Source organism: Puntigrus tetrazona, unplaced genomic scaffold (assembly GCF_018831695.1).
Source record: "Puntigrus tetrazona isolate hp1 unplaced genomic scaffold, ASM1883169v1 S000001179, whole genome shotgun sequence".
In the NCBI taxonomy this organism is placed as follows: domain Eukaryota; kingdom Metazoa; phylum Chordata; class Actinopteri; order Cypriniformes; family Cyprinidae; genus Puntigrus; species Puntigrus tetrazona.
The window spans coordinates 470,922-543,010 of record NW_025048765.1 but is presented as its reverse complement, the minus strand read 5'-3'; the positions used below and the strand labels follow the sequence as shown (position 1 = coordinate 543,010).

Here is a 72,089-nt window from a genome sequence, read left to right as displayed (position 1 = left end):
TCTTAAACTTTTTCCTGGGATAAAAATTTAATATAAATACATACAGATCATTATTCATTACAATATTTTCATCACAGAATAAATATTATGCATAGTTTTTTTTTCTTCAATAAGATATTAATATTTTATTATATCTAGTCAAGTTTTCTTCTTTGAAACAATGTGCAAGTTTAACATTAATATTTATTATTACACTATATTTAAGTATTACATTTATGCATGTATGTACACTATATTGCCAAAAGTACACCCATCCAAATGATCAGAATCAGGTGTTCCTAACACTTCCATGGCCACAGGTGTAGAAAATGAAGCACCTAGACATGCAGACTGTTTTTACAAACATTTGTGAAAGAATGGGTCACTCTCAGGAACTTCAGCACGAAACTGTGATATGATGCCACTTGTGCAACAAATCCAGTAGTGAAATTTACTCACTCCTAAATATTCCATAGTCAACTGTCAGCTGTATTGGTAGTGTTTGGGCGTGGTAGTGTTTGGGAACGACAGCAACCCATGCTGAGGCGCATAGTCCGAAGAGGTCGCCAACAAAAATCAGCACTGCACAACTATTTTTAACATTGACTATTCGTCGCATGTAAATCTAATGTGATTATTTCCAATAATCAGAATAAGGACTTCATCGCAATATGATGCTTACATGTTGAGACTAAAGATATTCATTCCTGTTTAAATGCAGTTTCTATACTCTTAGAATTCTCTAAGAATTGTGGTTAATTTCTTACTGCCATCCTCACATATCACACTGCACAGGACAAATTATGGACTGATAAAAATAGCAGGTGTGTTATGCATTTTCTTTCTTATGCGGCAATTTTCACATAGTTCAGACTTGAATATATAGAGAAAATTACAGATTATGATTAGGCTATCCTAATAGGTTATCTTTTTTTTTGTTGTTAAGTGGAGACCATCTCTGCATTTAATAAGAAATTTGTCACTCTCGTCATTATACATCCCTGTCATTGTACTCTTCTACATTATACTGTACAGTGCTTTGATGCAACCTGTGTTGTTAAAAGCGCTATATAAATAAAAATGATAGATTGATTGATTGATTAATATAGCTTTCTATAGATATATTTATCATGTCTATTATTAATTAGTTTCGGTTAATTTTTGAGAAGTGCTCCTCTAGAAGTAGACCCTTTACAGTTTTCAGTGATATAGTATTATTCTGTCTTTTATCAGCAAAATATGACAGCATAGGCTATGTTGTTTCCACTGAAAAAAATGCAAGTGTGCTGGTGCCTCTACATCCTGCAGAGTACTTCCTTATTTTGCTGAGTTTGGTGTGTCCCTGGTTAATCATATTTTGGTGACCAATGAACATTTTAAATATTTTTTTCTCTTGACCATATCTCTACACCTAAACCTAACCATACCCATGAGTAATGCCTAAAATGACATTGATGATTGACACTGATGTACAAGCACCAAACATTGATTGTAAGCCTAAATTTCAAATTAGAAATTGGTTAACAACAATGTTGTTTCAGAGTCAACAAAGATGTTGATCCAGGAACATGTTGAACTCGTATACCATTGTACATTTATTATTACAATGCAGGTTTAACGTTGAAACATTTTTATATGCTTGAACTGTTTAGTATAGTCTATCCTTAGATTTTATTTTCAAGCAAGTCGCTATGATTTGAGAAGGCATCAGCTCACTGTCTTTGCTTTTTACTTTAAACAAAAACGTATTAAAATGAACAAAAATGCTCCAAACATTTTTCTAGCTTAAAAAAAATTATTGAAATATTATTTTGCCATTACATACATATCTGAACTATTTTAATATCCAAATCAAAATCGGCGTATGATTATGCTTGAGGATATTATGAGCTGAATCACATTATTTAAATTGAAGCATTGTGTTTACATGAGGTAAAGTTTAATTATAATATTGGCAAAATCTCATTATAATCACATTGTAAACAGTCCATGTAAACACACTCATTGATGATAAATGTTTCTGAGCAACAATTTTATTATTGATATGATCAATAGAAAATGTTTTATTCAAATTAAATTATGTTCATGCTACACTCATGCATCTCACCTCAACCAATCACAATTTGTAGATTATTTTATTATTATTTTATTTCTAACTGTTTATTGTTTTATTTTATTTCCCCAATGGGTCACCCTGGTGGAAATAAGAAACTAATAATTCACTTACTTGTCCTCCCCGAGAACAACACCAAAACCTGCATGTTCCACTCGTATGACTTTAGGGTCATACCAGCCTATCAGCTGAGCAGTAGCAAAGACCACTTGGAAGTGCATTGCCTGTTATAAGTCACAGACAATGGCAAGAAAATTCACACAGAGAAAACATTTAGTCACCTGATAATCAACACACAAAAGAATAAACAAAAGGTACTGCACAGTTTGAATCAAGATCTTTATCATAAATCCTTAATTAAATTTTAGACAAGGGAGATTGAATATGTCTTCCTGTGTATGCATTTCAGAACTGTAAACTGTGCTGTTAACATACTACATTCTTGACCTAGACCGCATAAATATTTGAGAGGAGGAATTGATTGCAAATATTTATAAATGTATAGATGTTATGATATCTTGCTGAGGGCACCTGACACCTGTGTTCGCATACATATCAGGTAACTGTGGGAAGGTTTATTTTCGGGGGTCTGTTCAAGATTTCACCAACCCACCTGGCCACTGTCAGTCACATAGATGATGATGTCAGCTTTCTCATCAAATAGCCTGTTTTTGATGGCAGCTAGATCGGAGGTATCATAAGTATAACCTCCATCCGATTTGACAATTGTCAAGGGAATGGACTGGTTGGGAGCAAACACTATCTTTCTGCCCTCGTCCAATTGCACCAGCCCTGTTTAGAAAGAATGGGATTGTCAAGGAATATGAAACAGGATGATTGAGCGAGGACTAAAAGCAATCTTAAAACAACACTGCCCCCCAATGGATATAAGCATTTAGAAATGTGTAATGCTTTTAAATAAACTATCCAGTTGAACTTAAATTAATCTCTATTCTCTGCCAAATGGTGCAGTAAGAGACCATGTAAATTCTGTTTGCAAAAATAACTGACAAGTTCACAAGCTGTTTAGAGAAATAAATCTAATCATGTAAATTCAAAATTATTTCTTCCATATTCATTTCAATAAAAAAATATTTAGTGATTAAAAAATAGAACTAAATGAACATACAAACCAATAAAATAAAAAATGTAAATAAAGCAATTCAAACTTAAAATAAACATTAACTGACAGAAATGTTAAAATATACAATATACAACTTAATGAAACACTTGTCTTTTAGGGTGGCATAAGAGAAATTACTATTTAAAATGAACATTAAAATAAATTATTCATTTCAAGTTAATTTCTCAACAAGTGTGTCAATTCTGCACCTAAAGTAGCACAAAAGAGAATCGGAATGCAAAAGTATGGCCCAGTAACTTTACCAGTAGTTTAATTGAGAAACAGTACAATTGGAGAAAAATAATGATAGACAGACAGACAGAAAGACAGAAAAACTGTTTCAATTGCAAAATGAAAACACAAGAAATAAAGCAACATAGTACTCTTCATTCAAATGATGTTGGAAAAAAATGTTTAAGCATTACATATAAACTATTAGAAAGTAAAACAACAAACATTAGAAGTCAAAGAGCCCTCAATCTGTACCTTTTTCCTCAAACTCTTTTATCACGCCTGTCATCATTTCCTGGTAGTACGACTCTCCTCTCTCTTCTATGCGGATATCCAGGCAGTTGTAGACCTTTTGAAACTCTGTATCAGCAAAGCAGAAGTAACAAAAACTGTTTAATTACAACAGTCACACCACCGGGAAATCAAATGTGGCACTTCCCTGAATTAACTAAGCCTATTTAAATAGCATCATCAAAAAAAAAGAAAAAAAAAAAAACTCTACTTGACCTACATTAGACAAGCCTTAGAAGAGACTATTTTGGCAGTGGGGGGGCTGAAGGGTCTGATTTAGTAGATCGTGTTTAGATCTGGTGTCACAAGGAACAGACACTGGTGCAAGGCATCTTTGTCCTTAGCATCTGAACTGCTAAAACTGGTTTACTTATTTGTCCTCAGCATTGAACATTGATTGAAGTAAAGGTAAAAGGAGACCAGACATGTAAAATTTCCCAGCTTTTAAATATTATAAAAAAAAACTAAATAAAACAACCCACAAACCGTTTAAAATATAATACCATCTAAGGAACACCTCTCTAATTATGTTAAAAGTCTACTTCTGTGAAGTAGTCCTAGTTTTTTAGTTTAATATAACCACAATTCACTTTAATATAACAGTACAATTCACTAGAATCTCTAGGTCATAAATTAAAGTAGTGTTTCTTTGCTTCTAGTTTTATCTATTTTTTTTGCGTGTTATTTCTTTATGTACTTGTGGACTGGTTTATACCATCAACCTGCCAGGGACTGCCGAAGAAAATTAGCCTGAATAGCTAGATCTGGCATATTTATACCTTTGTACCTTTTAAAATAAAAAACAAATCTACCTCAGTAAATTCAGTTATCTACTTTCTTCAGCAATAAACAATTTATTGTTTTCCTTTCTCTCTAAAGGGAACATATTGTCTGTCGAAGTTTGTACAAGCTGTCTGAGATTCTTAGTGATGAATTTCTCACACATACCATTGCGGGAAACATCACAGATAAGGTTCCAGGCTTTAATGAAGTCTGGCTCTTTGCTCTGTAGTTTAACCACACACTGGTAGGCTCTCTTCTTAAACTCCTCCTCCTCATCAAACCTTTTCTTTGACTCCTGATAAAGATAAAAGCAGACAGTAGTTTAAAAAAAAAAAAAAAAAAAAATCAAGAATGCGCAACACAACTCTACGGTCTTTCTGTCAAAGCCTTCCACAAGAAAACTGCATATTACAAGAGACAAAAACTACTTGCATTTAATTAAAACATTTTTATAGACACAATACAATCACTAATCTATGTTACAGCAATGCACGTTACTCCTAAATTCCACCTCATGTGACGTTCTGAGCTACAAAAAGAAAAAAACTCTGAAGACGTATGCCATATTGGATGACGGTTCAGAAAGGATCATGCTCATGTCTACTGATGCAGAATTATTAGGTCTTCAAAGAACAGCAGAGTCATTAGTTATTTAGCAAATTGAAGGTGCTAATGTTTCCTTTTAGTTTCGCCAGCTGTCAACAAACAGTAAATACCAAATATGAGGAGCCTTCACTGCTTAAGTGCTTGATTTACCTGAACAGACTTACCCAGTACAGATCCTCCAGCAATGCTATCAACATCTAAAAGACATCCCTCTGGAGAAGTTTCATAAGATTAAACCTCTGTTATTAGTGGGAGCTGATCATCCTTACCTTCTTTCTTAAAACAGCGAGTATGTTTCAGTCGTCCTGGAAGTCCAGCTGCCTTGCATACTCACCTGGGATGGACACTGTAGGGATTGACGTCTTTGCGTGAGAAGACCAATTCGACCACTCAGTGTTTCCTTCAAGCATTCCTCTCCTGGATCAGTTGCACAATGATGTGGAGAAGCTATGGCAAGTTGACATGCTTTCTTTTCTCAGACTCAGAAGAATGTGGATGTGGAGGATGGCTAGTCTTCCAAGATGGCAGCAGTAGCAAGAAAGCAGCCACTCCGGAACCAAAATGGTGTTTTTGTATGTTTCAAACAAAACTTTGTATGTTTCAGATGAAATTTTCTGGCACAGACAGAAACGACAGTTGTGTCCACACATACGACCACCAGACACTGAAACTGCTCAGAAACCATGCAGTAATTAACCTGAATGACGACGCTGTACGCAGACTCCGTGACCTCGGCTTGCTGTGCGGACAAGGCCCTCAGTCCTCGGTGTCTCCTGATGCCAAAGGCTGGGGAATAGGACGCCGCAAGCGGTGTTTGAAAAAAACGGAAGCGTGGTAAACGAGCGGGTGTCTGTGCTAGGCTAACCACTAACCCTAGCCAGCCTGCAGTCCCCTCCATCTTTCTGTCTAAGTCTGTTCACTTGATAATAAGATGGACTACATTCACTGAACTACATGGCATGAGTATAAGGATTGCTGTGTATTTGTCTTTATGGAAATGTGGCTCAGTGATAAGAGTTTTCGTGCCGACAGAAATGCTGCAATGTGATTTGCGGTGGTGGCATGTGTGTATATCAACAAGGAATGGTGTAAGTGCTTAAATCCAACTATTGCTCATCGCTAGTGGAGTTAGTTATTGTTAAATGCAGACCCTTTTATTTACCTCGGGAATTCACTACCGTCTACACTATCAGCGTTACCCGCTAATGCTAAGAAGGCTCTGAGTGAGCTTTACAGAGCTATTAGCAAGCTGCAGAATGCTCACCCTGATGGACTGTTTATCATGCAAATCTCAAAACAGTGCTCCCAAAATTTTAATCAACATGTGAACTTTGCTACGAGAGGAGCGAACATGCTGTATCTTGTTTACACAAACATTCCCAGCACATATTGTGCCCCCATCTCGGCTACTCAGACCACATCTCTGTTGTGTTGATTCCAGCATACAGACCACTCATCAGACGCTCTAAACCAGTTCTGAAACGGATTAAAACCTGGCAAGCAGAATCTAAAAGCAGGATCTCTGCTCTTCAGGGCTGTTTTGAGTGTACTGGCTGAGAAATGTTTAGGGAGGCTGCAAGCAATGGCGATTCCATTGACTTGGAGGAGTACACATCATCAGTGACTGGCTACATCGAGAAGAGCATTGATGATGTAACCGTCTCCAAGATCATCTCCACACATTCCAACCAGAAGCCATGGATAAATGCTAATGTGCGTGCTCTCCTGAAGGAGCAAGACTTTGCCTTCAGAGCAAAGGACCGGGCGGCTCTAAAAACAGCATGGGCCAAACTGTCCCAGGCTATCAGAGAAGCAAAGCACAACTTACGCTAAAAGAATCCATGGCCACTTCCAGAAAAGTTGTGACTCAAGGCGCATATGGCAGGGCATTCAAGTGATCACCAACTACAAGACAACTTTACCTGATGGTGATGCCTCTCTACCAGATGCGCTGAATGACTTTGTTTTGAGGCACAGAATAACACAATGGTGAGGAAGTCCACCCCTCATACTAATGACCCGGTACTCTGCTTCACCACAGCTGACGTGAGAAAAACACTTTTTAGAGTTAACCCATGGAAGTCTGCTGGACTGGACAACATTCCAGGCAGAGTACTAAAGAAGTGTGCAGAGCAGCTAGCTGATGTCTTCACTGATATCGTCAACATCTCTCTGAGCAGCTCTGTCATTCCAACGTGCCTCAAAACAACGATTGTCCCGGTGCCTAAGAAGTCTGTGGTTGCCTGCCTCAATTACTATTATCCCGTTGCACACCAACTGTGATGAAATGCTTCGAGAGGCTTGTCATGAGGCACATCAAGTCACAGCTACCACCTTCACTTGACCCATTACAGTTTGTGTATCGTCCAAACCGCTCTACGGACAATGCTATCACCACAATTCTTCATCTCACCCTCTCACATCTGGATTCAAAAGGAAACTACGTCCAAATGTTATTTATAGCAATTTATAGAAAAGCTGAGCCTGCTGGGCCTGAACACCTCTCTCTATAACTGGATCCTGAACTTTCTGACAGGCAGACCTCAGTCAGTCTGGATCAGGAACAGTATCTCCAGCACCACCATACTGAACACTGGAGCTCCTCAGGGCTGTGTACTCAGTCCACTGCTGTTCACTTTGCTGACTCACGACTGTGCAGCGATGCACAGCTCCAATCACATAATCAACTTCGCTGATGACATTACCGTGATGGATCTCATCAGCAAGAACGATGAGTCAGCATACAGAGATGAGATGCAGCAGTTTAAAACTTGGTGTAGAGCCAACAATCTATCTCTGAACGTCGATGATTGTTGACTTCAAGTGAGCAAAGAGTGACCGTTCTCCACTATCAATTGACGGATCCAGGGTGGAGACCGTCAAGAACACCAAATTCCTTGATACAGTGGTACAGTATAAAGTATTTAGACCCCCTTAAATGTTTCACTCTTTTTTATATTGCAGCCATTTGCTAAAATCATTTATGTTCATTTTTTTCCTCATTTATGTACACACAGCACCCCATATTGACAGAAAAACACAGAATTGTTGACATTTTTGCAGGCTTATTAAAAAATAAAAACTGAAATATCACATGGTCAAAAGTATTCAGACCCTTTGCTGTGAAACTCATTTAACTCATGTGCTGTTTCTGATCAGGCGATTTCTTCTGATCATCCTTGAGATGGTTCTACACCTTCATTTGAGTCCAGTTGTGTTTGATTATACTGATTGGACTTGATTAGGAAAGCCACACACCTGTCTATATAAGACCTTACAGCTTCATAGAATCTTGAGCACCTTACAAAATCATGAGGTCAAAAGGAACTGCCTGAAGAGCTCAGAGACAGAATTGTGGCAAGGCACAGGTTACAAAAAAGTCGGGAGATAGGAGAAAGTTGTAGAAAGTCAACCATCACTGCAGACCTCCACCATTCTGTGTTTTATGGCAGAGTGGCCCGACGGAAGCCTCTCCTCAGTGCAAGTAACATGCACGGAATTTGCTAAAAACCACCTGAAGGATTCCAAGATGGTAAGAAATAAAATTTTCTGGTCTGATGAGACCAAGATAAAACGTTTCGGCCTTAATTCTAAGCGGCATGTGTGAAAAACCAGGCACCTGTCCAATACAGTCCCAACAGTATGGTGGGAGCATCATGCTGTGGGGTGTTTTTCAGATGTAGGGACAGGACGACTGGTTACAATCAAAAGAAAGACGAATGCGGCCAAGTACAGGAATGTGCTGAATGAAAACCTTCTCCAGAGTGCTCAGGACCTCAGACTGGGACGAAAGTTAACCTTCCAACAAGACCAAAAGGCACACAGCTAAAATAATGAAGAAGTGGCTTCACAACAACTCCAAAACATAACTTTGTGATAAGCCAAAATGATATGAGCTGAAATAAATAATAGAACAATTTTAAAACAAATTTTACCTCATGTTTAACCACATCAAGAGCCAGAAGCAAGTGTGAGAAGGACTAGATGCGGTGAGGCTGCTCACGGTGGATAGATGAGCACTAAGCACCTAGTGATCACGTGGAGCTCATGGCTACGAAATCAGTGAAGCAAATTTTTAAGTAGGCATTATCTTTATTAATAATCTGCAGATTTTAATTTTTAAACCACTACATTCTTGTCTAAAATACTGCATTTCATGGTACAATAACATTTAGAAAATTTTGGCCAGAAGCCTCTACCATGACATGAATTTGCATCTGTTGTGAAGTGAATTTCACGCATAAATGAAGTAAACTCAAATTGTTCAACCGTCCAACTACACACAAATAACAACTTATTAGCGCAAGACGCATCTAGTGTGAACGCCCGATTACAGTTAAACGCATGCCTAAAATAAATTTTCCTGTTTCTAAATGCAAGCCTACTAAAGGGTCATTTTAGTAGTTTTAGTAATTTTAGTAAAGCCAGTAAAAATAGGGCTCATAATTATTATTATTGTTGTCAGCTCTTAAGTCATGTTATATAAACTCATCTTCAATGACAGGTCATCCTGTCCTTCTGTCAACCTGCCCTTCTGTCACAGTGAGAGAAGCAGAGGTTACACTTTTCACTTTGACACAGAAGACTTCATTAACTCACTAAAGAGTCAATGGACAGTAATTGCATTTATCGTAAAAGGGATGTTGCCTTTCTCAACAATGGATTCCCCATGGTTTAGGAAAATTATCACGCTGCATAAATGAGTGACTATGTATGTGATGAGAAAATAGAATGAGCTAAGTTGCTAATGATAATGCTGTGTAGTTATTTATATTGTCTTTTTAATGATAGGAGATGACAAAACTCTGAACCTAAAATACACACCCCCACCTCCCCATCCAGAAATGTGTTTCCAACACGCTCATACCAGTTTGGAATAGCATTGAGAATAAAAAGTGCAGGAAAAGCTAAGAGCAGTTTACCATGTTGCAGTGACTGCTGATGCACAGTCTGGCACAAGAACACTACCTCAGTCACTCTACATTACATAGTGTTAAAGGCTGTTGTTGTATACTTTAGAAAAGCCTAGCCTGTTCTCAAAGAACAGCAGCAACTTCTTAGTTAGTTCTATATATATAAAAAAAATTCCACTATTGCCACCACAATTCTTTTGTATTCATACCATGTTCCACTGGGGTTAAATTAAAAATGTTTTTCTTTTTTATTTACAACCTTTCAGCAGGCCAGTAGGCATGTACATTTTTAATTAATCTACACGAGCAGGGGGACAAGTTAAACATTTTAGTTTGAATTTTATTTTATACTGTGCATTTATATTGTGCATTTGTAATTGATTTATTCTTTGAAATGTTAATATTAATTTATGCAATTGCAAGAATTTTCATTACGGTGCATCCCTAATATAGACCGTAATAAGTAAAGTAAACACTAAATAAAAAGTTGAATTTCTACATTAATTTAGTAACAATAAAACAATAAAGTACATTATATACTAGTACTAAATTTAAGCTTGTATAAATAAAAGTTTAAACTATATTTTTGAAGTATTATTTACTTGGAATTTTAGTTTATAAGGGTTTACAAGTTAGTTTACAAGTAAATATCAGTTACATCAAGTTATGATCCCGTTTTCTCATCATGCACTGGGGCATGAATAATTAAAAAGGTCGAACCTTTCACTGTTTTTGAGTTGTATTTAAATTGTTTTATGGTTACCTTTGTTGTTAGGTTTAGTTTAGTTTAGTGACATCTGGAATTAATTTTCTACTCATTGTTAATTAACATTAACACTCAAACACTATCCACATTGAGTGGTCATGTTATCTGAATAAGCCGTCTATTCACCTACTTATATGTTTGCAAGTAAACCACATGCTTTTTCCAAATGCTAGATTTATAAGTTGTGACCTAAACTGAGATATAAATGTACTTATTTTGTAATTTTGGTGAATCAGAGATAATTTCCAATGCTAAACATTACTTAAATCCTACTCCAATTTTTTTTCAGTGTAGTACCGTTTTGCAAATGATTAGTTAATCATCATCTAATCACTTGTAAATGATTTATAACTCCATATTAGCATCACTTATTAATCTTATCTATGAGCACATAGTTATGTTTTGTAAAGGATTGGTTCGTTAACTAATCACTTATAAATGCCTTACAACTGGACATTATTTTAAAGTGTTACCAATATATTAAACTGAGATTGGAAAACTGGACATTGCATTGGTCTCACACAGATTACAATCAAAGAAAATACGAGACAGATCACACCAGTCCGGGCTGGGACTCCAGGGAGATAACTAATAAAGTAATGTAGAGTAAGCTTAAACTGATCAGCAGTCACTCCCCAATTCTGAGCACATTCATAAGGTTTTACATAAGAGATACTCACTTTGTAGAAAGCCTGAAGGTCACCGATGGGTGGAGAAACAATGAGATAATTTGGGAACTTGTCTTGCAAATGAGCAATGAGCATTCCAAACTGTGTCCCCCAGTCCCCAACATGGTTCAACCTGGCAGAAAAAATGAAAAGACAAAACAACAAAAAAGCAATTAAGCACTATTGAATACAAAGATTTCTGCTAGCCTAGTAGAAGAACATTTTTCTTAACATTGAACATTGCTGTGAATGATAATGATTACACTGATTGGTGGATTTAATTTTGGAGATTGTTAATAATGTAGTACTTCCTTAGGAATTTTGCCCTAAAGCTGGGGTTGGCATTAACACCCGCAACCCCACCAAATGGGTAACATGGTCACTCCCACTAGCCACTCTGGCAGGTTGAATTTACATACAGTAACAGAGCTTGACATTAATGCAAGTAGATTTTACTTCACTGATTCACGTTTTAATTTGTAATCATTTGAGTCAGTGGTCCATTAATAAGGACAGGCACTTGCTTAACTCTTGAATGAATCAGCTGTTTGAATAAATCATTTGAAGGCATCCTTCAAAGACTCTACTGCTACCACCTACTGGGGCTTACTTTCATTGTAGCTTATCTTTTAATTTTTTATCCAACATTTCATATATATATATATATATATATATATAAAATATTTTCAGATTATTATTTATGATTTTGAGTCAATTTTATGATATTATGCAATATTTATGAAATTTTAATTATAATTTTCTCCATATATATATATATATATATATATATATATATATATATATATATATATATATATATATATATATATATATATATATATATATATATATATATATATACACATTTTTTTTCTTTCTTTACATTTTGTAAAATACATGCAGTTTTTCACATTAAAATAGAGTGAGTGTCACGGTGTAGTTGAGGGAAGGAGCGCTCGATGAAGATGTAATTTTCTACACAAGAGCAACTAATAATGCAGGCAGGCAAGCAGGCAGATTTCCACACACATTAAAGACGAGACCAGACTATTTAACAGAAGCAAACTGAAACTTATATACACACATACTTACTAAATTAACTAGACACACCTGAACACAATGAGACAATTAACAGAAAGTAGGGCAACAACAACAAGAGAAAACAACAACAAAGAACCGAAATATGTTACAGTGAGTAAATCCATTTTTTTGAAGTGAGAATTGGGCCATCTGAAGACATTAAAAAGTGTAATGTTGGTTCAGCGCCACTGCATTTTTGTTTCCAGGTGGAACATTAAAGGATTGCAAAACACGCATCTCCCAGAAATCCTGTATAATTTAATCAATCTGATGACAACCTCCAAAGCCCTGAAGTGTGCATATGCGCATCAGACAATTATGATCAGGAATACTTTTCTCAGATGAGACTGGTGAGAATTAACTAGAAAATTGATGCATATTGGACATAACGACGGATAACTCCATGTGAGGAAGAAATAATGTTCAAGTTATATCCCCCTAACAAAATGTAGGCAAACATTATCTCCTTAGGCAAGCAGGGAGTGAAGATGATGTACTAGCAAGAGTAATTAAAGAATAATTACAAATGTAGCTATGGTACCTGCGACCCTAGAGAAATGTGATTTAGTAGGCGAGTCAGTGAGGAAGATGCCTTTACAAATACAGAAATATTTCTAGTTACAGCGTGGATAACCTGTCGATCTAAATATAAATATTAATGTGTGTGTGTGAGATCGATACAAGCGAGTAGGCTATACACATATATGTTTGTGTATTGTGTGTGTATACACTAAAGCTGTCAATGTTAACACATGCAATTAAACAAAACAAAAAAAAAGGTTAAAGGGGTTAATATTTTTTAACGCAAATCAATAATTTGAGCCCAACTTCTTGCCATTAATCGCAGCACTGAAGGTTATCTATCATTATTATTATTGTTTCATAAGGATACAGCGAACCAGTATTGCCAGGGTCATAGTTTTACACACAGTTGAGATATTTTGTAAATGTAGTCATGGGAAAAATTACAGAGCTGTTCATGGGTTTTATTTGGTTACTTTTATAATGTACTGTGGTCATCCAAAGTGTATATAAACAAATAAACATGAAAATAGATCCTTTTACTAATGCGGATTATACGTTGAATGCAAGTTATATCTGGTGATCATAACATGACAAACAATATGATTTTCAGCCATGCGTACATGTTAAGATTTTTTTTTTGAGATTCCATTTTTTAATAGATTGGCAGAATTAGTATTAACATATGTATGCACGTGTGTCTGACTGTTGTTTATTAAATGCAATTTGCAAAGCAGCAATGACTGGGGTTCGAGCAATTTAAGGCCTTTTGGGTTTAGGCCAACCTTGATGTATTGCAGACAGTGAAGCACAAACGAACAATAGGCTCACAGTCACACACACAGAAATTAAATGGCTAATCTATTATATTAATACAAACACACAGACACAAACATAGGCATACATGAACAATACATTGTATGGCAATTTTAGGTATTTGAAGTAAATAATAGGTGATAGTGTTGCAAGTCTTCTCTTTTAAAATGTTTGTGTGTCATTTTACATCACTTTGCATGATTGTAAAGAGATTGTGTCAAATTTTAAACAAGTTTTGTTAATTTGTAAAGTGTTTTTGTTCAGGTTTTATAGGTTTTTGGTATACTTGGCCGCACCCCTTTGTACATGACCCCGTTATAGCTAACCAAAGGACAATATGCTAACAACAATTAAACATGTTTTTGATTTATTGATCTAGAGAGTCCATAGAATTGTTCTGTAGTGACTAGTTCGCAATTTTTTTAACATAGCACAGAATATTTAATGAACAATTAGACTGACAACATTAGACATGATAATCTAATGTTCATGTGAATATTTGAAATTTGTCATTTTCCATAATAATGCTGTGTTTTGGGGACCTTTGTAACGGTTTAAGCACTACCTATGGTTGGATCTCCATGAAACTTTGGATAATTGTTGAGTCACCTGACATGTTTTTACCAAGTTTCATAAAGTTTTGGTTTTATAAATCACTCCCACAGTTTGGACCAAGATGCTGCATACCTATTTTTTAAGTGAGCTTATACACATGTGTAGCGTGTTTGGTGAAGATATCTCAGTTCGTTCCAGAGTTATACTTCAAATAATATTTGGTTAACGTTAGCACAGACGTTTTTTTGGCTTTTGCGTCAAAATCTAAATTTCTAATTTTTTTCATCCATAGAATATTTCTGCAGTGGTTTGGTTTTGATCGGGCGGAAAACCTAGGACTAGTTCACAAAAGTAGGTTTCAGATATAGATCAATTTTGCAAAAAATGGTGTGTTGTAGAGCGAAAAAATTAAAGTCATGTTTTTGAGCCTACGATAAATGGTTTACGAGCCAAAAATGCCAAATTTTATTTTTAGTGACTGGCTCATTACTTAGAAAGGGGGTGACCCTTTAGAACCCTTTTCAAACCCTTAAGAGACTTTTCCAAGTCCCTAACAACAAGCAATGACTTATGACAGAATACATCTGAATTAAAAATCAGATTTCAACAGAGTATATTAGTTAATATTTCAAACTTTCTTACATAACAGAATACTATAGGGATGCACCGAAATGAAAATTTGGTGCCGAAACACAAAAATGCTTTGTAATGATTTACAAAATACAAAAGTCATTTAGTAACTTCTGTAACTGTGACTTTTTAATTAAACAAATTTTTAATGGTACTGAATAAAAAAAAATTATAAATTGCATTCTGCATTCTTGCCTGAGAAACTTTTTAAAACTACATTTCATGACACAATAACAGGAAAGTTTTGGAAATCAATGTTTCATAATTCCACAGAAACAGAAAAGAATGCAAACTGAGAAATGACTATTGTCTGTGTTAAAATATAAAATGATAAAATACACATATTTTTGTGTGTTTGCGCACTCACGTAAATAAGCCAATGCAAATAAACTCATGGACAGCAGAGCAAAACAAGGGATTCTGTTGAATCACGCTAAAGTAACAATTCTAGGCAAATAAATCTTCAATGAGTTTAGCTCCACATTTTTGAAACCCTTTGCTGTACTAGGTACCCTTACAGAAGGGTAACAAAAAAGTGGTATGGTATGACTTGCTATTTTGGTACCATTGACAACTTCTGACAATGGAAAAGTACATAACTGCAGTTAATGCACTCAGAATTAACATGAACTATAGGCTATTGTCTTTATCTTCTTATGTTTTTCCCCTGCAAGTTATCATAATGAAGATCACATAAAATTGGATTGTTAAATAAAAAAAACATTACCTTGTACGTTCACTGGTCTTCAGAGGCAAAAAAAACATTTCTAATTCCTGATAACTTTAAGCATGAGTATGAAAAGAAACATGGCTTAACTTCATGAAGACATGCTGAACGGAGAAGTGGGTGTTTGTGACGAACTAGAAGACTGTTAAGGGAGTCTCTTTGCAATGGATTAGCATTTTGAAGCTGTCTTGAGGTGAACAACAAACAAGTGTGTGTGCAACAGAACTGAGAATGGACTCAACGTTTGTCTGTGTGACCAAAAATGTGTCTCAAGGCTGATTAGGCGCTTGTCTCCAACAGATTATGGCAAGTGTGATTACAGATGAATTTATATACCTGCTGATGCTGCAGGTATGCCATGATATACCTGAACTATATTTGAGCTCCATTCATCGCTCAAACTAGATTTCAGTTAGGACCACTCTGTTTGATTAAGATTAGCCTAGAGGTTCTGAACTTAATATTTGGCAGCAGGCTTTGCTCCTGCTCCTGGAGAGATACCGTCCTGTAGATTTCAGCCCCAGCCCCTATCAAACAATCCTTATTATCAAACTAAACAAGGTGTTAAGAGCAGAGGTCTTCTCGAATCCTAAAATTCATACCCGGTATTAAAACATTTAAGATTGAGACATTAAGATTAGCTTCTTCTTTTTTTTTTTTTTTTTAAAGTTGAACTTCACAGTTAAACTTCACGACTAATACACACCAACCTTAGCACCTCATAACCCAGGAACTCAAAGAGTCGACACATACTGTCTCCAATAATCGTGGACCGAAGGTGACCCACATGCATCTCTTTTGCAATGTTAGGTGATGAGAAGTCTACAACAACCTAAAAAAAGAAAAATACAAATGATGCAATTTTGAAAAAGTACAAATAAAAACCACTGGATAAAACTGCATTGTAGTTTATATCACTATTTTACGATGCATTTCAACACTAAAGTGAAACTCCTACCTTCTTTTTCTTCTTCAACGATGGAGGCTTCACTCCATTCACAAGCAGGTTTGAGAGGAGTTTAGAAACAAACATCCTCTTGAGATGAACGTTGATAAACCCTACAAACCAATATGTACTTTATTATTTTATTTATTTATTTATTTATCAGTAGGGGAGAAAATGGTCTTGGTTTTAATGATATTCTGAACAAACCTGGCCCTGCGATTTCTGTTCTCTCAATTAATTCATTGTTGGGAATGTTTTGGACAATCTTCTCTGCTATCTCCCTGGGGCTGACCTTCTGTCCTTTAGCTTTCATCATCTTAAAACAAGTACATTCAAATATGTTTGAAGAGACAAAACAGAAGAGTTTACTCAAAAATAAAACTGACCTGAGCCATTGCCATGGCACTGTTACACTGGTAATCACCAAACTTGGCCTGCTGGTTAGGGGCAACTGCAAGTGGTGGATTCTCTAGGCCAGGGTAGGTGGTATTGATGGCCTCCCCAAAGATCTGTTGCAAAAGCTGGTTTATGTTTAACATAGCCTTGTCAGTTTGGCTCATCTCCTCCTGTAGACTCTGAGGAAACACAGCGTAAACATGTAGTAATGTTGAATGCAAGAACAGACAGGCAGGAATCAGTATCAACAAGAATGACAGTCATATACAGGCACAGGTTTAAGGCCAGGATAAATGTACAAGTAGATAAAGCAAAGTTAACAAGGCAGGCGATTAAGGTGGCAAAAACATTAGATCAGAATTGTAAAAGCCAAAACAAAACAATACTTCGCACTGGGCTTAGTAAATTCTGTGTTTAAATAGTAACTGAGAACAGGTGTGCCAACAATCAGTCCGTGTATGGGCTCATGGGAAATGCAGTTTAGATAGCATTCCACTAAAACTCTGGTGGAGGAGGAATGGGAGTTAGAATACAGATAAGTTCAGTGAAATTTAGTGATGAGTGTAGGGCAGAGGATCTGACATGCACATTTTCTCTAATTTTTTCTGACCCATTTCAGTCTCTACTAATGAACTGAGGAGTGGAAGAGTAGTGTGTTAGATAAGAGAGACAGTGCTGGGATGCTCCAGGACAGTTTGAAATCCACTTCAGAAGTGCTGTTAAAGTAACTTATATATAACATATTACATGCACGCACAGTTTTAAGACAGTTTTAAAATAACCTTTTGAGTAACTTCATGCCATAACTGACCACGACATTAAATGCATGTACTATCTTTCGTGATTTGATAAGAAATGATACTGGATACAACACGTGCATGCGGTGCGAGCCAGATGAAACTGATCGATGCGCCTGAAACATCTCAAATTTGATGTGATTGTAAAGATGCTTCATGAGTAAAAAAAAAAAAATTACAGAAATACCAGTTATGAGTAAAGTGGCAGCATTAACGGTGTTAAATAATTTTAACGTGTTAAACTGAAAAAATAATCACCTTTAATAACAGGTTAATTATGGCAGAATCTAATGTAATGTAATGTAATGTATTCAGGCTGTTTTGGTCACCATTGACTTCCATAGCAGAAAAAAAAATACTATCGAAGTCAACGGTGACAACTGTTCCTTCAGTTCAGCACAACAAAGAAATTCATACAGGTTTGGAACTACTTGAGGGTGGGTAAATGTCCGTTTTCATTATTGGGTGAACTATTCCTTTAGGATAGTCAATGTAACACAAACTTAAATTAAAGGAACCAGTTCATTAAAACTGATTCCCCTTTTGTAAATGTCCATTTGCAATGCTAACAACCCAAAATTTCCAAATATTCAAAAAAATTCCCCAAATATCACGTACTAAAATCTAGCTTGTTTTAAATTAAAAGATAAACTTTTAACACAAATTTGGGGGGAAATTATATATTTTTTCTTCTTATTGTTGTTCCATAAGCACCCCCTGTTGTCAAAGAGTGAAAATCTGCCTGATTTTGAGTAAATACAGAAATTTTCTTTTTTGGGTGAATTGAACGGAAAGGCTGTAATATTACAAATAACATGAATTTCAACCAAAGCATACATGTTAAGGCCTTTACTCAGCAGAAATATGACGACAACCGATAATAAACACAGATTATGATTTGTGTGCGATTTTCTTGAGATTTCAATATTTTCATAACATGATAATTTTTACAACCATACAAAAAGCTATAAATAGCATATTTTAACAACAGTAAAAGTATGGAAGTTATTACGAACACTCAAATGCTGGTTTAAAGTGAGTTTTGAGTAAAATTGTACTAATAATCTTATAATTGTCTTATGTAGCGTGATGCTAATGATATCTCTAACGCAGATCCAGAACAGGTGCAGTTTATCTTGTGCTTGTTACCATTAATTAATGCACTCTGAATTAACAAACTAATAACTAACATTAACAAAGTTGAATTACTACTTTAATAATTGTGTTAGTAATTGTTTGCTCATGCTAATATATTAATGCAAGCAAATTACACTTTATTGTAAAGTATTAACCATTTCTTAATTTCAACACATTTACTACTTGCATTAAAACCCTAGCATTTTAAAATTTGTGGTTAATTGTGATTAATCACACAGTCCATTGCTGTGATTAATGAGATTACATTTATTAATCAATTGACAAAAAGAAATATTACTGAGATTACAACAAACTAAACCACTAAGATCCTAGAATTATGGTCTTAAAAGTGCAGCCGCTGGTATATCATACAAAAACGTATATAATAAGGCCGTGAAACTGCAGTCTCCAGTAATGCAGGAACATACTATTGGATCCACCCACCACAGTGTCACATATTCACATATGTGAGAAACACTGCATGCATCATTTGCAGATTGTTTTATGATCCTATTACAAGGTAATAAAGCTTTAAAGAACAATCTATATGAATATTTCCACTAACAACATTATTTTTCAGTAAAATATTAGTTTAATGTCTAAAATGTATTATATGACTTAATGCATTAGGTCACAAACTTTGCTACACTACAATGATTTAAGAAAAAGCATATCACACTCACTCTTTTCAGAATGTCCAGGCGATACTTCAGACGAGAATTCTCCTCCCGCAACTCATCCAGCTGTGAAGATGTGAAGTTCAGCTCCCGTGGATCTCTCAGCCTATCTATTTCATCTTGGAGCAACTTGATTTCTCCTTCCTGGATGCCAAATTAAAACCATAAACAAATCTGAAGTAGGCCAAGAAAAAAAACACCTTGAACGTCAAACAGTGCATATCTTAGTTACAAGGAAACGCTTCAAAGCTCAAACTAAGTATGGCGTGAATGTTGTCATAATTAGCACTTCGTTTAACACTTCGTTTTTGTTTCACTTTGTTTGATTTGTTTCACAGTGATTACAAGTCCAAATCCATAGGCTTATATGAAACAGCATGCTTTTTCATTGTTAAAGTATGCTGTATCATATATTTGATGCACAAATTTTGATGCTAACATATTCAAAACTTCCTTCTGCCCCTGGTTTACCTATTTAAGTAAAAGTCTTTTTGTTCATTAAACCAGATCGCTAAAAAGCCGCATTCGTGTAATAACTCACAACAGCAAGTTCACTAGATGTTACGATTTATCGTCCTTTACAAAAACACCGGCATAGGTTTTAGTTTTGAGCCGAGTCAAACAAAATAACCATCGTGACTGTAAGACATACATGCGTGTTTCAGTGTTCGCCGTCAGAGAACGAAAAGCACGTGAATATATGAACACTACGTCTAAAATGTTTAACGTTTTAATAAAAAGCTGACCTGTTGCTGAAGTCGTAAAGTATAGTTGGCAACAGGGTCACCCATTTTCTTCCAGAAAAAAAGTGAGGTACAAACAGCCACAATGTCTAAAACTGTTCACTTCTGCAACGTGAAGAACTGCTTTAACCGGCTATAGCACGTCACTTCCGATTTCCGGGACCATCCGGGACCATCCGATAGATGCGTTTGTAAAGCCAATACATAAAAAGCATCGTAAGTGCTCGTAGCTCCATTGGTTATAATATGTCTATGGTGTATTTAAGCTTACGATGCCTGGAAAAGCAGCCCAGAACGATTCGTTGTGCAACAGTCAGATCCCGGAAGTAAAAGCTCTCCAAATGAAGAGTTCAGTTCTCCATGTATGGGAATTTATTTTTAACGATTTAACTTACAAACGTTTAAAGACAGAACTACTGTGAGCTACAAGGTTGCTAATCTATCGTTAATCTTTCTGTTGAAATCGGATTTTCTGAGTTGAACCCGAAACCTACCAGGCAATTTTTATGCATAAACAAATGTTATTATTTTACTATTCTGAAGCAGATATTTGAAAAAGAAGTATTATCAAAATTAATTAACACTTACAAATACGTCCAAGTTACTGGTGTTAATCTGGCACCTAAAGCAATTTTTTTTATTATATGACAGATTTAACTGGCAGCATTTATCCAGTTGTCACTAAGACTGCAAAATGCGAGGCAGCTTTGAGGTGACTGAAACCCAATGACGGGGTTATCTAGATGAAGGCTGAAGGATGACCCATTTAGATGTTGCAGTTGGTCATTCCAAATCTGTGAGTTCTTGAATATTGTAGATTTACAATTACACTAATTAATTCAAGTACTACAAAAAGGCTATAGTCCATGTAAGAAAAATGCAAGAGATTGGGGAATCAGTTCAAAGCTGCAGTTGAAAATTGCTCGCCAGTTCAGCAGATACAGGATAAGTCTCGGCGTGTTTGAAGCACACTCACCTTTGTTGAGTAGCATGTTGTGTAGAGAGAAGAGAATTGGTTCAAATGTCACTTTAATGATGACAACAAGTTTAATTAATGTGGGTCTGATGGAAAACATTGTTTGTCATAAAACTAGAGAAAGACTGAACCCCAATTCAGTGAAAGGTGGAGGAGAAGGTAAAGGTGAACTGTTTCTTGAAGCTAAGAAATTGAAATAATGAAATGAAGTGTCCAGAGTCTTGATCTAACCCTGACTGAAAATCTGTTATAAGAAACCAATTACAGTTACCAAATTATGGAAGAGACAGGAAGAAGTATGGACTGAGATCACACCAGTGCAATGTGAGAAACGAATGTCCTGCAGCCGCAGATATACAAGAAGTCAAGTAAAGCAAGACCTCCTACACTTTGTACTGATTTTTGACAGCTGCAAAACAATCCACAATTTTAAATGTAATCATCTTTTATGCTAAAGTATTCTCTAATTTTGATCACTGTGTTCCAAAAAACTTGAAAAACTTGAAACTTGAAATTACATGGTTATTTAGTCAAACATGTTAGTAGAACAATAAAACAAAATAAAGAATGAATGTATTGTTCTGTAACTCTAACCTTAGAATTCACAACAGGTCTGTCTTTTTTCCAGATACTTTGCCATGTAGAAAAGTTTTTACTTACAGAACTTAAATTTTGCACTCTTTATAGATAATAAATAAATGGGTGATATGGCAGCTATGGGGCAAATTGAGCCAGATGCGAAGCGGAGGCCCAGATAACAATTTTTGGTTTCCAGATTGTTCTGGGAATGTAAATTTGCTCCCAGAAAGTTCTCAGGAACTTTCCTTTTGGTTAGCCAGGAAAATTTTCTTAAAATAAATAAAACGTTCTGAGAACAGGTTAGCCAGGAAAGTTTTCTAGAACGTTTCCTGTAGGTTTGGGGAATGTTGCATTTATGTTAAGAAAACTTTACTGGCTAACCAAAAGGGAATATTCTATATAAGTTCCTAGAAGGTTCCCAGAAAGTTCTCTGAAGATTGTTAGAATATTCTCATACCCACCCACTAAGCAAAGGTACATCGAAACAATATCCCCTGAAGAGCCAGAATAAATTTTTTTATTACATCCACTTGACGTCGATAGAGGATATAAATTCGGTTCAGATGTGCTCATTCACAAGGTTTGAGGGGTCTTTATTCACATAAACCATGGGGGCTTTTAGGATGCATTAATGTTTTTTTTTGACAGGGACATCCTGAAATGTGTGACATTATTAGCAGTTTATTCACAATTGCGATATTTGTTCTAATAATTGTTTTAATTTTAGATGCATAAATCCCAATTTTTTTTGGAAGAATTCAGATGCAGTGCTCTCTAAATCCACCTTGTTTTGACTAAGATGGCTTATAAAGGGCTTTGCATTTGAACTCCAATATATGCCAGGCTTTAGATGCATTTAGGAGAGAAAAAAAATAATTCATTTATATTACCTCAACTATTATTATGTTTTAACTGAGAGACAAAATATGGTTTCATAACATGAGGCTGAGTGCATAATAACTGAATAAAGAAAAAGAAATGCCAGAATTAAAGTGATGAGTTTAGAGAACATACCTGATCCATAACTGACAGGATGTTGTTGATCTTCTGTCCTTCTGCTCCTCCTTTCTTTCTGAAAACACTGATGAGCAGAGTTGAGAATTTATTAAGTTTAAAAAAACAAATCGTTATAGTTAGTGTTTACAGTCCTTGCAGTATTATAATACATGCTACAGTTCTTACAGTATTATAATAACCGTATGTCTTTAATACTTACAGATCACGTATAACATTACCACAAATGAACCAACCATATAAAAGTGAATAATCCTTCTAAATAAAAAAATTACAACCATCTAAGTAATTATAGCTGACTGTGAAAAAAAAAGTGGAAAATATTACATGGGAACAAAAACGGAATGCAGAGTGACTAATAATTACATGAAAACAATGTCAATTAATCATGAAATACATCTGGATTTTATGTAACCTGTGATTCACAATTCTAATCTTTGAAAATGTCAATATAAATTAAGTAAAATAAGTAAAGTATCTTACCTGTGTCTTCGCCTGAACTCAAAACAAACTGCACAAAATGGTGTCAATCAGAAGAGAAGATAGATCATGTGCATTTTTAACTGCGCGTGTACAGATATACCTATATTTTACTTTTAAAGCTCTGAACCAACAACAGCCGTGTTTCAATTTTTTGAGTGTATGAATGCAGTACAGATACACAGCTTTGCGGGAAAGTTGAAGTTAGCTGACATCACTGTGAAAAAAAAAAGGTCATGTTCGGTTATGTATGTTTTCAATACACTGTGGTCACCTAGTTGAATAAAATCATTTTTAAAATGTGCATCTGCAGGATGATTTCAAAATCTGGACATTTTCAGAGACAGACAAAAGATATATTCTGATGATTACTGTGCACAGAATTTTCCAGACTTGACCGAACTTTTACTTTAATCAATCGTAAAGTTAACAATTTCACCACACTGTGTTAGTGCTTGTTTAAATATGAATAAGGTCAGAAGGACGAATAAGGTCAGAATGAAGATGTTTTTATTCATTTGTATCAGACTTTAGTAATATTCATTTGTCATTGACAGTCACTGTATATAATATTAATGCCAAAATTCTAAATTCATATTCAGTCATACTTATACTGTTATACTGTACGGTATAAGATTATTCAGCCAAAACATTCAACATTGTTCAATTTCTTTAGGGCAACTCCTGCGAGTTCATCTATTTTAATACTACCTTTATGAAAATTAACAATGCTATAAACTATGACAGTAAAAAACAAACAAAACAAGATAACTAAATATTTACTATTTTAACAGGGGTGATTTTTTGTAAAAGTGTTTATCAGTGAAAATCATTTAAAATGTAAACAGGTATGAAATAGGATCAGTAAGAGAAAAATATATACATAAAAATATATACAATAATACACTAAATAAACAATAAAAAAACAAAACAATAAAAATAACAAATGTAAAAAAGGCTATTGTTTTGCAAAAGATTACCTACAAAAAATGTTAATGCGTATATTATGCTTTCATTTGTATTTTTATTTGTATTCGTTTTTTAGTCTTTTTTTTTTCTTATAAGACACGCAGGCACACTGCAAAGTGTATGTTATGTCATGTGACCTAATCCTTGACTGAATAAGCACACGTGCCCATTTCGATCAAATTGAGTAATGGTACGTCACCCAGACTCTTTTTAAATTGGGGACTAAAACAAGAATGTCTGTTTTCCCAATATTTATTTTTAATTGCAACACAGTTTCTTAGCATACATATTAACAATTGGAACACTAAAGTCAAAATAAGCCAGTTAGTTGACGATACAGCTTTAATTTTGTATGATTCTTTACAAATTCCTGTAGCATTAAGTATTCTTCAACCCTTTTCTGAGGTATCAGGACTAAATTTAAATAATCGAAAAATCGAATATTCTATCGAAAAATCTAAATCAAATTAATATCTGGTGTTTCTCTTCAAACCAGCATCAATTCTTATTGATACATTTGCACAAAGTCAGGGATTTTGTAGGATTATAGTCAGGTGTATGATCACAGAACAAGTGATAATGATCATCAATGTCACACATAGGTTGAAACCCAGTCATTAACTGAAACAGAAACAGCTGTGTAGGAGGCTTAAAACTGGGTGATGAACAGCCAAACTCTGCTACCAAGATGTGGTTGTGAAAGACAAGAAAAGTTTTTGTCATGGCAAGATTGAGCACAGCAACAAGACACAAGGTAGTTATACTGCATCAACAAGATCTCTCCCAAACAAAGATTTCAAAGCAGACTGGGGTTTCAATATGTGCTGTTCAAGCTATTTTGGAGAAGCACAAAGAAACTGGTAACATTCAGGATTGTAGACGCAGTGGTCGGCTAAGGAAACTTATTGCAAATGAAAGACACATCAAGCCTATTAGCTTTTGAAATCAGATGTCCAGCAGTGCCATCAGCTCAGAACTGGCATAAACCAGTGGGACCTAGGTACACCCATTTACTGTCCGGAGAAGTCTGGCCAAACATGGTCTTAATGGAGGAGTTGCAGCCAAAAAGCCATACCTCCGACGTGGGAACAAGGCCAAGCGACTCAAGCATGCACAAAAACATAAGAACTGGGGTCCAGAAAAATGGAAGCAGGTGCTCTGGACTGATGAGTCAAAATTTAAATATTTGGCTGTAGCAGAAGGCATTTCATCAAAAGGCTGGAGAGCGGTACAATAATAAGTGTCTGCAGGCAACAGTGAAGCATAGTGAAGGTTCCTTGAACATTTGGGGCTGCATTTCTGCAAATGGAGTTGCAGATTTGGTCAGGCTTAATGATTGATTATGTTATTATGATATATGAAATATTGATTTGATTTAGATTGTTAATTCACTGCATTTAGTTCATTTATGAAAATAATGTGTAACACTTCCATTTTTTAAAGCATTCATTTACAGCATTTTTTACACCTGCCTAAAACTTTTGCACAGTGCCATATTTTTGACAGCAATGCCCTCAATTGAGGAAACACATAAATTTTTAATTGACAGCAATTCACATTTGTTAATATTTAAATTTAGTCCTGATACCTCAGAAAAGGGTTGAAGAATACTTAATGCTACAGGAATTTGTAAAGAATCATACAAAATTAAAGCTGTATCGTCAACTAACTGGCTTATTTTGACTTTAGTGTTCCAATTGTTAATATGTATGCTAAGAAACTGTGTTGCAATTAAAAATAAATATTGGGAAAACAGACATTCTTGTTTTAGTCCCCAATTTAAAAAGAGTCTGGGTGACGTACCATTACTCAATTTGATCGAGTTGTGTCCATTTATGTACAGCATATTAACCATTCTAAGGTCAGGAGGGAGTTCAGCTTCCTGACAGCCTGATGTGTAAAGCTGTCTACTGGTCCTAGCTTGGTCCTAGTTTACTCACTGATGGCAGCAGGTAATGTAAAGGGCTTTGCAGTTGAGGCAGGTGCTGTGAATGTCCTGCAGGTATGGGAGAGACACGCCAACGATCTTCTCAGCTGTTCTCACTATGCTTTGGAGGGTCTTGTGGCAAGACGCGTTGCAGGCGCCATACCACACTATGATGCCTCTGTAGACGGTGCTACAAAAATCCTGACTGGGAGAATGTATTAATAATAATAATAATAATAATCTAAGAAAATGTAAATAAAACCATCACTATTAATATAATCTGAATAATCAGTCATATCTAAAACTAGTCGTATGTTATATGTATGTTGTATGTTCAGTATGTTATACGTCTTTTCTGCATGAACCCAGACTATGTTTCATCAATGATAAAATTCAGAACATTTAAAAATTTTTTTTGCCAAAACTAAAGCCAATATTTTATAACCATTGTTTTGCTTTGTAACACCAGTTATCTATGAAGAGGGGATCTTTTTTCAATTTCAGAATAAGAATAATTAGGCCTTGGCATAACGTTTCTGGAAGTACTGTCTTCTTTATACTTTATTCATAAACTTTTAATAAAAAAGGAGCTAGTATGACTAAATACAGTTAATACAATTCTGAGCTAATCCCATCTGTTCCAGATTTGTTGGCTTTAAGAGTTAATAGCTTCCTCAGTTTCTTTTATTGTAATAGATGCATCACAAAAATGCTGATCTGAGTTAAAATAGTTTAATATTGGATAATTTCTGGAAAAAAAAAAAAAACTTTAAATGTTTTGGGGAATTATTTTAAAGCATTGAAATCTAAAATGTAAAATTTAGCACAGAACCTACTTTTTTTCGGATCATCAGTTATATTGCTTTAAACTTAAACTCGTGACAGTTTTATTTTTGTTCTGGGAGTTGATTAACCCGCGCTCTACGGGCCCACCTTTTTAAAATAATTCGCATAATTTACACTTACAAAAAAGAAAAAAAAAACTCCCGTGAAAGGTATTTTTTTGTTTACGTTCAACAGCAGGTGGCAGTAGGCAGAGTGATTGCAGTAGTCAAACCTTCAAAAACACAGAGAAGAAGAAGTCTCGCGTGTACCTGCAGCAGTCAGCTTCAGCTTTGAATGAATTGTATCTTATGTAAGTCAGAAACAATCCTTTACAGGATTCGCCTATTATTTTTGAATGTCCGATATAGATGGCTTGGATAAAATTAATCGAGAAGTTAGTGACGTGGTTACGCTTAGTAAGATCAATTGTGCGAAATTCATTACATTGAAATAGAGCTTAAAGTTAAAAGCTAACGGGCTAATGTATGTATACTAAAGAAATATGCCAGTCAGATCCGTTTATCCTTAAAAATAAATAAATAAAAATGTTTAAGGAACAAACACAAGAAAAGTTACTTGTTTTTACAGGCACAGAAATGTAGTAGTGCTCAGTCTGTGCTGTTCATGACATAAGCATAACTTGTGTTTTAGCTTATGTTTTTTTCTCTTTTTTTAAACAGCAATGAAGCACCTGACTCATTAATTTTGTTGTGTTTTGACAAGTTGAACTCTTCTGATGGTGTAGCGTTGCCAAGGTAACTTCTATATATTAATGCACTCCAAGTTTTTGTGTTTCTGTTAAGCTGAGAGGTAATTTAATCATCCTAATAACGAAACGCACAACAAAAATCTTTCACAGCTTGCCCACCAGCATGTCCGTTTCCGTTATTATAAAGTGGGGTGGACAGGAATACTCCATTAGCACGCTGTCTGAGGAGGACACCGTGTTGGATCTGAAACAGTCCATTAAATCTCTCACAGGAGTTCTCCCAGAACGACAGAAGCTCCTGGGATTGAAAGTGAAAGGTGAGCAACTTTACCAACGTCTACCGTTGAGGGTAAAAAAAAAAAAAAACAGTTTGTTTGTCTCTTATTTTGCCAGGAAAACCAGCAGATGATGATGTCAAACTGGGTGACTTGAAGTTGAAACCCAAGACAAAAATTATGATGATGGGCACCAGAGAAGAAAGTCTGGTAGGTAATGCTATTGATTTGAATCATATATTTCTGAAAGTGGTTCAATTATATATAGCCACACGTCCTAATTTTGCTAACTTATGAACGTATTTTGTTGATGCTGGAACAATATTTTAATTCAGCAATTTTGTCTTGACCATATCGCTACATCTAACACCTAACCGTAACCATGAGTAATATGAGTAATATACCCTAAAATCAGAGGGAATGATAAATGAATAACAGTATTATACAAGCACCAAACAATGATTGTAATTTTAAACTTCACAGAAACTGAACTGGTTCTTCAAATCTGATTGGTTAAATACAATGTTGTTCCAGGATCAACAAAGATGTTTATCCAGGAACATGTCACACTCTGCTAATTGTTTATTAATTTTTTTTAAGCAAGGTTAGATTTTCTTATACAGTTTTATAGCTTCCTTTTATTTGTAAAATAGGTTTTATTTATTTGAGCAGGATCTCATTACCTGAGTTCCCTTTTCATAGGAAGATGTCTTGGCACCTCCACCAGAAAATGACGATGTGGTCAATGACTTTGATATTGAAGAGGAAGTAACTGAGGTTGAAAACAGGCCAGTAACACCCAGTTACTTTATTCATTAATTCATTTTACTTTTATGTATAATCTTACAAAAGTTTTTTTCTTTTTTTCTTTCTTTTATATCTTTTTCTTTACTTTCTATATATCAACAAATATTCTTTTTCTTTTCATACAGAGAGGAGAATTTGGCCAAGATAGCTCGTCGGGTGAAAGACTATAAAGTTGAGGAGTTAAATCCCCCAAGACCGGGAAAAAGATTGCTCGTTCTAGATATTGACTATACACTTTTTGGTGAGTCTTCAAAACCCAGACATATACTTCTGATTAAATATGTAGTTATGAGTAAATATGTCTAGTCCAGGCATTATAAAATCTAGCTGGCCCATGGTTACATTTGACACCATTTTACCATTTCTACAGTTTAAAGTTAGGAGTGTGTCAAAATAACAGAGATGTACAGACCGCAAGCGCTGAGGGTTGTTTGGTCTTTCTGTTATATTCTCTAATATTTATTGAGAAACAAATACCCTACATTTAAGCACTTTTCTGCTATGTTCATGGTCATTTTCTCCCATTAAAGATGAAAAGTGTATCAAGAGTAAGATCAACAATTTTAACAACAGTATTAAAAACACTGTGAGCAGCAAAATAGATCAATAACTAAAAGACTTATACTCTAAGGTTTGTGGCAATATAGACAATAATATAGACAAGTTTTTTGTAGATTTTTTGGCAAATTATTTTAAAGCTGCAGTCCAGAACTGTTGGCTCTCTAGCAGTTAATTAACAGAACTGCATGTGTTTTCCGGAAGAACATTGGAACTACTTCTCACTGTTTACATTGCTTTCAGAACTGAAATTCTGATCATATTTTTTTCCCCCAAGAACATTTTACCAATCCCAAGCCACATTAATCTTAATAACTACTATTGATTTTGCATCATATGTAAGTGATATATAATCGACCAGGAAGGACATTTAATGGCCGTTATAGGGAACATTCTTTTTTTTTACATATAAATCTAAACCAACACATTAGGCATGAAATGAGTGATTTGTGTGAGAAACTAACAGTATTTATATCATTTTTTTACCTCTTGTACACCACCATGTCCAAATAATCTGAGGGCATGCATGCTTCCAGTGCATGACGTGTACTGGCGTAGTCTGCAGAATCTTCAGCAGTCTACAGCAGAAATTCTTCACTTTTTTGTCAAGTATCTGATACCTTGTTGCTTCATCCTAACTTATTCTTAATCAGTCTTAATTGGGCCTTGCTTGTTCCTTAATCTGTTTAGGGTTTCTACATTCCAGTCAGTTTCCTGGCCCCTCATTTATCAACAGTCCGTTCACACAGAAGTGTACATAAGAGCAGTTTCACACAAAGTGGAAACTTATAGTGGAAAGTTATTTGTGGAAATGTGTGTAAATATAAGCGCAATTCTGAGCATGCAATTGATACAAATGCAGCGACACACCATTCTTTCGTCGAGCCAACTGTGAGCCACAGGTTTGTTATGTTTCATTCGTCTGACTTGCAGTAGCCCAATTGAGCATGTTGAATTGGTGTCAGGGAAACTGAGAACTCTGATTGGATGGCTCGTTTGCTAGTTTTTGTTTCCTATAACTGTGTTTCTCTCATGGATCTTTTGTTCCAGTTTCTCTGTTTGAATGATGAATATTTACTACTGATAGCTGGTGATTTAGACAGCTAACTCCTCTCACACAGGCACAGAATGCATGTTTAGTTTGTCGTCGACTGTGGTCAACAATGATTACTTACTGGTGTGTGTAAGAATCATGTGTGCATGTTTTAAAAATATGGATTTATTTTTGTACTTGCACACGTTCAAAATTTAATTCATAAGACAAAATATAGAACCTTTTATATGCACCATTGATAAATGAGGGCCCAGATATCTTACTGGATCCAGCATTCACATTGTGTTCCCCTTCAGCTGCCTACAATTGCTTCAGCAAAAGATGTTTGAATGATGACTACTGACCGGCTACTGCACTATTCTGAAGCACATCTGCAAGGCACTTCTGGTATTGGTAATTTACTGTCTATTTGGGTTGGGTGCTTGTTGTTTTTTCTCTTGCAACCTTAGCATTGATTTAAAAAGGTGGTGCTTTGAACCACGGTATACATGCATCTACTAATACAGATAGTCAATTTTGTTGCTGATTAACCAGTTTGGTGTTAAAGCCGGTTCCTTGATTAGATTCGGTTCCTAGATTTTCAAATGGAGCAGGGATACACAGAGATCACTGACAAGCTACGCGATATCATTCTCTCTGTGTTTTAATTGCCACTCCATTTTAAAACAGGTGGAGATTTACCGCTATTCAAGGAACCGGCTATATCGAATATATTGTGTGATATATTGTGTGATACATTGCCATCCCTAGTCTGTGTAAAGCAATAACTTGTTACACTCAGGACAATGTGTTATTAACCACCCAGCCAAATTTAAATGATAAAAAGGCAAGTAAATAAAATAAATACATCCATCTGTCCATCCATCATCTTCTGCTTATTCGGGGGTGGTTCGCAGGGGCAGCAGTCTAAGCAGGGATGCCCAGACTTCCCTCTCCCTAGACACTTTTTCCAGCTCTTCTGGGGGAACGCCTCCTGTGTTTCTTGAGGGACTATGTTTTCCCAGGCCAGATGAGAAACATAGTCCCTCTAGCATGTCCTAGGTCTTCCTCGGGGCCTTCTCCAGGTGGGACATGCTCAGAACACCTCCCCTGGAACAGATGCCCATGCCCCCTTAGCTGGCCTCTCTCGATGTGGAGGGGCAGCAGGTCTATTCAAGCTCCTCCCGAGTGAACAAGCTCCTCATCTCTAAGGGAGCATCCAGCCACCCTATGGCGGAAACTCATTTTGGCCGTCTATATCCGGGTATCTTATCCTTGTGGTCATGACCTAAAGCTCGTGACTATAGATGAGAGTAGGAATGTAGATCGACCAATAAATTGAGAGCTTCACTTGCAGCTCAGCTCCTTTTTCACCCTGATAGACCGATATATTGACCCTCTGATCTCTCGTACCATCCTTCCCTAACACATGAACAGGACCCCAGGATACCTAAACTCCTCCACCTAAGGAACTCCCCACCAACCTGAATGGGACAAGCCACCCTAAAGAACCATGGCCTCAGACTTGGAGGTGCTGATTTCCATCCCAGCTGCTATGACATTTTGGCTGCAAACAACCCCAGTACCCATTGTAGGTCCTGACTTACCAACAGGTAGCCAACAGGACGACATCATCTGAAAAAAGCAGAGACTGTCCCAAAACTGGAGAAAACCCTTCCATAGAGATAATGAACAAGACTGGTGACAAAGGGCAGCCCTGCCAAAGTCCAACATACACTGAGAACAAGTCTGACTTATTGCCGACAATGCGAACCAAGCTTTACTGTGCTAGGTTCTAAAATGATCCTTTTACCACAACAAAAGTTCTAAAACATAACTGCTAAATAACCTGTGGATCATTAAAGAATCTTAAGTTCAACTTTGAACCTTTTTGATAGCTTAAATTTAATTAATCTTGATGATCATCCATTTTCAGTTGTTGACAACATGGGATTTTATCACCTTCTTAATGTTTTGTATGAGATTCACAGTCAGCTCCATTTCACAGGTGTCGTTGCCACAAATATATGAAGCAGTGAAAAAGTGAAGCATTTACAATAAGTGACATATGGAATTAGTTTTACCAATGACGTTTGGAGTTCATTGTGTAAATCCAGTTTAACAGCACAATGGATAGATGGTAATGTCAACCAATTTCCTCCAGCTCCTCGCCTTACACACACCAAACCACAGCACCCCAACACATTCTCCACTTTCTCCCTCCTCTCTGAAACAGAGGTGTCAAAATTCGTCCTTGCCACGAATGCTACAACCTGCCCTTTAGATCCCATCCCTACTAACATCTTTCAGGCTATCGCTCCCTCCGTCCTCCCTGCACTCACCCACATTATCAACAACTCTATTCACACTGGTACATTTCCCTCAGCTTTTAAGGAGGCTCGTGTTGCCCCTCTCCTTAAAAAACCCACACTTGACCCTGCGCTTATTGAAAATTACAGACCTGTGTCTCTCCTCCCATTCATGGCTAAGACACTAGAGCGTGTTGTTTTTAACCAACTCTCCTCCCATCTCTCACAAAACAATCTCCTGGACAGCAACCAATCAGGTTTCAAAAGCGGCCACTCTATAGAAACTGCACTTCTATCGGTCATTGAGGCACTGAGACGGTCAAGAGCACAATCAAAATCTTCGGTGCTTATCCTGTTGGACCTGTCCGCCACTTTTGACATGGTAAACCATAACATACTCCTATCAACCCTCAGGCAGATGGGTGTCTCTGGAACAGCCCTTCGGTGGTTTGAGTCCTATCTCTCTGGTAGGTCTTTCAGGGTATCATGGAGGGGCGATGTCTCAGAGTCTCATCACCTCACTACTGGAGTGCCTCAGGGCTCAGTACTTGGGCCACTGCTTTTTTCCCATCTACATGACATCACTGGGTTCTGTCATTCTGAGACATGGCTTCTCATATCACTGCTATGCTGACGACTCTCAACTCCATCTCTCCTTTCAACCAGACGATCCCACTGTTTCTGCACGAATTTCTGCGTGCCTAAACGACATCTCAGTCTGGATGAAGGACCATCACCTGCAGTTACAAAAACAGAGCTCCTCGTTTTTTCAACCGATCCCACCATACAGCATAACCTATCAATTCAGCTAGGCTCAGCTACTGTATCCTCGTCTAGGTCAGCTAGGAACCTTGGAGTGATCATTGACGACCGGCTAACTTTCACTGAGCACATTTCAAAAACTGCTCGATCTTGTAGGTTTGTCCTGTACAACATCAGGAAAATCAGACCGTACTTATCAGAACACGCTACACAGATCCTCATCCAGGCACTAGTCCTGAGTAGGCTTGATTACTGCAACGCCCTGCTTGCTGACCTCCCAGCCTCTACAACCAGACCTCTTCAGATGGTCCAGAATGCAGCGGCAAGGGTGGTCTTCAACGAACCAAGGAGGACCCACGTCACGCCCCTCTTCATTAGTTTACACTGGCTTCCTATAGATGCCCGCATCAAATTCAAATCCCTGATGCTGGCCTACAGGACAATCACAGACTCCGCTCCCTCATACTTACACTCACTAATTGAATCCTATGTTCCCTCCAGGTGCCTACGCTCTGCAAACGAAAGGCGTCTTGCAGTGCCATCACAAAAAGGTGCAAAATCACTCTTGCGCACCTTCACCTGGTCTGTTTCTCGCTGGTGGAACGATCTGCCCGTTGCCACTAGGGCAGCAGAGTCACTAGCAATCTTCAAAAACAAACTCAAAGCTCATCTTTTTAGTCTACACTTGACCCAACATCGATAGCACTTTCTTCTTCTTCTCCTGCTCTTTCCTATCCTTTTCTTGTTAAAAAAAAAAGCCTTGTGTCTGCGTTAGGTAAGCCAAGACCCCACTCAGAGCACTTATACACTACTGCCCTTTTGTTGACATTTAATTGCTTCTGTTGCCTACCTCATCTGTACGTCGCTTTGGATAAAAGTGTCTGCTAAATGACTAAATGTAAATGTAATGTTACTCCATGACAAATCATGCTTCATGCAAAGCATTTTCGGGGCTCACACACTGGTTAAGCAACAGTGAGCATATATGAGGAAATTCTTTCAGCTTGGGCAACTCTCAAAAGTTCTGTCCATGTTGTGGTCCAGGACAATGGTAAACAGCATTCAGCTTCTGAATGAGCAAAAAAGGTGATTGGAGTATATGCCTGAAAATTGGAACGCAAACCTAGACAACTATGTTGGCATTAGTGGAAGTGCCTTAGCATGGCTCAAATCGTACTTATCTGACAATCAGTTCTTAATTTCTAAATTTCAAGGTCCCTGAACAAATTAAAAAAAAAGAAAAAATAATGGTATTGTATTTCACAAATCCCAGTAATAGTTTATGTAATCATGTCCAGAATTCCTTTTTGGAAAATTGATCCATTTATTCCCTAAACTAACTTAGATTAACTTGATGAGGTCAACTCAAAATTGGTTCAGAATCTATGGTCATAAGATACCAAAAATGCACAAATTTTTTTCAAAGAGTTAGTCCTAAAACTTTAAATTAGGTGTCTATGGATTCCTTGGGTCATGTCGAATGTGTGGATTTCAGCTGTGTCAGAATCAGCCAAATCACGTTTCTGCCATTTTTAAATTTGGTAAAATTTTTATTTAATCTTTCGCTTAAATAGCTTAAATTTGTAAATTTCTCAACTATCTAATTAACAGTCAGATATATATTTCTAATAATTAGCTTAGCATGCTAATCCATATTAAATGCTAAGTCACGCTTTTGTAAGCTAAACTTCTTCTATGGAGCCATTTGGACATGTCTTTAATTGAGCACTATGCTAAACAATTTGCTCTGAAAGCTAAAGCCTGTCGTGTTGTAGGTTCGAGACCTGTGTGTTGCAATTTTGTAATACTGTGTGTGTTATTTGCACTTCTGAAGCGACAATTTTTAACTACTTTTTATATATATTTATATAAAGCTTCCCACTCTGTGCTTTCTTCAGTGGTTTGGACCTGAATCGCTGCTTGCTATATTTATTATAATTATTATTACTTTATTATGCCCTTGGTTTGGTTGTGCAAATTCTAACAAGCAGAAAAGAAAAATTTGAGTTAGAGTTGTTCAGAATTACAGAGAAGCTGTTCTAAAAGATTAAGAAAAGATTACTTTCTCTGTGTCACTTGGTTAGAAAACTGCCACATCCCAAAAACAGGTGTTGGTATCAGTAAGTACCAAGAAAAAAATATCAGTACTCATACTGTCTTTAAAAAAAAAAAAAAAAAAAAAAACTGTATCGGTGCATCCCAAATATATTGTTAATGTTGTTGTTGTTGTTGGTTATTTTTTAATTTTTATGTAGATCATAAATCATGTGCAGAAACGGGCCAGGAGCTGATGAGGCCATACTTGCATCAGTTTCTTACATCAGCATATGAGGACTATGATATTGTTATCTGGTGTAAGTATCTAGGCGTGTGAGTATCTGGTTTGAGTATGCTCAAAAATCAGATCTTTTGTTTCTCTTTCATGTCTTTTCAGCTGCAACAAGTATGAAGTGGATTGATGCTAAAATGAAAGTAGGTCCAATTAATTATTTTCCAGCTTCACATTATAATTGAAGGCTTTAACCATAATTCATATAAATATTGTGATGCGTTAAAAGCCTTTTTCACTAAAATGTGCAGTTTTCCCACAAGCCTCAAATGTGCCTCAGGTTATGATGGTACTTTTGAGGCCCCCTTTACTTAAATTGTTTTTATTATTATTTTTTTTAGGAACTGGGGGTGACGGACAACCCAAACTATAAGATCACCTTCATGTTGGACAGTGCAGCTATGATCACTGTGCACACACCTAAAAGAGGAGTCGTAGAGGTCAGACATTGTATTAATAAAGCAACAAATCATTGTCTCTGCCAAGTCACATTTATTTAGAGTTATACCATACTAACTGTTTATCATATCTGCAAACTAGTTGCTGTTTTGAATCAAAATATGTCTTTATGTGAATCGTCTAGATCCGAAGAGATATGATTTTTGGTCTAGGCACTGAGAGAGAAATTAGAAGCTAGCATGTTTTTTTTTTAACGAATTAGGCAACTGAATGAATGACTCCCTCTTTAAAACAGTAATGTATCGCTATCTGCCGATGTTTTTTTTTCACCTAACATCATATTTTTTTTTAAATAATCTTATACAATTTAGGTATGCACAGAAATGAAAATTCTGGGCCCAAAACCGAAAATTCTCTATGCAGTTGTCCAAAACCAAAAATGCTTTGTAATGATTATTATTTTTATTAAATAATATAGTCATTTTGTAAGATTTTTATAATTTAACACAATTTTAATGATACTGATTAAAAAAGAAATAAATAAAGCACAAGCCTTTAAAATTACCACACTTTTACTGAAAGTAACAAAATTGGACAGAATGCAGAATGGCGGGCTGCTCGCATCATATATTATATAGCATATTTTCAGCTCACATTTTCGGATGTTTTTCTCTTTTAGCCATTTTCAGACAATAATTTTCAGTGGATGAAATTTCAGAGCATCTCTAATAAAATAATTTATGTTGTGTAAATGCATTTAATGCCCCTTCAGTTGCAGCTTTTCTTTCTTCTGCAGTAAAAAGATTGTTGATAACATGCACACTCTACTGTAAACATTAAAATTAGCAAAAATGTATTACTCCACTGCCCAAAAAGTATGAACACAGATGAGTTGCACTGTCCAAAAAGTTGTGCTTTTTTACTCAAAGCATATGCTGTCTTTTTCCTTTTATTTTGTTGTCAGAGTGCACCAGCACAGTTGCCCCTCAAAAAGAAATATTCTGGGGGGTTATGACCCCCTATAAGGATTAAGTTCTGAACTATGTCACCTTTTTGACCTCTTGTGATTTTGCAGGTATGGTTTATAAAGTACAGGTTGTTTTAAAGTAGCATCACCTTAATAAACAGGAAACTAACTAACTAACTGTTAATTATGTAAAATTCATCAATTATAAAGCAGATTAAATTTCAAATTATGCATGAATGCCTAATGCATTATTAACTCATTTTAGTCTAGTTTGTAACATTTTCATTGTTGCTAAAGAAATCATTTATGGAATGTATTTTAATTCACATTTACAGAAGGCAATAGTCTCATTATTCAGTCAGTCATTATGTTCAATGTTAATTTAGTTCAGTTCAATAAATGTCAACATCTCCGAGGTAGTGTCATTATCCAGCTCAACTCAGTTAAAACGTTGTTCTCGTCCATTCTTGGCAGTGCCATTCAATCAATTAATTTTTGTTGTCTTTATAAACCCCTAGTGTCCCATTAGTGCATAATGTGTTCTTATGTTTCAGGTGAAGCCTTTAGGAGTCATATGGGGTAAATATAGTGAGTTCTACAACAGGAACAACACAATTATGTTTGATGACATTGGAAGAAACTTTCTCATGAATCCACAGAATGGACTGAAGGTATGCTATTTTTACACTTAATGTCTGATTTAATAGGTAATTAATTGTGAATCTTTTGGTGCTTCAAGATCTGGTCTGATTCTGGGAATCAAAATTTTAAATTGATTCTTAAAGCTGCAGTCAGATTTTTGACTGTTTTTCCTCTTTGTCACCATCTCTGTTTGAAAAAATGCTGTTATTATTCTCTCCCTTTTCTTCTTTGCGTGGGTTGTGCATTAAAATGGCTCTTATTGCAGCCTCCGTCTTGGAGTATATATAACCCAAGTAAGAATTTTCACTGGATGTTGTATTCTGAATAAGTAATAGGTCTGACACTTTTGTTCTGACCAACTGAGGAAAAAAACATTACAATATAACGCGCTACCAATGGTGATTAAATCTAATTGTTTAGCTCATATCGCATCAAACAGTGCAAATCATTATTGTAAAATTTTACACTGCGTTGCGACATCGCCTGGGGGGATTTATATAAAGAAGTTAATGTAATCTTGTGTTACCTGTAATCAGTTGTAAAACTGGAATGGTAACATTTTACTATAAAGTTGTATTAATTAACATGAACTAAAAACGAACGAGGCATTCAGCATTACTTAATCTTTGTTCATGTTAACTTATTCATGTACTAATATGTTAGTTAATGCATTAGTTAACATGAACTAACAATGAAAACTCCTTGTTTTTATTTAATTTATTTTTCACCAAATCTCATGTTAATCTTGAGTACCTATAGAGTAATACTGCAGCCTTCATATCTTTAGTCTTTAGTTTTATCATATTTATTTAAAAAAGATACAGCTTTACGACTCTGAATGAGCTCTTTGGGTGTCACGTGGGTGGAGCTAAACACAATTTAGTTTTTTTTTTAGAAAAACAAAATAAATAAAAACTCTCATGCTATTTGTGATGTAAAACCAGGCATTTCAATTTTATTGCCCAACCCCTGTATGTATATGTTTGTGTGTGTGTGTGTTTCTATTTGTTTTTTTGGATACAATCCGGGTTAGGATACATCCCTTTCAGACAGCTTACTCTTGCGTCCACAGTTACTCCTGTTGGATGTCATTTGTCCTTCTTGGTGGTATGCTCTCATTTACCCTGGATATCATGGCTCTTGATACATCACAAAGACTTGCTGTCTGGGTCACAGACAGTGTTGGGAGTAACACATTACAAAAGTAATCCAATTACAGTAATGTGTTACTTTTGGCTGTAACGAAGTAGTATAAGGCATTACTAATACAATTTTGGTAATATTATATCTCAGTAACGTGCGTTACAACACAATTTTAACCCGGCATAATGTGGTTCTCAATTTACTTGTAAATATTAAAATGCATTTCTAGCTCTAACAAGTTTTAAAATGTAACTTTAGCAGCCCCTGTACAGGGTCATAGACTTTCCTGAGCGGCTGAAGAATATGCTACAGCGCTCATTCAAAGACTTGGAAGAGCATGAACACCTAAAATGCATGTACATATTCAGTCGATTGATCAAGTTTAGGCTACCCTATTTAAATTAATGCTGTTGAACAGAATTTATAGAGCAAACTATTTGCTAAAATAGTAGCCTCATCAGCAACTCTTCAATATAATCGCGGTTCTGTTATATGCACGTGAAAGTTGCATGTGTTGCTATAACAAACACTGTTCACGCTGGGAAGAGGGCTCAGCATCAACACCTGTAATGGCTGCTGTGCCAACAGAGCCCATTCACAAGATGGCTGCCACACCTGGTCCCTCGGCCAAGATGGCTACCATGCTCGAGTCCCAGCACAAGTTGGCTGCCTCCCCAGAGCCACTTCCCAAGCTGGCCACCACACCAGAGCCTTTAGTCATTGTGGATATCAAGCCCCAGTTCTCAGCCACCACGGATGCCTCTGCAGTATTTCCCCACATTGTGGATGCAGCATTTGAGGACACAAGGGCATTCCAAGGGCGTTTCAGGCTGGTGTCCAGTCTGTTGGACCCGCCAGTGATGTCAGTGAGGGCAGCTGGTGCCTCCAGAGCTTCCGCACAAATCATCCCTGAGACGATTCTCTGCGCTCTACCCTCTGTGCTTCCTGTAATGGCCATTTTGTTGAGTGTTTGAGCTACACTTCTCAGTTCCCACCCCAGCCAAATCTGCTCCTGAACCCATCAATCCACTCCAGTGCCCAGTCAAGTCCACAAGTCTTTACTGACCCCGAGTCCACTCCTGAGAGCTCTCCTGTCTGTCTGCTTGCTCCAGAGGTGTCGGCCCACAGCGAATCCAGTCAAGGTATTTGAGGGCACCTTCTTTCGGCTCCAGCTGTACCTGTGAAGGTCGTCAGACCACCCTCGTCCTGTCCAGTGATGGTTATGTTCCATCCTGACTATGGAGGCCGTCTGTGAATCATGATCTAGTCCTGCCACAGCCCTAGAAGCCCATAATGAACTCTCATCCAGCCCTGCCACAGCTATGGAAGCTGTGTATGAACTCTCTCCCTGTTCTGTCCTGGCGACAGCTATGTTACCCCAAGCCAGCAGAGGGAGCTCTTACCTCTGCATGAACTGTGATCGCTTCTTCTGCTACTACTTCATGTTTGTTGACTATAAATTCTGAAGCAGGCCTTTCACTGGCATGTAGTATTGTAGTTAGCATAAACCTCATTTGTTTTTGCCTTGTTTTTTCCCTGTCAATATTTTTTGGATTTAACCCTATCTGTCTTTTGTTTTTTTTTTATTGTTTGCTCCTTTACACAACCCCTGCTTGTTTTTGGATTTTGTTGTTGCCTTGCCTCTGATGTTCCTGTTTTGACGTCTTCCTGCCTTCATTGAATAAAAGCCTGCAAATGGATCTGCATGCCTCAGACCCCCCAATCGTAACACTGTTAGTACCCAGCAAAAAATAAATCCCGGCGATTCATTAAAAATCTGTGTTTTTAACTGTCATACTATACCATGTCGACTTTATACTATATTTATAATAAGCTGCAATAAAAATTTTAGCTATTTAGATTGTCTTGTCATATGTCTGTAGTTATTTTAATGAAAGTAACTCAAAAGTAATGCAAAAGTAGTGTAACACATTACAATTTAGAGACCGTAATATTGTAATGTAACATGCCCAACACTGGTCACAGATGCGCCAGCGAGACGTGCACCAACAATTTGTCCTCTTTCGAACTCTGATATGTCACCCATAATGTTGTGTGCGTTGCAATATTTTAAGCAAAACTGTGCTATTCCTCTGCTAATTAAACCTTCACACTCTGCTTTTACTGGTGGAATGTGCAGTCAATGAAAATCGGATACCAGAGTGGTCAAATTTACCCATGAAACCTCCAACACTAAATTAGCCGTTGTTCCAGTTTCATTGTCCAACCCGTGTCTGTGTGTGTGTATACACAATTTAATTTATTTTAAAAACATTAGTTTGACTTCAACTTCTTGCTGTCTTTACAGCACAACACATTATCTATCGTTGTGATAAGGGTACAGCAAGTGCATGGGTTGAGCCTTTTTTGGGCTACTTTTATAATGTATGGCCACCCATTTGGCCACCCAAAGTGTATAGATCAATAAAAATGAAAATAGATCCCCTTCACTAATGCGTATTACTTATGGAATGTACACCTGGTGAATTTAATATAAATTAAATTAAGATTTACATTAAATTCACTAGTTCATCTGGAGGTTTGTACTTGTGTTGCCATTATGCTACAGGTTCCCTTGTTGTCCTTGCAGAAAGGGGTTTCCCAAGTTTGATGATTGGTTGGAAGTTCAGTGGTCATTGAAGTCTTGGGTGGCCGATGATTGGGTGTTGGCTAGAAATACAGTCTGGTTGAAGTTTGACCCAGTACAATTGGAGACTTAGAGACGGCAGGCAAACTTAACTTATGCAAACTCTCAGGAAAATAGTATACTAAGAGCCACATGTTAAAATCATGGCTTAGAGCGTAATTTGAATTGTCTTGAGTATTAAAACTCAGCTTTTGGAGACATCCCAAATCGTGTTTTAACCAGTATATATCGTTTGACACAGGTTATTGGGTAGGTCTTCTTCCAAACCATAAGTTGTGAATCTTATCTTGTCATTCACATGGTCCAAACTTTCCTGCTCTTGCAGAGTATAAATTTTTAAATGAATTTTATAACACAATTTGACTAAGAATTGATTGGAAAAAACATTTCAATCAAAGAGATTAAAGTCATGCATACCAAACATGGATAATAAACTTCTATAATAAAATCAGTTACATAGGTATAAAGCGGGGAAAATATGTTTTTGACACATCATCATTTTTGTCATTTCATTTTATTTATTTTGACTCAGCTTGTATATTTAATGTTCTGATTTCTTTGTATGAATTCAATATTTGGCTTGATGGCTACATCTGGTGGACATTTTGTCAATAGCCCCCTTAATAATTCCCTTACTGATAAAAATGCTGATGTGTCAAATACTTGTGTGCGTGTATGTGTATAATATATACATATATTATACACGCATACATGCTGTTATGCATATTTGGAAGTAGGCGCTCATATGTCCTTTTAAGATGATTCTGAGCATTTCTATGCATGAAAAAGGCTGTTTCTGTGCCAGTTTGTGGTTGTTAGGGCAGTTCTGTTAAGACAGGAGGTTAAAAGGTCTCATCAGAAATGTTTAACCGATAACATTTGTTGTTGTTGATAACAGTGTTTGCCTTGTTGCACCAGGGTCTCCTTGACAACATCCTGTTGTCTTTGGCCTCTTTGTGAAATTTGGCTTCTCATGTTACAGTGTTCAGATTGTATCTTAAAGTTGTCTGTTGTTGTTTTTTTTGCTTGTTTTTTTTGTCACACTTGTGTCGGGTCATCAAACTAATTTAAATATTAGTCAAAGATAACAAAAGTAAACACAACATGCAGTTTTTAAATGTAGGTTTTTATCATGCTCGGAAAAACCCTTCAATGTGGCTGAATTACAACAACTCTGCAAAGATCAGCACTTGCTTATGCAGTTTGCTTATGCCTATTTGCTTAGGCCGACTCTGTGCAAGCCTGCCCACGTAGTGTGTACACGTATGTGGAGAAAAAAACTAGCTCACAATATTCATAGGGAGTAAAATTGTGATGCATGTGGGATTTTTTTTTGTGCTGTCAACACTATCAAACAAATGTATGGGTGGGTGTGTGTGTATGTATATAAAGCACAAATTTCTCACAGCACATCCTGTGCAACGAAACCACAGTAATTTGTAAATCAATTCTTCAAAACAATTTTCTAATTGCTTTTTGTTTTTTACATTTGTTTTTTTCTCTCTCTTCTGCTACCACTTTTACTTTTAATTCTTTCTGTAATTCTGTATTGATCACAGATCAGACCGTTCATGAAGGCACACTTAAACCGTGAGAAAGACAAAGAACTCTATAAGCTCTCTCTGTATCTGAAGGAGATTGCTAAACTTGATGACTTCTCAGGTCTCAACCACAAGCACTGGGAAAGGTAAAGTGAAAAAAAATACTATATTCACATTAATATGAGGAGAGATGTAGAGTGCTGATTATAAATTTAGATTATATTAGGATATGCAACAATTAATAACTGAATAATAATAAAATATTTTAATTTAGCTAGATGTCAAGGCATTTTTTGTTTAGTTTAGGATGTGCTAAATAACTGAAAACTAAAACATATGACATTTGTTCTCATTTGGTTTGAAGCAATTTGGGTAAATGTCAGACAATAAAAGACAACTGCTTAAAATTGACTGCTTAAATACCTTGTAAAAAATCCTCAGGAAAACTGTTGGGGCCAATATAGTAAAAACACATAAATAATAATTAAAAAGCTAATGGATATACCTGATACCTGATATATGCCTGATACTTAAATAAGGCATGTATGAACCGTGTGCAGCTATGAATGAATAAACACTTATCATTTTTTTTTTCCAATTAGTAACATTCTCTCTCAAAATGTCTTTTGAGAAAGTCTAATTATAAAATTGACTAATTGAGGTTAATTCTACATAATTAATAAGCATATTGTATACAAGTATGTAAGAAATTTTCTATAATCCTAATAATTCTGTCTCCTTGTACAATAGGTATCTTTCAAAGAAGCAGAATCAATAACATCTTCAGCACTGAGGAGAATCTGCTTTCTAGAAAGATTTGGTGCTGAAAACTTTCAACCTTACTGAACAACTGCTGGTCCAAAGATCAGCTACTCTGTATTTTGTGTTTTTCATCTTGCATCTCATTATTGTGGCCATTACTGCAGGACAAATGTGTTTTTTTTTTTTTTTTTTGTACTTTTAGCACTTGTATTCCTCAGAACACGGTTGACCTCAACAGGTCAATGAATGCATTTAACAAAATAATAGCATTGACTACATTAAAGCAAGCATGATGCTTCTCTTACCTCACTTCCTGCCTGACATATTCTTCTTCCTATAATGTCAACTTTTCTTAGGTTGTAACTTGAAAATAGCATATAATGCATATGTAGTTGTTATTGCAAAATATTAACTGTGTGAGTGATCTCAAACTTGAATGCTGCAGGAAGGAGTAATAGATCTGTGTCTACAGTATGACCAGTATAACTGATCATGTCTTCTTGAAAGAAGCAATAATTCTGGACAATATCATTCTGTCTGATTGGCTATAAATTCCAAGAAGATATTTCAGACAAAAAAAGAAAGATGGCTTAATAGGTGCATTTGCATCTTTATCAGCAGATAAAAACAGTTCTCTAAATGTATAATAGTTAGTATGTCATGTTTATGTGTACTTGTGGTTTATTTGTTTGTTTGTTTTTAATACAAAACAAATATTAAATTGTTAGTTGAGTGTATCCCCCCCTCTCCCCCTCTCTTGAGCAATGACATTATTCTAGGGAGTTTAAGAAGTCTATTATTTATCTACCACGTCATAGAATAAAGCTTTTAATGTCTACTCCTGCAGCTTTTGAAAGTATGTGTTAAGTAATCAAAGACATTAGATATTACTTGCGTAAATAGTATTGCATTTTGTCTAACTGCATTTCAGCCGGTATTTAAATGTGGGCATTGTATTTATGGATGTAATTTACTTGAAATTACATCCATTTTGTAATTTAAACAAAATGGTTTTAAAGTAGTGTGTTTATGTATCGTCCCTTGACCATTTTCTTTTAGATATATTAACATTTTAAATGAAAGGTTAATGATTGAAACACATTAGCATTTCTCATGTTCATTGACTCTTTGTAATTTGTTTTAAATTCACTTACACTGTAACAGATTTTTGTGATTTGAACAGTATTTTACTGTAAAATGTACTGTAGAAACTGTAAAATTTGAACAGCACAAATATATGGTCATTACTGTACACTTCACTACTGTAAATCCATTTACAGTACACTAACCGGATAGCACACGTATGTCTGCAAGATGTCTGTTAAAGATCTTTTGATCTGGAAGCATCTGCTGTCTATAAACGTCTAACAGATTGCTTTTAGATGTCAGTTTTACACACATTCTAAATAATAAACATCTTAAAGACATCTAATAGTATATTTGACAAGTAAACACTCTAAATAATACATCTTGCAGATGTAAATGTGAACATCTATTGGACATCTTGGAGATGTATGTGCTATCAATAAACTTGCCTCTTTTTTTTCTGACTGATGGCCAAAATGCTACCAAAACATTGACAACATTGACTGGTAAGTTGCCGAAAAGGTAAACTGAAAACACGTTTGTATGTCGTCTTATCTTTTAATGTAAGTTAGCGGGTCTGGCCAGTTGTCATAACACTTACAGTGAATTAAGGTGAAATACTGAGGTAAGTTAATCACATTTAGCCGAAGTTACCTAACTTAGAAACGTGTGTTCCGATGATGTATGTAACTTTAGAGACAGTCCCTAAATTCACAGACCTACGTTAAAACTGAGTTAAGAAACATCACTCTTGAGAACATCTTTTGAATTCAATTTTCAAGTTTGTTGTCTGCATTAGAGGTGTATTGGAGTTTTCTCTTAAGATTGCCGTAGTAGCAGTGCAAATAACAGGTGAGTTCCATTAAAAGTGACCATATTTTTCCTTGATGTGCCCTTGCCAGAATTTCTATATTCAATCATTTCAATCAATCATTTTTATTTATATAGCGCTTTTAACAACACCGGTTGCATAAAAGCACTGTACAGTTTAAAATAGAAGAATACAATGACAGGGATGTATAATGACGAGAGTAAACAATTTGTTATTAAATGCAGAGACGGTCTCTGTAATCAATTTGATGATAATCACTAGAAGTTAAGTGTCCCCAACAAAGCAAGCCAGAGGCGACAGTGGCAAGGAACCAAAACCCTATCCATATAGAATGGAGAAAAAAAAAACCTTGGGAGAAACCAGACTCAGTTGGGGCCAGTTCTCGTCTGACCGAACGCCCAGCACTTAACTTCCAGTTCAATTTTAAACGCAGCTGTGTCAGATAGTGTAAATGACTTAGTGTGTATGTGTGTGTGCATCAGGATCTGGTGATCTGTCCACGGTGCACATCTAGGTGTTCTGGTCTCTGATGAACATAATCTCTAGGTGCTGATCCACCATCTAGTCTGGATACAAACTGTGAAACAGATTAAGAAAGAAACAGGACTAATATTAGCGTAGATGCCATTCTTTTTACGATGTCACAAGTACATCATATTTTGTTCCCGGTTCCAGCAAATCTAACTAATGCTGCCTAAAAATCCTTTAATGGATTTGAATAACAAAAAGTGTGTTGGTGTGTTATGTGTAGGCTAAGTTAAAAAGATGTGTCTTTAATCTAGATTTAAACTGGCAGAGTGTGTCTGCTTCCCGAACAGAGTTAGGGAGATTGTTCCAAAGTTTAGGTGCTATAGGATCTGCCGCCCGCAGTTGATTTTGATATTCTAGGTATTATCAAATGGCCAGAGTTTTGGGAATGCAGCGGATGGGCAGTACTATAATGTGATAAGAGCTCACTCAAGTATTGAGGAGCTAAACCATTCAGGGCTTTATAGGTAATAAGATTTTAAAATCTATTCGATATTTGATCCAGTGCGATTTGGAGCCAGTGCAGTGTTGACAGAACCGGGCTAATATGATCATACTTCCTAGTTCTAGTAAGGACTCTAGCTGCTGCGTTTTGGACTAGCTGAAGTTTGTTTATCAAGCGTGCAGAACAACCACCCAATAAAGCATTACAATAATCTAACCTTGAGGTCATAAACGCATGAATTAATATTTCTGCATTAGAGGTTGAAAGCATAGGTCGTAATTTAGATTTAAAAAAAATCTGTTGTTAGTTTTGAAGAGTTGTCATGACATCCATTTGTAATATTCCTGTAAAGAATACTCCAGTCTATTTAATTATGGTTATTTCTAAAAATAAGCAGGACAAAAAAAATTTATCCTGTGATTAAAAAAGTAAATAGTAGATTTAATATTTGGTTACAAAGGGATTTATCTCTTGCCATGGCCATGCTCTGTTGGCTAAAGCAGAAGGTACTTCTAGGCTCACTTTTGTTGCTTCTTCAATTCAATCAGATATAGTAATATAAATAAGATAAATAAGATAATTGATCAAATCTTACACTTATCTGACTTATCTGACTGACTCTCATCTGTATGTTGCATTGCATGAAATAAATTATGGCACAATAAAAGACGTAGGAGATGGAAATAACACAAACAAATTTTATTTTCACGGAAGAAGTCCAGTAAATCTGCAGCGCGGAGCATTCACTCTCTCCTGCACTTTGACTGTAACACAACAGCTGGGTTATTTTGTCAGTTGGAGGGGTATATAGCAAGCCCGAAATTATTCATACACTAATTATTCATGAATTCTGACTTTGTTACTTTTATTTAACCAGCATGTTTAGCTTTTTTGACTGGAAATTACACAGGCTTCTCCCAAAAGACAAGATGATGTACAAGAGGCATAATTGTGGAAAAAACATTTATTTGCATTTGAACAAAAAGTGGCACGTCCAAATTTATTCATACCCTCTGCAAACGGGCACAGTCTATGGGAAAATCCAAAGTTCTATATTATTATATTATTATTAACTTGAGGTGGCGCACGAAGCATGGGCACTGGAGGCGGCGCCGGCACTGGAGGCAGCGCACGGCAGGCGGCCATCTTGGGAAGCGGCGCTGGGCAGGCGGCCATCTTGGGAAGCGGCGCTGGGCAGGCGGCCATCTTGGGAAGTGGCGCTGGGCAGGCAGCCATCTTGGGAAGCGGCTCTGGGAAGGCGGTGGCCATTTTGGGAAGCGGCTCTGGGAAGGCGGCGGCCATCTTGTGCAGCGGCTCGGGGATGGCGGCCTTCTTGGGAAGCGGCTCGTGGAAGGCGTAGAGGTAAGCCATGTCCAGATATTCCTGGGTATAGTCCTCAAATGTTCGGGTGCCCTGCTTGAGGGTTAGTAGCGATATTGCAAGGCGCCTACCTGGCCATGGATCAGGTGAAAAGCCGCTGGATCCTGGTGTGAGGTTGCATTCTGTCAAGATTGAGGGGTCTGAGGCGTGCAGATCCATTCGCAGACTTTTATTGAGCAAAGGCATGGTCAAAGCAGGCACAGCAAACAGGTGTATCAGGGGCAAGGCAACAACAAAATCCAAATACAGGCAGAGGTCGGGTCAGGCAGCAAACAATCACAGAATCAGAAGACAGTCAGGGTCAAAACCAAGGAATCTAAGACTCGGGAAACACAAGGAAACTCGGGAAACAACAATAGTACAGGCGAACAATGCAACCTGCAGGTGAGGCGCCTGCTACAGTATTTATAGTCTGGGAACAGGAAGTAGCAGCAGAGGGAATGATCACTGATCATCCAGAGGTAAGGGCTCCCTCTGCTGCTTGGTGGCATCTTCATTTCACATAGCCTTCGACCCTAAGAACACCATGGAGCTAATCACTAAAAATGAATGGGAAAACATACCAGTACAGACTTTAAAAAAGCTGGTCAGAAATTATAGGAAGCGTTTGATTGCTGTAATAGCCAGTAAAAGCTTTTCTAATGATTACTGGTTCTAATGATTATTAATGAATAATTTTGGACATGCCAGTTTTTGTTCAAATGTAAATAAGATGTCACAATAATGCCACTTGTACATTGTCCTATTATCAGAAGTCTGTGTCATATCCAGTAAAAAAAAAACAAAACAAAACAAAAAAAAAAAAAACACTTGCTGGTTGAAAGTAACTTTCCAAGTTTCTCCAGTGCAGTGGGAACCAGGGGTAATGGGTAGGTGAATTTGACTGCGTGATCATTGAGCATGAGCTGGGAGGAGTTCGGGGAGGCCATGGAAAATGACTATCGGACGGCCTCAAAGAGGTTCTGGCAAACCGTCAGACGCCTCAGAAAAGGGAAGCAGTTCCCTGCCAACACCATATACAGTGCTGGTGGGAACCTGCTAACCTCGACTGGGGATATTGTCGGGCGGTGGAAGGAATACTTTGAGGATCTCCTCAATCCCGCCAACTCGTCTTCCACTGAGGGAGCAGAGGCCGGGGACCTGGGGGGGACTCGACCATCACCCTGGCTGATGTCACTGAGGTTGTTGAGAAGCTCCTCGGTGGCAAGGCACCAGGTGTGGACGAGATCCGCCCGGAGTACCTCAGGTCTCTGGATGTTGTAGGGCTGTCTTGGCTGACACGCCTCTGCAGCATCGCGTGGACGCGGGGGACAGTGCCTCTGGACTGGCAGACCAGGGGTGGTGGTTCCTCTTTTTAAGAAGGGGGACCGGAGGGTGTGCTCCAACTATAGGGGGATCACACTTCTCAGCCTCCCTGGGAAAGTCTATGCCAGGGTACTGGAGAGGAGAATCCACACCAATAGTTGAACCTCAGCTTCAAGAGGAACAATGCGGGTTTCGTCCTGGACGTGGAACACTGGACCAGCTCTATACCCTCTTCAGGATGCTGGAGGGTTCTTGGGAGTTTGCCCAACCAGTCCACATGTGTTTTGTGGATTTGGAGAAGGCATTCGACCGGGTTCCTCGTAGTGTCCTGTGGGGGGTGCTCTGGGAATATGGGATAAGGGGCTCTTTGCTAAGGGCTGTCCGATCCCTGTATGATCAGAGCAGGAGCTTGGTTCGCATTGCCGGCATTAAGTCAGACTTGTTCCCAGTGCATGTTGGACTCCGATAGGGCTGCCCTTTGTCACCAGTCCTGTTCATTATTTTTATGGACAGGATTTCTAGGCGCAGCCGTGGGCCGGAGGGGGTCTGGTTTGGTGACCAGAGAATAGCTTCTCTGCTTTTTGCTGATGATGTTGTTCTGTTGGCTGCATCTGGCCAAGACCTACAATGTGCGCTGGGGCGGTTTGCAGCTAAGTGTGAAGCGGCTGGGATGTGAATCAGCACCTCTAAGTCTGAGGCCATGGTTCTCAGTCGGACAAGGGTGGCTTGCCCCCTTCAGGTTGGTGGGGAGTTCCTGCCTCAGGTGGAGGAGTTTAAGTATCTTGGGGTCTTGTTCACGAGTGAGAAGAAGAAGAAGAAGTAGAAGAAGAAGATCATTGAGCATGCGATAGTCTATACAGGGCCTCATCTCATCTCTCATCTTCAGGAGGAATGGGTGTGGCAGTGACTCTCTGGGCTTTCGACAGTGGTAGAGTGGCAGGGTAATTGTGGCAGTGGAACCTTGATAACAGAAGACAGACAGGTTGCATGACAGAATGTACTCAATTGAAGCACCTTACCAGTCTTCCAGTTAATGCTTGGTTGGTGTAACTCAAGCTAGGGGCGACCCAGTATAATGTCCATTGTGGCATCCTCCAGGACCAGCAGGATGATGGTTTGAGTGTGGTGTAATCATAGGTTTCCGGGACTGGTGGTGAAGCAGAGGCATTCTCAGATAGAAGAGAGCAGGCTGAAAGGTGTTGAGCGACATTCGTTGCTTTTCTGAGGAACACTTCTAATCCCACATTATCATTATAGATAGCCATCTGCTGGTGAATGGCAGGATTGAGTCCTTGGCGGAACACTGGGAGGAGGGCGGTGTCATTCCAACCGCTACGAATCGCATGTGTGCGAAAACATAAGACATATTCATGCACGGGAAGGTCTGCCTGCCGGAGTTGAAGGAGCTTATCGTGAACAGTCACGCTGGTTAAGGACTGGCCAAACACCTCCTTGAAGTGCTCTAGGAGCTTTCTAGTGAGTCTAGATGTTGACTGTTTGCAGTCCAAAGTGCCTCCGCCCATTGAAGCGCTCTTCCGGTTAGCAGAGAGATAACAAAATCTATTTTACCCCGTTCTGTGGAAGAGAGGTGTGGCTGCATCTCTAGGTACAAAGAGCTCTGAAGTGGAAAGCCCGCACATAAGGTAGAATCTCTGGCGAACGTAGTGGGTCAGGCAATCGGGCTAGCAGGGTTAGTAGGTGAGGTAATAGCATTGCGAAGAGCATGAACAAGAGTTCAGAATGAGTCAATCGCTGCACCCTCTTGGGGATCCATCATTAAATCCCTTTCCTTTACTTCTCTGTTAGGGGCTGATCATCTGTCACAATCTGGTCAAGGAGACAGACACTGAAAGGTTTTCAAAAAGGTAAGTCTTTTTAATAGAACAACTTAAGAGCAGTGTACAGCCAATCACAAATATAAGCAGATCGCTCAAACTAAGAATATCAATAAGGTATGTAAAAGTCTTTCCTTTTCTTTAGAAGGAGAATCGTCGAGGGACAGGCACCTTCCGGCAGGCAGACAGGACGAGCAGACGGGCAGACAGACAGACTGGATGACGACCAGAGTTTGGGGAATGTAACCTTGTGAACAGCCATGGAAGGAATGGTGAAAGCATGTTTTTTAGAGAGGCAGGTGAGTGGCTACAGGTGCTTAGGTGATTAGAATTCCAGTGATTGGTATCATGACCAGGTGATGGGTTTGGTGGATGAAGGAAGTGATGACATGACAATGTACAATAGATTAAATATATTTATTTAATCTATTAGCTAGTATTTTTGTGAAATTTTTCATGTCCGAGTTTAATAATGCAATAGGCCTATAAGATGAAGGCTCAGTCTCATCTCTACCCTCTTTCAATCTTTCAATATTAGTGAAATATTAACATTGTATAATGTGTCAGGAAATTTTGGTGTTTCAAAAGGGGAGCCAGCTCCCCAGAATACTTTTTATATAAATAGGAAGTATTCTGGGGAGTTGGCTCCCCTTTTGCTCCGGATCTTTCTCTGATTTAATTATTTCAATACCAAAACCGCCTGGCCCTGCTGCCTTGCTGTTAGAGGAAGATTTTATAGCATCAACAATCTCTTGAATAGTGATGTTAGAATTTAAGGTCTCACGAGCGTCATCACTCAATTTAAGAAGATTCAAGGGCCCAATCCATTTAGAAATAAATGTGTATAATTGTGTATATCCCCTCTTGCTTAGAAAGTGTATAATTGTTCATAATATTCCCTGAAACTATCGTTTATACTTTTAGGATCCACAATAATGTCCCCAGTTTTTTATCTAATTTTATGTATAGCTTTATTAGCATATAAGCTCCTCAGCTGTCGAGCCATCAGTTTATAATCAATCAATCAATCATTTTTATTTATATAGCGCTTTTAACAACACAGGTTGCATCAAAGCACTGTACAGTATAATGACAGGGATGTATAATGACGAAAGTGACCAATTTCTTATTAAATGCAGAGACGGTCTCTGTAATCAATTCAACGATAGTCACTAGAAGTTAAGTGTCCCCAACCAAGCAAGCCAGAGGCGACAGCGGCAAGGAAACAAAACCCCATGCATACAGAATGGAGAAAAAAAAAAACCTTGGGAGAAACCAGACTCAGTTGGGGTCAGTTCTCCTCTGACCGGACACCCAGCACTTAACTTCCAGTTCAATTTTAAACGCTGCTGTGTCAGGTAGTGTAAATGACTTAGTGTGTGTGTGTGTGTGTGTGTGCATCAGGATCTGGTGATTGGTCCACGGGGCGCATCTAGGTTTTCTGGTCTCTGATGAACATAATCTCTGGGTGCTGATCCACCATCTAGTCTGGATACAAACTGTGAAAACAGATTGAGAAAGAAACAGGACTAATATTAGCGTAGATGCCATTCTTTTTACGATGTCACAAGTACATCGTATTGTAGGAGTAGTGTTCCCGGTTCCAGCAAATCTAAGTAATGCAGCCTAAAAATCCTTTAACGGATTTGAATAATAAAAGGTGTGTTGGTGTGTTATGTGTAGGCTAAGTTAAAAAGATGTGTCTTTAATCTAGATTTAAACTGGCAGAGTGTGTCTGCTTCCCGAACAGAGTTAGGGAGATTGTTCCAGATTTTAGGTGCTAGATAGGAAAAGGATCTGCCGCCCGCAGTTGATTTTGATATTCTAGGTATTATCAAATGGCCAGAGTTTTGAGAACGCAGCGGACGTGCAGGACTATAATGTGATAAGAGCTCGCTCAAGTATTGAGGAGCTAAACCATTCAGGGCTTTATAGGTAATTAATAAGATTTTAAAATCTATTCGATGTTTGATAGGGAGCCAGTGCAGTGTTGACAGAACCGGGCTAATATGATCATACTTCCTAGTTCTAGTGAGGACTCTGGCTGCTGCGTTTTGGACTAGCTGAAGTTTGTTTATTAAGCGTGCAGAACAACCACCCAATAAAGCATTGCAATAATCTAACCTTGAGGTCATAAACGCATGAATTAATATTTCTGCATTAGAGGTTGAAAGCATAGGTCGTAATTTAGATATATATTTTTAAGATGGAAAAACGCAGTTTTACAGATGCTAGAAACATGATTTTCAAAGGAAAGATTGCGGTCAAACAGCACACCTAGGTTCCTAACTGATGATGAAGAATTAACAGAGCAGCCATCAAGTGATAGGCTGTGTTCTAGATTATTATATGTGGGGTTTTTAGGTCCAATTATTAGCACCTCTGTTTTTTCAGAATTTAACATTAAGAAGTTACTCATCATCCAGCTTTTTATATCGACTATGCATTCTGTTAGATTCTCAATTTGGTGTGTATCACCAGGCTGCGCTGAAATATAGAGCTGAGTATCATCAGCATAGCAGTGAAAGCTAACACCATGACTCCTGATAATATCTCCCAGAGGTAACATGTAAAGGTTGAAAAGTAACGGTCCTAGCACTGAGCCTTGAGGAACTCCGTATTTCACTTTTGATCGATATGATACCTCCTCATTTAATGCCACAAACTGATAGCGGTCAGATAGATATGATGTAAGCCATGCTAAGGCGCTTCCTCTAATGCCAACATAGTTTTCTAGTCTATCCAAGAGAATGTTGTGATCGATAGTATCGAATGCTGCGCTAAGATCTAATAGCACTAATAATGAGATAAAACCACGATCAGATGATAGAAGCAGGTCATTAGTAACTCTAATGAGAGCAGTCTCAGTACTATGGTACGGTCTAAAACCTGATTGGAAATCCTCACAGACACCATTTTTTTCTAAAAAGGAATACAGTTGTGAGGATACTACCTTTTCTAGTATCTTTGACAGAAAAGGGAGATTAGAGATTGGTCTTTGGGATCAAGATGTGGTTTCTTAATAAGAGGTTTAACTACAGCCAGTTTAAAGGTTTTGGGAACATAACCTAATGACAATGATGAATTAATAATGTTCAAAATAGGATCTATGACTTCTGGAAGCAGATCTTTTAATAGTTTAGATGGAATAGGGTCTAACATACATGTTGCTGGTTTAGATGATTTAACAATTTGTACAAGTCTTCTTCTCCTATAATAGAGAAAGAGTGTAATTTTTCCTTAGGGGTTCTAAAGCTCACTATCTGATGTGAAACTGTAGTTGACGGCTGCATAGTTACAATTTTATCTCTGATGGTATCAATCTTAGAAGTAAAGAAATTCATGAACTCATTGCAGCTATACTCTTGGGGCATATTAGCACCTGCTGATGCTTTATTTTTGTTAATTTAGTCACTGTACTGAATAAATACCGGGGTTGTGTTTGTTTTCTTCTAAAAGGGATGAAAAATAATCAGATCTTGCTATTTTTAATGCTTTTCTGTATGACAGCATACTCTCCCGCCAGGCAATACGAAATACTTCTAATTTGTTTTTCTCCACCTGCGCTCCATTTTCCGGGCTGCTCTTTAGGGTGCGTGTGTTGTCATTATACCATGGAGTCAGATTGTTTTCTTTTATCTTTTTAAGTGCAAAGGAGCAACTGTATCTAAAGTGCTAGAAAAAGAGAGTGCATGGTTTCTGTTACATCATCAAGTTTTTGCATCGTATTGGATGAACTAAGGAATTGAGATAAGTCAGGAAGGTTATTTAGAAAGCTTTCTTTTGTGGTGGAAGTGATGGTTCTACCATACTTGTAATAAGGTGCAGAGTTTACAGGTTTAACTATACAGAGTTCACACAAGACTAGATAGTGATCTGAAATGTCATCACTTTGCTGCAGTACTTCAACCATTTTAACATCTATTCCATGTGACAGTATTAGATCTAGAGTATGATTTTGACAATGAGTAGGTCCAGAGACGTGTTGTCTAACCCCAATGGAGTTTAAAATGTCTAAGAAAGCTGATCCTAATGAGTCTTTTTCATTATCAACATGGATATTAAAATCGCCAACAATTAAGACTTTATCTGCGGCCAGTACTAACTCAGTTAGAAAATCAGCAAATTCTTTAATGAAATCTGTGCTGTGCCCTGGTGGCCTGTATACAGTAGCCAGTACAAACATAACAGAAGATTTATCACTAGCACATGATTCTGTAGATAATGTTATATGCAGCACCAAAACTTCAAATGAGTTATACTTAAAGCCTGCCCTCTGAGAAGCCTGCCCTCTGAGAAGTACTAGGTTTATAAGGTTTATCCCAGAATATTATAACTCAAAATATTTTTGTCTTGTCCTCAACAGCTGATCCCATACCTGTCCAGATAGTGTAGTATTATATTCCTACTTTAACTTAAGGATATTCTGCAAGGTGGAAGGGCTAGAAGAAGTTCTATAAGAGGGTTCTAATTAAGATAATTCTTAATTCTATTTCGGAAAGGCGTTTACATCTGTCTTTCCTGGCCGATGACTCAAAAGAGATAATATGTCCCCTTATCACAGTTTTAAAAGATTTCCATAAAATGTGTAACTTCAGAATTATCATTCATTTAAAAAAAAAAATCAGATTTTTTTTCAGATATAAATTGTCAAAATGATGTATGAGAAAGTAGAGAGGGATAAAAACACCAGCAATGTTACTTACACTTATGGCCTAGGTCATAGTCATCTGTTTGAGGTAATCACATTTGATATAAGTTTGGAGTCTAACAAAAAATAGTCTATTCTAGAGAAAGACTTGTGACTTTGTGAAAAAAACTATAGTCTCTACCAGTGGGATGTGTCAGTCTCCATATACCAGCCAGGTTCATGGAGGACTTTAGGTTATTTAAAACTACAGAAGCAAAAGGCAACTGTCTTATTTGGGCTGAACTGTCCAAAACATTATCAAGTACACAATTAAAATTAAAGGTGATTAAGGTGATTGTAGGTATTAAGGTGATTGAAATCACCACCTACAATCACATGTGAATCAGTGAAATCAGACAGTAAATTAAATATATTAGTAAAGAAGGCAGGGTCATGAAAGTTCGGACCATATACATTAAGTTGTGTAACATGAAATGAATGAAGTTGAAGTTGAAGTTGAACGATATACGCACTTTGAAAACAAGCACGGTAAGAAAAAAAACGAACTTGCAGAAAAAGAAAACCAAGAACATTACACTCCTTCCCCCACCCCACTTTCCCATATAAAGTGAAAATACACATCCCTGAGAATCACTGAGGGGTTGCCAGACCATTGGAAAAGTAAACTACAGCTTAAGAGAAAAGCCATGAAACTCTCTCTCCAATCTCATGAATGCATACCATAAACAAAAAAAAACGGTTATATTAATGCTTCAGCCTAAGTTACTGCTGAGTAAGAGTCACCTACCATGTGCAGCCTGCATACATATAAGTTATATTCAAGACTAAAAAGGTGTGCTGCTCCTTACACTGGCACTCCGGAGATGCTTCCGAACATTGCTGAAAGCCTGCCGCTGCTTTATAATTTCAGCTGGAAGATCAGGAAAGATGTGTATCGTGTAGGCTTGCCCTCGTAATGTAGAGAAAACTTTTGACAAGTATTTTTTCCTTCGTTTGAAAGTGATGAATCCAGGCTATTATCACACACGGCCGTGCATCCTCTCCAGCGAGATGTCTCTCCAGCCGATGAGTGTGATCTATTTCCAATGGCTTAGAAAAGTTTCTTGCACCCAGCAAGCCAGGAATAAACTTAGGAAGAAATTCCATAGGGTGCCCATACTCTAATCTAAGGTAAGCCAACATTTTTAATGTTTTGCTGCCTGGAGCGAGCTTTAATTGCTTTATGACGAAGGGCTGCATTCTCTGATTGTATTTTTGTTCACTTCTGCTCAACGTTAGAGAGGCAACGGTCAGTAGCATTTTCAACCTCCTTGATTCTATCCCAGAGGCTCACTAAAGATGCTTGAGTAGACACCAAAAAATGCCTTTAGAAGATCAAATCAGTCGGGAATCGTTTCGCTCATATTCTTTTTTGCCAAAAGAATACTGCTAGAGTCAGCCTCAGACTCGACACCAGACTCCAAGGCTGATGCGGCCTGTTCTGCCATCTTTGGTGGTGACTGAGTAGGAGGATCATTCAATGGTTTATCCAACTTCTTTACCTTTTCGGGTTAAGGCTTTGTCATTGTATAGTTCTTTTACTAATCAAAGTTATGTAATGATACAAGTGAAACCCAGAGTAATCACAGGAATGACCGAAAAATATAAACTAAAGAGAGGAGCTCCATTAAAACATGTCTACTCCATTTGGTACTCACTAGCGCCTCCCTTGATTGTTCACTTTTAACCTAAAACCGTGCAACGTGGCTGCAGTGTGTTTCCAGCATTTGTTAGCTGTTCAGCTTATCACTCTGGTTCCCACTCATGTTTCTATTTTGTGCATATTATTGTGTTATTTTTCTTCTCTGTTCCATTTCTTGTTAGGTCCATTTTTACAAGCTTCTAATTTGCATCTCTCTCTGTCAGTGAAAAGGGATTCACATGTGATAATGCAGGGAAAAAGCTAGGCTGACAAAGAGGGTCTTCGAATTAGAGAGACACATCCCAACTTTAATCGAGGACAGTAAGAATGTGAGGGCTGTACACACTGCTTTGGATGTTCTGGCCTTAGACCCCAAGCAGCAGGGCAACTGGGTGGCTGTGAGGCGCACTAATCATGGGTTAAAATACCGAAGCATACAGACAGGCTAAACTTACCATCTGCTAGCCATTTTAATTGATGTTCAATAAAAAATGTTTTTTTTAATACAGAGAAGCACTGATAATGTCTTAATTGATGGCAATTTAATACTGTCTCATGGAATTGATGTTAATGTTGAAATTCTGCAGCAAAGTAACAATATTTGAAATCATTATCTAGTCTTGTGTGAACTCCATATAGATAAAACCATAAACTCTGTACCTTGTTACAAGTATGGTAGAACCATAATTTCCACCACAAAAGAATGCTTTTTAAGTAATCTTCCTGCTTTCTCTCATTTCCATAGTGCATTCAATACTGCAGAAAAACTTGATGATGCAACAGAAACTATGCACTCTTTCTTTTCTAGCACTTTACATATAGTTGTTCCTTTACACTTAAGAAAGATGAAAGAAAACAATCAGAGCAAATGGTATAATAAGCACATGGCACCCTAAAGAACGCAATCGACCACATTCCCTTGACTACATTAGAAAAACTATGACACCAGTAGTTGAAGTCCATGCCTCCTGAATCCTATCCTGGCTGTTTCTCATTGGAGAGCTCGTAAACTTTGACTGTCATAATTACTGAAATGTAACCACACCTCAAACTCATATTTACTGTATTTTATTTACACTTAAAGCATTTATTTGCACTCCTGCATTTATTTGATCCAAAGTACATCAAAAATACAATTTTACAATACAAGCAAAAATTACATTTTTTAAATATTTTTACTATTTAACAACTGTTTTGTATTTGAACATGTATTCTTGTGATAAAAGCAAAATTTTCACATTATTCCAGTCTTTCAAATCACAGTTTTTCAAAAATCATTGTAATATGCTGATTTCCTGTTGAAAATATTAATTATTAATACTATTGTAACGAATTCGCTCAAAAGGGGGAATATTTATAATTAATTATAGCTTACATTTTAGAATTAACTGTAGCAGAATTAACATTACAATTATTTGTTCGTCCACCAAGCAGACAATATAATTAATTATCAGGAAAGGTTATTTTCCTGGCTAAGGAAGAATAGCTTTCCTACTCTGCAGTACTAGCAGTAATTTAGCATGTAGCAAGGGTCAACATTCAGTGACTTCAATTTGTGAGCAGCACCCAGAGACAATCAATTGTCAATATTAGGGATTTAATAAACGAGGCTATAGATAACATACAACACATTAACAAACACATATACATAGGGTAAAGGAAAGTAAGGAATAGAGAGAAGGAGAAGCTCTTCTTAGCACAAACTTGAAGTATTGCCAGTTCACCTGCCTTACTACGTTTACCGACTCAAGCCTCTGCCCTACTGTTCTGTTTGCCTGATTGGACTCACAACCTGGTATAGATCCATTGCCTGTTTTCTGACTACTGCTTATTGGATTTCCCTTGAACTTGTTTGCCTCTCTATTTGTCTTTTATGTTACCGACTCTCTGCCTGTCTCACATTTGAGTATTGCCCTTGCTCTGAATAAACTCTGCATATGGATTCTACTCTGGCTTCCGCCTCCTCTTTACAGTAAGCAACATTTAATATTAATCAGCTTTCAGTGCTAACTGTAAACAAACATAAATGCTTTGTTTTGATCATAATGTGTTTGTGTTATTGTTCAGTATCAAATAAAGACTGGCTGTCAGGGAAAGTCAATGCTTTATGTTACAGGTCAGTGAGGAAGAATGTGACACCACATAACTTAATAGTATGCTACAGATGTGGTGTTCACCATTCTCCAAACCCATTGTAGGTGTTAAAGTGTGTTCATGTATGCAAACAAAGCCAAAGTCTAGACATTCTAAGCAATATAGAAATCCTGAATGGCTCTTATGGTCACTCTAATTAGAAATAACAAGGAGGTTTGCTACTGACATTGTACTAACTTTATTGGCAAGAAGTACAAGTCAATAATTATAAATATAATTTTTTTAGGTTGGACTGGCAGGTATTGGCATTATATGTTGAAATAAGGCATTATATGTTGTATGTCTTATGAACCTATTGTTCTTCACTTTCATGTTTGGTCTCATTTGAAAGGTCTCAGTGCGATTGGTAAATTGGTCTCAATTTCACAGTAATCACTTATATTATGGAAAAGATTAAGAACTTGGTAGAACTGTGTTCTGCTGAGAAGGAGGTGTGCCCTCCTTTTGGGTCTCTGAAAGTGTTCCAGCCAGGTGTGACCATGGAGCATGGGAACCTAAACACCAAAAGGTTTATACAACTACATTTGGCATCTCTTTGTCTGGTCTGAGTATATAAGGAAAGTGACAAAACACAACAAGGCGAGATTCTGTAGCCAGATCGGCCCGTAGTGTGGTGTATGTCCTCATACACTACACTGTGTACTTTTTAAAGACCAGGTATACTGACCTTTTAAGTTTGTTTTATTTTGTTTTGTGTTATTTTTGTACTGCTGATCAGGAAAAGGGGGACCCTTACACTATTAAACAAGAACTTTTCAAACTTGTTGACTTCAATACAAAACATTTATCAAATACTATAAAAGACATCCTTGATATCCTTACTGTAAATTTTATTCATAAACTTCATAAACTTTAAGGTTTTTTTCTCCTATTCATAAAGTTAATGACAATTTAACAACTTTTAATTGATACAATTTGAACACATTCTCTAAGTGAAGAAAAGAAATTTGGGGTTTTATATTCTGTAATTAGGGGTTGTAATTAGGGTTAACAGGGGGTTGAACAGAATTGAGTTTTATTGATCAATTAAATGACAGTCCTTCTACATGACAATGCTAAAAACTTTATTACTATTTTATTGCTTGTTTAGGTCATCTATCTTGTCTGTCTATGATGTGGGATCACAAGTGTAATGCCTAGCCAGCAGAGGGAACCCTTCACCGGCGTACTAGCAGTACTCCACTCCCTCTGTTTTTTCTTCTTTTTTTTTTAACAGGATTCCAGAAGAGAAATAGATATAATACTATTTTTATATTCTGTTCAGCTGACTTCCTATACATTACCAGAAACTTTTTAAAGTGCTTATAGAACCTAAAAGACATACAATAGAAAAGAAAGAAAGAAAGAAAGAAAGAGTAAAATAAAACATAAATAAAACAGCAGGGTAAGGTATATGGTAATAGTAACCTTGCATAGTTACATTAAATTTATCACTTGTCAGTGATAGAAATGTTGTAATGCCTTTCTTCAATTCTTAAAAGTTTCATCTTGACTATTTGGAGTGAAGTCTGTGTCATATGCACAGCACCTCATTATCTTTATGACATCTTTCAAATCATATTTTTTAATGACTGTGGCCCATATTTCTAGAATAGTAGCTATCCATGGATATTATATATTTTCTTAAGTTATCATCAGCAATTACTGCTTGAATAAGTATTTCAGAAAAGAAGGAAAAGTCAATCTGTTTCCATCTAGCATTTGTAAGGGCCCTGGTCGAAGGTTAATGCGCGTTCAATCGTTTCCTTGCGTTTCTTAAAAATCATTTATATTTATTAATCTTTTGCTTTTCCAATTTTAATTCTGACCCTTCACATAATTTTATCTGACTCCAATCTTTCATTATTTTAGGAAATTCGGCCTTCAAATTTTAGGCCTGACTGGGAAAACAGATGGCTTAATAATTATTTTTTTATTACCTTATGCTTTAAAACCAGAACCATTTTATTTAATTTTGGACCATTCGTTTGAATTTGTTTTCCGCAGTTTCACCATCCTTATCTTATTTTCCCAACTATTTGTAATTGTTAGGCCTTATGCTTATGCTATTGTATGCTTTGTTTTTTGAATTGTCAAAAATGTTTTGTATTGTGAATTTTGACAATTTAATAAAATATTGTTTTTGTTAGAGACTTTTACATATTATATTGTATCAGGTACAAAATATAATAATATTTATTATAAATTATTATTAGTTCTATCCTTGTAATCAATTAAACCAAAATAACATTACAGACTTGAGCAAAACATATCTTAGAAGTGTCCGTTGTTTAACGGGTTGAAGAATCACACGACAAGGAGAGCTCAAAATAAAGACCCCGGTGGGTGGATTTATTTTAGTGATAATATTAATAACATTAGTCTGTTTGCCAATGGAGTCGTAGCTCAACCCATTGTTCCTCCATGTGGGGCTTTATAGCCCTAACTTGATGATTTGCAGGTGTGCCTGTAACATCCAACCAGCAGAGGGAGCCCTCTCCCGAGTACTGACTCGAGCCGCTCCCTCTACTACTACTACTTCCGGGTTAGGGCTATATAACCGTAGAGCACCAGGTGCTCTACGCGAAGTATTGCCAGCCTGTCTGCCTTACCAAGCGTTTACCATTGATCTACTGACTTCTATTGTGTATGACCTTTTGCTTGCTTTATCGACTCACGGCTTCACGGATCTTCCTTGTCTGTTACGGTAACCGATTACTACTGAACTTTGTTATTGACCTTTGCCTTCATTCGACTTTGCCCACGGATCTCCCTTTGTGTATGTTTGCCTTCCGGACTGATACTACTGTTGCCAACCCTTGCTTGTTTCTGACAATCCTCATCTGTGTGTGTGTTTCCAATAAACATCCGCAAATGGATTCGCAATCGGCTTCCGCCTCCTCCCTACAGTGCCCGATCTCTGGTGATAAGTGCAGCCAGGTGTCCTGCGTTGGTTGCCAAGGCGATGCTGATCTCCTCTTGGGATGCTCGTCACAATTGTTTCTGACTTTCTGACTACATCCCCTATCATACAACACACAGTAGGTTGAGGGGGTCAAACCCTATCATTAAAACCAACAACTACTACTGGGCAGAGCTGCAGCATTGCAATACTACCTTTGATGATGCTAACAGGTGAGTTAGTTCAAGATCTTCTTATGTCATTATCTACATGGATCTTCAGAATCAACTTTCTGAATAAAATTTGTCTGACACCCTCTGCAATTTTTATAGGAATATTCTAGGAAATGGTGACAAAGCTCTATATCAATTAGGGCGCAAAGTTTCTCTATGGGAAAGAATTGATTTCTGAAAATTCTGACGATGCACAAATAGTGACTGAGCGTGATCAACACATTTCTCGCAGGAATTACGTGTTTTGTAAAAAAAAATTTAAGGTAACTACCAAGAAGGTTGGACTCAAGAGTTGAGTCTGTAGAGTATCCATCTCAAAGGAAGGAAGATTTTGAGCACTGAATAGTTGGTCTTAGGGACTTTTGATAGTTCCCTGACACACCCACTGTTTGATTGGACTTGACAATCAGAGGCATGGATTTTGAGCGGGAGAAAGTTTCTTTGTTTGCTTTTATGGCCCATTGTCATCTTTATTGCTGGTCTGGAGAGTTGTAGCAACTTTATTCCAAAACGCACTTCATGATTCTATACGGTAAACCATCATTTGAGGGATAATGAGAGGATCATTTTGATACCAAGAAAGAACCCACTAGAAGATATCAAAGTAGAGATACGCTCATAGACATGAATATAGGCATTTAGGGTCTAAAGCAAATAAAGAGTTGTAATTAGGATAAGGTAAAGGGACATATATACGACACAAACATATGAGGTATATTCATAACTGTTTAATCATGGCTTAAAATAAAGAAAATGTCCTTGTGTGTGTGATGCATATTGCAATTGCGTGGCTAGACCACATCTCTAGTGAATCCATAGGTGAATGGCACGGGGGTTTGTTATTCCTCGTTGGAATGTTTTTGGGGCTTTGATGTAGGGACTAGAGAGCAAATCTGTTTAGCTTATCTGTGATAATGAGGGAACCATGGGCAATTTAACATCCACAAAGATGTAGATACAGGTCCAGGTCTGTAATTTCTCTGCAAATGTTAAAAGGCTAAAAGGGTCCTTTAAGATAACGACCAAGTGAGCATCTTGATCTTAGCCAGACACTACAGCGCCTATGGTTGGCCCCTTGCTGTTGTAACTGAGAAGAATTGAGAAGCACAGCCCAGGCCTTCCTCCATACCCTACGACAACGTTGAATCAGTTGCTGGGCAGCCGGGACACCCACCTCAGACTCCTGCTCAGAAAACAAAAGGAGGTTGAAACTCATATTGACACTCAAAAGGTGACATACCTGTTGCAGAATGGTGAAGGGTATTGTGAGCAAATTCTGCCAACTCCAATTTAGGAAGGTCAGGAGTTTAGGTCAGCAAGTTCTCAAACTTTTTTCTTTCTCCCAAAATCAAGTTTTGTGGTTTTGTCTACACATACTGAAAAGCAAAATTATTAGAAGGTACACTACCAGCCTGGCATGCCGTCACTTCCCACGCCTACCGATCCCACCACCTGGTCATGATCACAATCACCGGAGTACTCATTAGCCACCCTTGTAATCATTCACCTACCCCAGTATGAAGCAAGCTCACACCATTCAGTCAACGGCTGATCTCTAGTTTGCTTACCTAATGTTCTGGTTCCCGTTCCGTCTGCCTGCCTGCTTTCGCTTTCATCTGCCTGCCTGCTTTCGTTTGCCTGCCTGTTTCTGTCTGCCTGCCTGAGAGACTTCCTGTGTTTGTGATCATCCTAGAAGGAAAGAACTTTGACTTACTTATTTGAGAATTCTGTTATTCTCATTGTGTTTGTTTGATGGCTGAAAGCCACTGGAAACTTTGAGTGATTAAACACACCTCTTCTGTTTGAACTCAGTCTCTGTCTCCTTAACCAGAACGTGACAGAAGATCATCTACAAGACAAAGAGGGCGATTATAGATCCGCAGGAAGTCCCGTCAGTGGAACCTTACCACACGTTTTTCCAAGCCCTACGCAATGCCCTTCCCAAGCCTGCTAATCCCACTTGTCCCATCACTCGCCCTACAACGTTCGCTGGGGAAGCTACTTCTTGTGACGATTTTAGAGATGCAACCACACCTCTTTTCCGACTGACTCATACTAACCAACAACTATCATCTCACTGCTCAGGAGAGATCTCGTCGGTTAAGGGAGGGCTTGTATTGCGGCTCCTCAGCATATCTACTCCATTTGTCACAATGCAGTCCCACACGATCACAATCACTGGAGTACTGATCACCTGCACACGTAACCACTCACCTGCCCCAGTTTAAAGCAAACTCACACCATTCAGTCAATGGCGGATCTTGAGGTTGCTTACCTGATGTTCTGGTTCCCATTCCGCCTGCCTGAGAGACTTCCTGTGTTTGTGATCATCCTAGAAGGAAAGAACTTTGACTTACTTATTTGTAGTTTGATATTTCAGAATTCTGTTATTCTCGTTCAATTCAACCAAAGACCCTGTTAGCTCTTTTCAGCTCTTAATGAAGAAACTCTCAATCATCATAAGTCACGACATCTTTGGGGTCCATCACTCTTCAAAATGGAAGAATGTGAGTGCCAGTCCAAAACCTTGGAACAACGAGGCAATGCAAGTACATTTAACTAAACTAAACAGAGGTTTTGTAGTATTTATAGTCCCCGTTATAAACTGCACTGATGGTTTACAGGTGGTCTTGCATGAGTGTATTTATGCTTGTGTGTTCAATAATGTAAATTTAGCATTTAGTTAATAAAACGTTTGTACACAAACTAGAGGAGTTTCTGGTTCTGCCTTGCAAATTAATGTCCCTTGGGGTAGCATAGATCTGAGCAAAGTTTGACTTTACAATACACAACAAAACAATACACAACAAAACAATACACAGATTTTCCTATGGGAAATCTGAGGAAATCCCAGCACTTATGATTGGTTGGCAATCATTCTGGATGATGTCTCTGGGTTTTCCCTTACTGTGGATAGAGGTTGGCTTGGTTTCGTAGCCGGTTGCTTAGTGAAGGTCTGAAGGCCAGAAGTTCTCTCAAGTCCAACCCCAGCATGGTTCTTAAGTTAATGGAGATCGAGCATGAGTTACTATAAAATGTCCCAAAAATTAAAGTGTTAAATAATGTAGAGTATGTTATTATATGTTTACCGAGCATGCAGTAATTCCTATACTTTATACTGTGTTAGAGGGGAGAGCAACGAAATGTGAGATCGAGTGTAAATGACCATGTGAGCTTTTGCTGTGTGCTTCGTGGAATCACTTATTGCTTAATGCTTATTTAATTGTCTCAAAGTCTGTATCATTTTGTGTATTTTCTGATTAATATGCTTATAAAAAGCTATACATACGCAGATGGGATATGTATGTTCTTTTTGTTCTTTGTTTGTTTAAACAGGAGGGCACATATAGGCCACTGCCGTTGTTTTGTACGCCGTTGTTTTGTACGCCGTTTTTCCGTTTTTGTAACCTTGTTTCCACCGGGTAAAATTGAAAGGCCTGTAATCCTGTGAAACCTCGTCAGGAAAGTTGTTATTTTGTTTCTGGAGACCACTGACGTTAGTTAGGTGGTTGTCTCTGTAAATTTATTTATTTTTATTTTCTTTACTTTGTCTTAGATGGCCTGAATTAAACCTTAATGCTGAGTTTCCTTTTAAGCTCAGTCAAGAATAAAAGAACCCTTATTTGTTAGATGTCCTGGCGGTGTTTGTGTTTTTTTTATTTAGTAAAAAAAAGTACACTTGCCCGGCCACATCTAATTTTGGTACCAGGAGTGGGGTTCTGTTTTGTTTGGGGCTGATTTAGTTTTTTTGTAACAACAGTGCAAACAACGGTAGTGGCAAAAGGCGACTAAGTGCTGAAAGGACCTGCAGTGCCATCCTGGTAGAAGCGACAGCAGTACAAGGTGCCAGCGCATCAGGACTCCTGAGCTTGAGGACAGCGAGGAGGACAGTGTTGAACTGATTGTTTGAGAACTGAAACTGCCGGAGCAGTCAAGTCAAGTCATGGATGCTGAGGACATCAGAGGTGCAGCTGCGATGGAGGAGAACTTTCAGGGTGCAGGTGCTGAGGCACCAGAAATGGACATTGAAAGAGGTAGCCCTGTCTCACAGCTTCAGTCCCAAATCTCGAAGCTGGGACGTAGACATGATGAAGTAATGTCAGCTCTTGCTAACATGACTAATGTTCATACTAGGTCCTATGTGTATATCCCAAGAGAGAAACTAATTGTACCGTTCAGTGGGGGCCCATGTAAATACTGCCAAAATGTAGATGAGTTCATTGAGGAACTGGGGAGGGTTATACGAGTAAGGGGGTTAAATGTTGAAGATCAGGTAGATTTTATTCTCTCCCACTTGAAGGGGTCAGCTTTGGATGAAGTGAAGTTGTGTATTGGGGGGGGAGGATAGGGCACCTGAAGACATGTTCTCATATTTGCGGGCAGCTTTCAGGGAGAAACGTAGCACCTCTCAGCTACTGCACACATTTTATGCACGGAAACAATTGGATGGGGAAGATTTTCGTGATTTTTCACATGCACTGTCTTTGATGTTAAACTCTGCACTGCAACAAGCGCCACATTGTGTTTCAGATGTGCAACTGGCATTGAGAGACCAGTTTATAGAAGGGGTGAGAGATTCAGCCCTTCGAAGAGAACTGCGCAAGGTGGTGAGAGAGCGACCCCATGCCACATTATTTGAAGTTCGCGAGGAGGCCCTGCTGTGGTGCTCAGAAGAGAGACCTCGTCCAGCGAATGTGGCACGAAATCGAAACCTGGTGAGTGTGGAGGAAAGGGCAGAACATGCAAGGATGACGGCCACCATGCCGAATGACTTGACTGTAGCCCTACAAGAAGTAATCAAGGTAGTTTCACAACAAGGAAAAGCAATCAGGGAACTTACCAATGCGGTTCGTGATATCATGATTCAGAAATCTGATCCAACTGGCGAGAGACCTAGTAAGTCCAAATTCAAACCGCGATATACCCGAGATGCCAACCTATTTGCTTGAGATGTGAGGGTGTTGGGCACATAGCCAGGCAATGCACTGGGCAGCGTTTTCAAGAAAGCCCTGTGCTAGCTATGCCCGAGTCCCAACTTCTGGGAAACTGTGTCCCTCCGTTGCGAAGAGCTGAGCAATGAGAGGGGGAAGTGATGGCTCAAAGACTGACACACTAACAAAAGAGCGGTTTCTGGAGCGTGCAGTGGGTAAGTGCCCAGAAGTGGAAATTCATGTTGGGGGGGTAGCAATCCGCTGTCTGTTAGATACTGGCAGTAACATTAGTACTTTGACAGAGAGTTTCTTTAAAGAACATCTGCATGGGGAAGACAAGGACATGCATTGGACAAGCAAGTGGTTAAAGATTACTGCCGCCAATGGGTTACCTCTTCCCTATCTTGGGTATGTTGAACTGGATATCCAGGTAATGGGGTTGACTCTGCCTGGCTGTGGGTTCTTGGTGATTCGTGACCAGAATGAAGGGAAGACTGACTTGCCGCCCCCAGGCATACTTGGCATGAACATAGCCCAGCGTTGTAAGCAATTAATTGTGGCTGAGTTTGACCATGCTTTGGAGGGGACGCTGGATGCGGACTGGAGAGCTGTTTTAAGCAGAGTACAAGAAGCTGCCACTGTAGGATCGAATTCCGTGGTCCAGGTGGCGGACATACGTGAGGCATATGTCCCTGCAGCCTCCGTGGCTACAATTCAAGCCAGGACACATAGAGGTAGCTAGAAAAGGAGGTTTAAGTATAATTGAGCCAGTTAAAGCACAATTGCCAGGGGGTTTGGTCCTGCTTCCTACCTTGGTATCACCCGGTAGGCGGGTATTCCCAGTGCAGGTAGTAAACTTGTCCCCAGCAGATGTGTGGCTGCCACCCAAGGTGAAATTGGGGATACTTGCCCATGGACATCATGTTGGACATCATGGACATCAAATTGGCGGTACCCCAACCCAACAGGCAGAGTTGAAGATGCTTCTAAGGGGATACCTGGACGTGTTTGCCATCTCTGATGAAGACCTTGGCTATACTGAGCTGGTAAAGCATGAAATTCCCCTGAATGATGACCTTCCTGTCTCACAGTCATACCGGCGTATACCCCCAACCCAATTCCAGGAAGTGAAGGAACATATCTCTGGCCTGCTCAAGAAGCATGTCATTGAAAAAAGCTCCAGTTCGTATGCATCTCCAGTGGTGTTAGTCCGTAAGACTGACGGGAGTCTTCGGCTATGCGTGGACTACCGGAAGCTGAATTGTAAAACAAGGCGTGATGCATTCCCATTGCCCCGGATAGATGAGAGTCTGGATGCGTTGAGTAAGGCCAAGGTGTTCTCATCTATTGACCTCGCGAGTGGCTATCACCAAGTAGCAGTTCATGAGAAGGACCGGCACAAGACAGCTTTCATTACCCCATTTGGCCTGTATGAGTACCAGCGGATGCCGTTTGGCCTATGTAATGCACCAGCAACATTCCAGCGTCTCATGCAGACCATAATGAGTGACCTGGTCTTCCAAACGCTGCTAGTCTATTTGGACGATTTGCTTGTGTATTCAAGTACATTCGAGGGACACTTAGTGAGACTTGAGGCTGTGTTACAGAGGTTGAGGGAGGCCGGACTTAAGGTAAAGGTGGAAAAGTGTCACTTCCTGCAGTCCAAAGTAAAATTCTTGGGGCATGTGGTCTCTGCTCAAGGGGTATCTACAGATCCAGACAAAGTGAGTGCGGTGAAACAGTGGCCAGTTCCCCACACTTTGAAGGAGCTGCGGTCCTTTTTAGGATTCTGCAGCTACTATCGGAGATTCATCGAGGGCTTCTCGAAGGTGGCTGGTCCGCTCCATGATGTCGTAAACAAGTGTGTCCACCAGGGGAGTGTTATTCAGGCTAACAAACTGTTTAAGGGTTCCTGGACAGCGGCGTGTCAGAAAGCCTTCGAGCATCTCAAAGAGAAGCTTACATGTGCTCTATCACTAGGCTATGCAGATTTTACCCTACCTTTTGTGCTGGAGACCGATGCCAGTAATCTAGGATTGGGTGCTGTGCTGTATCAGCAACAAGGAGGAAGTAAGACTATGATAGCCTATGCAAGTCGAAGGTTGAGGGGCGCAGAGCGTAACGACAGGAACTACAGCAGTATGAAGCTGGAGCTTCTGGCACTCAAATGGGCTGTGGTGGAGAAGTTCAGGAGTTACTTGCTGGGATCCAAGTTTACTGTCCTAAAGGATAATAATCCTCTCTGCCATCTCAACACGGCTAGGTTGGGAGCCATTGAACAGAGGTGGGCTGCGCAACTTGCAGTATTTCACTTCGAAGTGCAGTACCGCCCTGGAAGGTGTAACACCGCAGCTGACGCCCTCTCTAGAAGGCCAGGACTGGAAGGGATGAACGTGGAAACTGAGGATTCAGAGTACGATGGATGTGTAGCTATTTGTAGTGGGCTTCGTACAGGGACTGCAGTCGGAGAAGATCTGGCAGTGCTAGCAGCGAGTCCTGGAGAGGGAGGAATAGGAATGTTACAGGCAGCTATGGAGGATAGAGAGACTGGGGAGGAACCCCTGGAGAATACTCCAACGTTACCTGGATACACAAAGGATGATCTTCGTCAGTTTCAGGAGACAGATCCTACTATCAGTGTGCTCAAAAGTTTCTGGGACAAGAAGAGGAAGCCCACAAATCGAGAGAGGAAGTACTTGTCCAGACAGGTGCTGTTGATGCTTAAACACTGGGACAAGATTCAAGCGAAAGATGGACTGATGTACAGAATGGTTGACGACGTCTTCTATGGGGAGTGCCAACAGTTGCTGCTCCCTGAATGTCTTGTTGAAATGGTGTTGCGGAGTGTCCATGACCAAATGGGGCATCAAGACATAGAGCGAACAATGGCCCTACTCAAGCAGCGTTGTTATTGGGTGGGGATGTATAATGCTGTGGATAAGTGGGTTAAGGAGTGTCAGCGGTGCGTGCTAGCCAAAATGCCGCAGCCCAAGATTCAAGCGCCTTGGACCCCATTCTTGGCCTCTCATCCCCTAGAAGTGGTTGCAATGGATTTCACCACATTGGAACCTGCGTCTGATGGGCAGGAAAATGTCCTGGTTGTTACTGATGTATTCACGAAGTTCAGTCAGGCATTTCCTACTCGCAATCAGAAGGCGGACACTACTGCTAAGATCCTTCTAAAGGAATGGTTTCTCAAATATGGAGTGCCTCAGCGTCTTCATTCAGATCAGGGAAGAAACTTTGAGAGTGCCGTGCTTGCAGAGCTCTGTAAACTGTATGGAGTGAGAAAGTCCTGCACTACACCACATCACCCTCAGGGGAATGCACAATGTGAGAGGTTTAACAGAACTCTGCACGACCTCTTGCGTTCCTTATCTCCAGAGAGGAAGCGGAGATGGCCAGAGTACTTACCCGAGCTGGTGTACGCCTACAATGTGACCCCACATTCCTCCACTGGTTACTCTCCTTATTACATGTTGTTTGGGAGACAGCCACACTTACCAGTAGATGCCTTGTTGGGTCAGGAGCCAGATCTAGAAAAAGAACCTGCCTGGTTGTCCGTCCATAAGGAGCGGCTCCGGGATGCTCATACCCGGGCACGTGAATACACTGAAAGGAGAGCCGCAGATCGAGTTGCCAAGCGTGAGGGTGGAGTATACTGTCCCGAAGTAGTGGTTGGGCAGCAGGTGTACTTACGTTATCGGCTCCCAGGACGAAACAAGATACAAGACGCCTGGGCACCCACAGTTTATCAGGTGGTGGAAGTGCATGGGACAACCTACACTGTGGAGCCAGTTGAAGGTGGTCCTGCAAAACGAGTACATCGATCAGACATTAGGCTTTGTCCGAGACCAGTTCCAATGCCACGGAGGAAAGTGAGACCTGTAGAAGAAGTACCAACCTCAGGGTTGGTGGACGAGATGCCTTCGTTAGATGCCGAATCTGTGCTTGTGGAAGAAACCATATATCCTGAGAAGGACCTAATGCTCGAG

The 72,089-nt window shown here is 38.2% G+C and overlaps 2 protein-coding genes and 1 long non-coding RNA gene across 4 annotated transcripts in view; 2 read left to right on the top strand and 1 right to left on the bottom strand.

Annotated features, from left to right (window-relative positions):
• Nucleotides 1-20,798, bottom strand: part of rars1 (arginyl-tRNA synthetase 1) — a 28,751-nt gene extending 7,953 nt beyond the window's left edge. The window contains 12 exon segments of the mRNA XM_043234614.1: nucleotides 1-14; nucleotides 2,207-2,316; nucleotides 2,706-2,884; nucleotides 3,702-3,806; nucleotides 4,686-4,815; nucleotides 11,486-11,606; nucleotides 16,514-16,635; nucleotides 16,762-16,862; nucleotides 16,957-17,065; nucleotides 17,136-17,324; nucleotides 19,763-19,900; nucleotides 20,503-20,798. The exon segment at nucleotides 1-14 is cut by the window's left edge and continues 96 nt beyond it. Coding sequence (XP_043090549.1) covers nucleotides 1-14; nucleotides 2,207-2,316; nucleotides 2,706-2,884; nucleotides 3,702-3,806; nucleotides 4,686-4,815; nucleotides 11,486-11,606; nucleotides 16,514-16,635; nucleotides 16,762-16,862; nucleotides 16,957-17,065; nucleotides 17,136-17,324; nucleotides 19,763-19,900; nucleotides 20,503-20,547 — 1,363 coding nt within the window. The 5' untranslated portion in view covers nucleotides 20,548-20,798.
• Nucleotides 20,799-27,472: 6,674 nt separating this feature from the next.
• On the top strand, nucleotides 27,473-44,461 carry ublcp1 (ubiquitin-like domain containing CTD phosphatase 1). Of its 2 annotated transcripts, none has more exons than XM_043234617.1 (12): nucleotides 27,473-27,579; nucleotides 27,950-28,024; nucleotides 28,129-28,295; nucleotides 28,372-28,463; nucleotides 28,956-29,041; nucleotides 29,186-29,301; nucleotides 35,978-36,076; nucleotides 36,157-36,194; nucleotides 36,393-36,491; nucleotides 37,972-38,088; nucleotides 43,409-43,536; nucleotides 44,141-44,461. In XM_043234617.1, the coding sequence occupies exons 3-12, from the start codon at nucleotides 28,142-28,144 to the stop codon at nucleotides 44,166-44,168; spliced, it is 957 nt and encodes a 318-aa protein (XP_043090552.1). In that variant the 5' UTR covers nucleotides 27,473-27,579; nucleotides 27,950-28,024; nucleotides 28,129-28,141; the 3' UTR covers nucleotides 44,169-44,461. The 2 variants fall into 2 exon arrangements, with proteins under 2 accessions (XP_043090552.1, XP_043090551.1); XM_043234616.1 differs by having other exon boundaries at nucleotides 27,520-27,579; nucleotides 28,384-28,463.
• A 3,840-nt stretch (nucleotides 44,462-48,301) lies between these two features.
• LOC122341239 lies at nucleotides 48,302-51,854 on the top strand. Its single transcript, XR_006250455.1, has 3 exons — nucleotides 48,302-48,405; nucleotides 51,535-51,593; nucleotides 51,709-51,854. It is a non-coding gene; the product is annotated as an uncharacterized LOC122341239 (long non-coding RNA).
• The last annotated feature ends 20,235 nt before the right edge of the window (nucleotides 51,855-72,089 follow it).

Excerpts from the sequence above, each read along its gene's own strand:
- ublcp1 (XM_043234617.1), top strand. The coding sequence starts at position 28,142 with ATGTCCGTTTCCGTTATTATAAAGTGGGGTGGACAGGAATACTCCATT. Across the intron at positions 36,492-37,971 it reads CTAAAAGAGGAGTCGTAGAG|GTGAAGCCTTTAGGAGTCAT; the intron begins GTCAGACATTGT and ends CTTATGTTTCAG. Across the intron at positions 38,089-43,408 it reads ATCCACAGAATGGACTGAAG|ATCAGACCGTTCATGAAGGC; the intron begins GTATGCTATTTT and ends TATTGATCACAG.